At 44.5% G+C, this 72,089-nt stretch overlaps 1 protein-coding gene, 1 long non-coding RNA gene and 1 pseudogene across 4 annotated transcripts in view; 1 reads left to right on the top strand and 2 right to left on the bottom strand.

The window, feature by feature from the left end:
• Window positions 1-27,865: 27,865 nt before the first annotated feature.
• Window positions 27,866-45,694, bottom strand: LOC132389033 (oocyte zinc finger protein XlCOF6-like; annotated as a pseudogene).
• LOC132389034 (uncharacterized) lies at window positions 29,681-36,423 on the bottom strand. 2 transcript variants are annotated; one of them, XR_009510406.1, is made up of 3 exons: window positions 35,495-36,423; window positions 32,711-32,880; window positions 29,681-29,779 (listed from the first exon to the last, which is right to left on the bottom strand). It is a non-coding gene; the product is annotated as an uncharacterized LOC132389034 (long non-coding RNA). The 2 variants fall into 2 exon arrangements; XR_009510407.1 differs by lacking the exon at window positions 35,495-36,423 and adding an exon at window positions 33,506-33,953.
• Window positions 45,695-63,009: 17,315 nt separating the features above from the next.
• The window catches only part of LOC132389031 (zinc finger protein 721-like), a 10,336-nt gene continuing 1,256 nt past the window's right edge, over window positions 63,010-72,089 (top strand). The window contains exons 1-3 of one of the 2 annotated variants that reach the window (XM_059961444.1): window positions 63,010-63,237; window positions 64,628-64,779; window positions 70,608-72,089. The exon at window positions 70,608-72,089 is cut by the window's right edge and continues 1,256 nt beyond it. In XM_059961444.1, coding sequence (XP_059817427.1) covers window positions 71,007-72,089 — 1,083 coding nt within the window. In that variant the 5' untranslated portion in view covers window positions 63,010-63,237; window positions 64,628-64,779; window positions 70,608-71,006. The other variant, XM_059961446.1, reaches the window with a different exon arrangement.

Genomic DNA, 72,089 nt, shown 5'->3' with positions numbered 1-72,089 from the left:
GTAGTAAATTGTCGAATAACCCATATTCAGTCAGAAGCAGCGTTCAGTGGTACGGTAAATTTCAGCTGCTCAGATGGACTGGTGATCGGTTTATCAGACTTTTATTGAGGTGAGAGCAATTCCACTGAGGCAGTTAGCGTGGCGATCTCGTCAGGGACATCAGTGACAACCAAATGCACAAACACTTACGTTAAGCTATTTTTACACATTGTCCCCATCATGAATTTGACTCCTCAAGGGATATTCTAATCTATGTACTTTAAAAAAACATATGATGCGAATTTCCCATGTTATTTTCCATGATACCTGGCTTTAGCTATTCAAATAGGATATGTTTATATCATTGTTGCTTTTAAAGTAGACATTCACCTTGAAGTCGATTTATTTTGTATCACTTGACGGAGAACATTCGCTTCTGAAATCGAGGGAAGGAATTTGTTCTGGGAGGGGAAATGGAGAACATTTCTTTATTAAAGGGGATCATTCATCATCTTTTCTTCTTTCGTTCCAGTCATTCCGGGCGTTTTGAGTGATGGAAATCACAGTGACAGCTGACACGTGTTAGAATAAAATACACTGTACATATTCCTACAAACACTGTAAAAGATCCACATCGATATTCCAGAGACCTGTGAAAAAAAAGGGAGCGTGTCCTCGGGAGATTAGCGAGGTCTGAGGACAGTTTGAAGAACAATGTTTTCCAGCGCACACATGGGCCGTTTGGCAGGGTCCTGATCCCTGCCAGTGAATGACGTGACCTCCCATTCCCGTGACGTGAGATGCCCTCTATTTAACTTTAATGATATTCTCAATCCTGCCACATTCTACTATTATTGTTTCTCCATCCATTCTCAGTATGAATTCAATTATGTGAGCTATCCGCAGGTTCCCGGGCTGTTCTATTATTTGTAACGAAGTTGTATTTTTTCCCCCTGATTTACTGTCAGGTATATTGCCTTTCGAGCGTCACTATGAGTATGTGCAGAACCGCGGATGTGGTCAAGCTCACCTGTCAATTACACTTCCTTCTGCTCCTGCAGTGCACCGCTCCGTGCCGATTGTGGTTCCCGAACCGATAAGCGGGCCTCGGCTCATTGGAGAAAGTCTCATTACTCTGTTTCCATTATGGAACTCGTACTATTGTGCAGCAATCGGTTGACTCGAGAAAGTATCACCCCTGACTTTACTTTGCCTTCTGTATCCCTGGATACCAGACCTCCTGACATTATGAATGGTCCTATCACGGCTAACCTTAACGCCATGTTAAAATCCAATAACATCGGATCAATTATCCCCCACTGTATTTCCAGAAGACCACGCAACAAACACGTTCTCCCTTCCGTTTCTCTCTTCCATTGTTTCCACCTTAGCTCGCCCGAGCGTAAAGATGTAAATAATCCTCATCCTTCGGGGGCAATCTGGAACTGGTTACCCAGCTCCTTCTTCCACATCACCGTCTATTACCTGAGACATAATTCCAAGAGGAGCATCTTATCTCGGTCCAGGGCATCCCATTGACAATATGTTTTCTGGAACTCAGCTACTAGAGGACATTGACTATCTCTAAGGGGTTTGAGTTAGTCAATAGGATATCACCCCAACTTGTTTGGAGCGGTCTGGTTTCAATATAATGATGGACTTACTTTGTCAGCGATATCATACGGCCATGCAAATCGTGAAGCTGATGTAGTGAGTTCCTAACCTTCTGTCTTATTTCCGGCACTCGCTGTTTGTTCGCCCCTCGAAATAAGCTTTGCTTTGCTGCTCCTTCCGTCCCTTATTATGGGCGGCATCATAATGAGCCTATTTAATTGAGGCAATTAATTGCTGCTTGCATTTGTCTTTTCCAATAACATCATAAACGGTCTGTGATAAATCTAGCCCAAAGAGGGATTCTAACCGTTTCATTTTAGATAACATTGTCCTTAAATTTCTCATCACCAGTTCAGCAATTGCACTCTATTATGGTCGATAAGAGATACCAACTTGTGTCGCTAGAGAGCTTTGCAATACCCAAATGGTAGAAACTCTGTCCAACAAAATCCTGGCTGTAACGTCAGCGGTTTTCATTATCTAGTTGGGAAAGTCTCTCTCCACTTGGTGAACGCATCCACTATCTCGAAGATATATTTCAGTCCTACAGAGGATGGAGCGGTCAATCCAACAAAATAAACCTGCAAGATAACACATGGTGCTTCTACGGGACGTATCCTGAAACTGCTTTTCTAGCCGATTTATCTGGGTTATCACTGTTCACAAATCAAATAATTCTTACAATAATGTACATCTCCTCGCAGTTTTGTCCACCAACACAGATTATTCAACTGATCCACAGATCTATCTGATCCTTGATGCCTACAAATGTCATGGTGCCAATACATCATCTGGTTTGTTTCACAATTCCGTACCTCAAATTTACCACTATCAAGTATAATCCAAATCCGTGCCTGTATCCATCGATATTTCCCATAATCTTCGGAATTCTCGCCTGATGCGCCTTTGCTAAGTCCTGATCCTGTTGCTGGGTCATGACAAAGTCCATATGTGTACAGTTTGCTGTTTTTTCTGTCATTCCTACCTCTATATCTGGATTCAATTTCACGATCTATGTAGATTATTGTTTGGCTAACTCACCAGCACCCCTGCTCACTTCCGGGATGTCTTTAAGTGAGCATCCACCTTGTTAATTCATCAGTGTGATGATGAAGGTTTGCCTTTTATTGGGATACAACCTCTCGATTCCCATAACGGTAAGTTTTCAGTCAAAGCACATGAGCATCCAGTGAATGAAGGGAGATGGGTCATGTACAGTCATCAGAGTTTAGTCTTGTTCGGTATCTTGTTCAGTGCAGCAGCAGTGAGTCAAAGGGCTTGTTCCTGTTCTCTACTGTTCCACGATCCCAACATGTCCAGGTGATGTGTTCACATTGTAATGTCAATCTATTCATCATCTTCTGTCCATTCACCTACATTCATTTTTGACGAAGGGTCCCAGCCCGAGACGTCGACAGCGCTTCTCCCTGTAGATGCTGCCTGGCCTGCTGTGTCCCACCAGCATTTTGTGTGTGTTGTTGTTCATCTATGTCATCTGCACTGACGGGTGTAAAATAGGACATGGTGTCTTGCATCACCGGAACAAGCTCTCCCACCAGCCATGTCCCTGACGAGCGGAACATTCCCGAATGAGCAGTGACGTAGCAGTGACAGCAATTTCCCAGAGTTCATCAGTCAACGGCTTGCTGCAATGTGGACCTTTGGATGATTCCAAATGTCAAAATTTAGCTTTCCTCGCAAGCCTACTCACAAACTCTCTCAATGCTGCACAGAACAATGTAGTTACTGTTTCGAATCATAAGGGTTTAGAAGCGAATCAGCAACAATAGATTATGCACTGAGTCAGGTTTCAATGTCAAAACTACTATATTTATTAGTATCTACTCATGACATGGTCACTTAACTATATAATTAAAGTTAACAGTGTTCCGTGTATACGTGTGTAACTGTCAACCTTAAGAACAGTTATTAAAGTCTTAAGATTCAAACGGCAAATTAGTAAGGTTCAGTAAGACACGCAATAGCTGATGATTGGAGCGAGATTTTGTTCTTCAGAGTGGAATGAAGACAGAGTTCAATTCACGTCGAATTCCACAGTTTCCACGCTGGTTAAGTGATAACAGTCACTAAAGATCTTGCCTGTCGAGTCGCTCCGAATCCACATACGGATTATCACAAAAAGTGACCTGTCACAGGAATATCACCTTCGAAGGGTTACCACACAACATACCCAGGCAAGGATCAACGCATAAGTTGTCCCACAGGATAACCTAAAAATACTCGCCTATGTATTATACGGTGACAATCACTTTTACGTTATGCACTGCAAAGGAGAGTTCCGAACCCGAGCTGCGTCAAGCTGAACCTATCGGCTTCCATTCTCTCTCTCTCTCTCTCTCTCTCTCTCTCTCTCTCTCTCTCTCTCTCTCTCTCTCTCTAATCTGCACAGACATCTTGTGACTGACGTCAGAGTCCCGCCCCACTCAGGCGCTCTTAAAGACCTCAAGGAAAATTTTCATCTAAAAGAGCAAACTTTTAATTGCAAATTACAGTATCAGATACAGTACATGTTTGGTAATTATGTATAGCATACTACAGACTAATACAATACATAGCAGAAGCGTATACAAATATCATCATACAAAGAACATTGTGAACTTCACATCTGGAAAGACAATCGGCGAATACATTATCTTGGCATTTAATCTGAATTATCATGATATCATATTCCTACAGAATCAAACTTTGTTGTTTAATTAGCGTTTGATTTGCCTTCTTAGACATTTTCCTAAACTAGCGGCACGGCCGAATTCACTCTTATCTAAGTTAACTGTAAGATTGGCCTTCGATAGCCTTTCAAACAACTTTTCCGCGGCAGAAGTATGTGTTTCCCATGTGTTACTTTCTGTAATTAAATCATCAATATAGGCATTTGAGTGTTTGAACCCTTGAATTACAGAATGAGTCGTTCTCTGGAATGTCCCTGGTGCATTTTTCATTCCAAACGGCAAAATATTGTGTTCATACAACGCAGAAGGTCTTACAAATGCTGAAATTTATTTACCTCTATCCATTAATGGAACACAATAGTACCCTTTAAACAGACAAATCTTTGTATGAAACTTAGCTTTTCCAACCTTGTCTATGCAATCATCCACTCTGGGGATAGGATAAGCGTTTTGTTTTTGTTAAAGTAGTCACCTTTCTATAATCAATGCAAAACCTAACACTACCACCTGGTTTAGGCACAATAACACAATGCGAACATTCTGAGTTAGAAGGCCGAATAATATCATTTTTCAGCAAATATACAATTTCTTGTTCAGCAAGTTTACATTTTTGCATGTCATGTGACAAGCATATTGTTTAATCGGTTTAGCATGACCGGCATCGACATCAAGGAAAGCTATTGCCGTTCGTTTTGGGCGATCGGAAAATAAATTCTTAAACTTCAAAACTAACTGTTTCATCTCCAGTCAGTGCCTTGCTGTAAATTGGCAGATTTCTCTTCAATCGAATTCAATATACTTGAGTTCATTAGTTTAGCTGAAACAATGTTCGGTTTATAATGAGCCTCAGACAGGTCAATCAATTCGTTCCCAAGGTTGTCCGACTCCTTGTTATTTTGCAACCTGGTCACAGTTGTGCATTGTTTATCGAAATACGGTTTTACCATGTTTACGTGTACCAGCTGTGATGGTTTCCGTCGGTCTTGTGTTTTGACGAAGTAATTAACATAATTGATCCAAGTCCACTACTCTGTGTGTGTGTGTGTGTGTGTGTGTGTGTGTGTGTGTGTGTGTGTGTGTGTGTGTGTGTGTGTGTGTGTGTGTGTGTGTGTTTGTGTATTAACAAGGATAATCTTTGCTAGTGGAGTCGGGATGTCGCAACATGCAAAACTACGACCATATAGACAACTATCACATTAGATCTTGACATCAGAATTTTACTGTGCAGCGTATTCGACTTGCCGTCGTCTGTGTTTCTCACGGGCATTTTATTTTCCTCCAAATTTCAAAAGGCTTTCGGGGAGTCATTCAAGGTTGCTTCGTTCGCGGCCACAAGTAGTTTGTTGATTCGGTTCCACTTAAAAGTCGTCCACTTCCTGGTCAGATTTTATATCGGTTGTGGGACGAACGACACAGCAATCTAGAGATTGGATGACACAGGAGCCGTATGATCTTGTGAACGTAACGAGAGATGTTTGGAACAGGATGAACTCAAATGCAGAGAAAAGCCTGGAATTAGCTCAGACTCAGACTCAAAATTAACAAAACGATATAAACACAATCCATTGGCGAAATCTCAAACAGTAATACGAAAAATGCAACTCTTCCGATTGAGCCCTGCGCGCTCAGTACGTGGACTACATGCAAGGACTTTCCATGAATAAACATGACAGCAATAATAGGCAGTCTGATAAGGGAGAACGGCATTCATTCTTTTACATTATTACGTTGTATGTCCAGACGCCACATTAGATGCTGAGAACTTGTATTTTCATTCGAGCTGATTGTCCACTCACTGTGCTTCATTTTCTCAGCCAGTTCACGTGAACCTTCACTTCATTGTTGTACTCCATGTCCAACAAACCATATATCATCAATACAATTAATACTGGGACAGCAAGTGAGGGATTGCACTCTGCCGACTCGCTGTCCACTGGATCATGAAATTCAGTCGGCACTTGTAAATATCCTTGAAGTGACAATTGAATGATGAACTGACATCACTCCCATGTCACCGCGGATCTACATTGTGGATATCAATCCAGTAAGATTGAGAAAAGAGGTATTTAATTATTCAAAACGGCTTCTCATTGTCCATCTGCTTGTGAAGTGCGCTTGATCAAAGTCACAATATCTGGGAAGAAGTAGATGAACGATATGTAGTTACACAGACAAAGAAACAGAGAAACAGGCTGGCAGAGGACAGGCACCCCGGCAGATGGCCAGAGAGATAGATAGATAGATACATAGATAGATAGATAGATAGATAGATAGATAGATAGATAGATAGATAGATAGATAGATAGATAGATAGATAGATAGATAGATAGATAGATAGATAGATAGATAGATAGATAGATAGATAGATAGATAGATAGATATATATATATGCAGGCACGCATATCGACGGACGAACATATATGTTGTTCAGGAAACCATAATCTGCAAATTAATTGACAGAAACGAGGCAATGGCAATGGAAATAGACAAAGAAGATGCTTTTGTTCTTGCCATGTGATCGCAGTAATGGAGGTCCGTTCTCAGGGATGGCTTCATCAAAGCTACTACAGGTGGACACAATGAGTTGTTTTGCTTTTGATGATCGAAAGCAAACCATTTTCAGATGAGAAGGAACAGCCTGTGACTTGATGGTCTGAGCCGAGTGTCTGGCTTGAACCAGTCTGAGTTGGGAAGGACAAAATCAGTTACCAAGATCACATGTCGGGGGAAAGGACCATAAAGTTTGAGTCAACGAAATTGAAAGCTATTAGATTAATGTGATAAGGGAAAGATAGGAATAGAGGTTTTCAGGAGTACACGCAGAGAAAACTCGGTGGAGACCAGCCATCGCGGAAGTGAATGACCCAAAACTGGGATCTTGAAGGTTATATAAGGATGACGAGGAGCGCCCAGCCAGCGTGGATTATTTTCCCCCAGTATTACCTTTCCCATGCGTTGACTCTTTGTGGTGAGTACAAATTTACTGGGCGCACACACAGGTATTTACTCTTCTTTTATAACACTGTCGCTTTCCATAATGTGCATTTCATCCTCGAGGAACTCTCGCGATTTTTTGGATGTGATTCACCAGTCATTACACCACGTCAACCAGGGTCTCGGCCCGAAACGTCGGCAGCGCTTCTCACTAGAGATGCTACCTGGCCTGTTGGGTTCCTCCAGCATTTTGTGTGTGTGGTTGTTTGCATTTCCAGCAGCTGCAGATTACCTCGTGTTTGCACGTCAACCAATGCCTCCCCTTTACACACTTCCATAGGTCGGCCTGTTTTGGCCTCAGGGATTTGACCATATTAGTTTTCCACAAAGTGTGTATCGCTACGATGTCATTCCAAGGTGTGAAAGAGAAAAAATTGTTAGAACACCTCCAAAGTAGCAGAGTCTGTAGAAAGTGAATCCCCGTTAACCCTAACCCATATGATTGAGTCAAGGGGCAAGTGTGATAATTTTCAACATGGAGTTGACAGGGCGGTGAAAGATCAATTAGGCCATGGAACTTTATGCGAAATACTGGCCATTATTTAGGATTATATGGTATCGGGGCAGGGAGGTGTCTTGGGCATCATCGAACAAACAATGAAAGATAATTCAACCGGAATAAGAAGAAAAAAAAACAGCAGAGTGTTCCCTATCGTTGTGAGGTGTCTAGTTGGAAGACGAGATGCCGTTCTCCTCATTTATGTTATGCAAACGATGGCAGTGGAGAAGACCCAAGCCAGCGGAACGAAGCCCGTATACCAGTGCATTAAGCATTAAATTGTGCTGAGCTCAGGATCAATCATGCTCGCAGTCCGAGCAAATCCAGGTTGTGTTTTATTTTCCAATGTAGTGGAGACATCATTGTGAACCCTGAAAGTGCAGTAGGCTCGGTCGGTAGGGCACAGCCCTAACAAGCTAATTAAGGTCTGAGACCTTGGTCAAAGTTATCACAGAGCTCAAATCTCTTGCGGTGCCCAAACTTTTGAATGGTGCTCCTTTCCTGTTTTTCACTGTAAAATTGTACAAAACAAAAATAATATACTAAACTTGCTTAAAATGTTGAAAAAAAAGTTTCATCTTTAACTTTATGACTTCTGGAGATCATTTCAACTTTTCTTCACTTAAATATTCACAGTAACATAAATTTTGACCAGTGGTGCCCAAGACATTTGCAAGCCACTGCATGTCGCTAATAATTGTTTAGCTTCTGTGTGAAACACCCCCTGGCCCTCCGCTTCAAGGAGAGAATGACAGATTCTCCGCTGATATCGGAAATGCTTCATGTTCGGCAATTTCCTTGTGAAACACTTGTGCAGCGGCTCGACAACAATCACGTCTATCACTCACGGGGAGCAGAAAATCAGACTACTATTATATATTATTGTCATCATGACTTTTCCCGTCCGTGACGGCATCTGGTCAGAACGTACTGGATGCCCCATTGTAAATCTGCTTCCATACCTTTATTGATGTTTGGACTTCCATCTCTTTCTTCGTGTCCACATCAACGCTCCCGAAAACGCCGTCACACTTTGTAAATATCCCAGCCATACTCACCCATGGAAAGTAACCTCGTACCTCAATGTTGACCCCTGTCTGCCCTTCGCTGACTAGCTGACAAAATGACTAATTTAATCCCGCAAGCGACCACACATTGATTGAAGGGCTCTTCTCATGAGCCATTCTGTTCAGACCATTCAATACGTAAGTAAACCGAGGTGACGTATTAGGAACATAAAAACAGAATAAACAATGTTGTGTTGTGTTTACAATGAAAGTGTCAAAGAGGCAAATGCCATTGTCTACAACACTATTAACAACGCTAGCAATTTAGCGCAAATGCCAAACAATTGTTGTTACAAATGTAATGAATGCAGATGCTATGTCGGTTTAAACATATACACAAATTCGAGGGTCATGTGTACGGCGGTTGAATTACTTTGCTTCAAACCAGTGCGAGTATTGATGGCTGCTGGTTCACTACACGAAATACTGTATGCATATCAATTGTATTCACATGCAAAACGCCTGGGGCATCTCCGCAGGTCAGGCAGCATCTATAGAAATGAACATTCAGACGACGTTTCGGGCAAAGACCCTTCATCAGGGGATAGAAAGGAAGGAGGAAGATGGCAGAATAAGAACCGCTTGGGGAGAGGGAAGGGCAAGCTGGAAGGGAATGGGTGTTGCCAGGTTGGCGAAATAACAGTCTGGGTGATAAACTCAACGGATGTTCTTGCCATGAGATTGGCTACCTGGACGGAATTTGAGGTGTAGCACATCCGGCCTGAGAGTAGCCTCATTTTGGCACGAGAGGAAGCCACGGGTCGACATATCGGACCGTGAACGGGGATCGGAAAGAAAATGGTTTGCCTGCGGGAAATCTCGCTTCTGTTGATGGAGGTGAGGTGCGACGAAGTGTTAATTACTTTGAAGTAAGTTCATGACCAGAAAGGTCGACAGGTTAATCATTTCAATAGATGCTGCCTAACCTGTTGAGTTCCTCCAGCATTTTGAGCGTGTTGCAGTAAATTGGATTAAACGTTTATGTGCATTCAGTATCTGTGTAAGTCTGAATATGATATTAGTTTTAGGTTCTTCACTGTGTTACAGGGACGTACAAATATCTTATACCTTATTCTATATTTCTACTGCAAAATCTATAACCGAGACAATTCTCAGCGTGTAACAGAACAGCCCATTGACCGGACAACATTGGTCTATGGTGACAAAGTCAGTGGATCCTCGAAATGGCCAAAATCAACAATAACAATCATAGAACCGAGAGGTAAGCCTAACAGTGTTTCACAACAACATTCACTGACTTCACCAATCGTCATTTCTTCATCTTTGAGATGTTGCAATTTCGTGTCAACCTCTCCATTCCTCATCACAACTGGGAATTCAATTGAATAGCATCACCTTTATTTTTACCCCAGCTGTTGGAAAACACGTCATCCTTGTGTAGAATTGAAGAGTCAGTGTGCAGGAGCGAGTATAAATGAATGACCGTGGAGATTCATCAGCTCAGAGTTCCTTGGGCGAGATCGCGGGCAGCTGGAAGTCAGGCGGAATCTCACGCAGCATGCTTGAAGCGTTTTACCGTGTGAGAAATATATATTACTTGATCATTGCCGTTACTGGTGTTCCAGGTAAGAACGTAGGTGAACAAATGTTTGCAGTTCCGTGTGCGCGCTCTTTGAACTCCTTCAGTTAGTGACCGAGTTGTGAAGCCGGTGTATCAATGAGTGCGGTGCAGACATTGTGAAGAAACTCAGTGCTTGTTCAGAAATTTCCTTGGTATTTAATCTGTGCTCTCAGATAAAATTCAACTGGCCGTTGCAATGGACGCGGAGCGGAAGATCTGGGAGATGGATTCCTTGAAGGGAACTTTCATTTGTCAGCGTAAAGCCGCTGTCGAAGTTAACTCCGACAATCCTGCGCACTCGGCACCTTTCCGGCCGACTTGCTTTTCTCCGTATTGAAGTGAAACTCGCTTTAATTCCAATTGGAGCGGATTGCGCTGTATTCTGAGGATTTGCTGAGAGTTGATGGGAATGCGGGAAGCGGATCACCGCTGTGATTCGGGGAGAACGGTAGAAATCACTTGTGAGTTTGACTCCCTATCATCGTGAGGAGGTTCTAACATTAGAATAAGTGTCTGCCTGCATTTTAGTCAACCTGATTTGTTTTTTTCCGCGCCTTATCATTCATGAAGTGAAGAGGGGTTTCCGTTAGAGGTCAGTCGGGTTAAGGATATGCGAAACTCCGCTCTGGAACCATACGCGTCGAAGCATTTAGAATAATGCTGCGGTCATTCGGAGAAACCCCTAGAAGTGGCAAATATTTTGAAGTGAGAATTGAAGTTTTCAGGTTGTATGCCTTGCATTGCGTACAGGAAACAGTGGCCGAGAGTAGGTGGAGAGTTTAGAAGAGAAAAGCAATGCTGGGCCCCTGTGGACGCTTGTCAATTCAGAGTCGAGGAGCGGACCGACAGACAAACTTTATTGATGCCGAGGGAAATAAGACTAAGTCATGCGAACGGGTGAAACACCTTTGCTTTGATATTTGTGAATTGGCAGAGGAGGGAGGGAGCGCGGCCTCGCGGTATGGGGAGACTGACATAACACAGGTGACGAGAACACAGCGATCTCCATCGTGACAACGTTGCTGAGGCGTCCAGGCTTTGCATCTCAGTCGAAACCGCGATGGTGGGAGATCCATATTGATTTCTCCAAACCGCCCTCGGTAATCAGCTATTAAACACGGTCAAACACTACTCCTCTCCCTGAACCGAATATCGGACCCTATCACGCAGATTGTACTCGACTGAGGCATTCGGGTCTCCCGCTCTGCGATTCTGAATCCTCCAGAAACGAGTTACCTGCAAAGTTTCACTGTTCTCAGTTACCCGCTTATTTCTGCCCTGCGACATAGAGAGCGAGGAAACGGCCATTAACACTTTTTTTTTGCTGCTCCCCCAGTGAATTTAGTGGCGATCGTGATCCTGTCCAGGGGCAAATGCGGCATCTCCACCTGCACCACTCGCTACCTGGTGGCCATGGCAACGGCGGATCTACTAACCATCATCTTTCAACTCATATTGTGGCGGGTCAGTTATTATTACTTCCCCGGAACTTTCCTGGACATCACCCCGGTGTGCAGTGCGATCTCCACCCTGGGAGAGGCATCAACAGACTGGTCTGTCTGGTTCACCGTCACTTTCACATTTGATCGGTTTGTCGCCATCTGTTGTCAGAAGCGGAAAGCAAAGTATTGCACCGGGAAAACTGCGGCTGCGGTTCTGACAACAACTGGAGTTCTGTTCTGTATTAAAAATTTGCCCATCTTCTTCATATATCATCAGGTGGATGTGATTGACAATATACCCTGGGACTGTCTTATAAAGCAGGGCTACTATACAGAGCCAGGGTGGGTGGGTTATGATTGGTTTTCTACCGTTCTCACGCCATTACTCCCGTTCGTGTTAATAATACTGTTCAACGCTCTGACAGTCAAACACATTTTAGTCACAAGTCGCGTCCGTAAGGGGCTGAGGGGTCAGAACAAGGCGGAGAACCGCAGTGATCCGGAGATGGAGAGCAGGAGAAGGTCTGTGATCTTACTTCTCTCCATCTCCGGAAGCTTCATCATCCTGTGGACGGTGTATGTTGCCGAATTTCTTTATTACCTCATTGCCGGACGGGATCCAAATAATTACAATGAATCGGAAACTATATTTCAACAATCGGGAGGCATATTGCTGATATTAAGTTGCTGCACAAACACGTTTATTTATGGGGTAACTCAGTCCAAGTTCAGAGAGCAGTTCATCAGCGCAGCGAAATATCCGCTCACGTCAATTATTCACCTGATTAATAAAATAAATACCTGAGATCTTCTCAGAGGCTGTTGCGGTGTTTTCCATTTGGACACAACAGAAATGGCGGACATCAGAAAACGTGGCAGAGGCGAGGATAAACTTGGTTTAGAGCCCGATAGAGACACAGCTCGGAAACAGATCCTTCAGCACCCGCAGCCCGCGACCTCCATCTCCTTTCAACCTGCCTTTCAATTGTTTATCTTCTCAGGATATGCCCTCTCTCCTTACCACCACAGCCCATTTCCACGATGAATCCCGCACTCCAGTGCGATTGTTCATTGGTCAGGTGACCTGAAAGCCGTTGCTTCTCGGTACCAGAGAGGAAACGAATTTCCTCGGGAAAATATTGCTATCATAAGAATAAATGGCGGAAGTCACACTGAGTGCTGCGGAGAGCAGGTCGTCACTGGTTCCTGCTCGGTTTGAGTAGGCAGCGTTACAAGTTAATTGTGCTGATTCAACGGCTATGAGCAGACTGCATGTACTTTTACAGAGCTCTTAACTTTAACTCCAGTGAGTTGGTATCAACTTTATGATAGTTTTGCTTGCGCAGGGTCCAATTATTCTCTGCAGAAAGTCGATGTAACAAGGCTGCTTCCACGACATGGAACATAGAATAGTGCAACACATTGCAGGCCCTTCTGCCAACAATGTTATGCTGACACTCAAACCCTGCCTCATATATAACCCCCAACTTAAATTACTCCATATACCTGTCTAGCAGTCTCTTAAACTTCACTAGTGTATCTGTCTCCACCACTGACTCAGGCTGTGCATTTCACGCACCAACCACTCTGAGTGAAAACCCTTCCTCTAATATCCCCCTTGAACTTCCCTCCCCTTAACTTAAAGCCGTGTCCTCTTGTACTGAACAGTCCACTCTGTCTATTCCTCTTAATATCTTCTACACCTCTATCATGTCCCCTGCCATCCTCCTTCTCTCGAAAGAGTAAAGCCCTTGCTCCCTCGTTGTGAGTTTGGCGCCGTAATTTTTCATTTCTTGTTTTTTTTTTAATATATATATAGGAGCTAACAAAGAAGTTGAACGAACACCAACTGTCGAAGCCGTCCGTAGCCTCTTTAGCAAGATTTTATGCGAGGGCCCGATGGTTAAGTCATATTGTCATTTAGCATGAGGTGACGGTCAAATCGACAGGACACAGGAGCGGGATTGGGCTGTTCATTCCAGGGAACTCTTCAGCCTTTCTTTGTTGTGTGTTCTTCTGCACAGCCACAATATCCTTCTTGTTGTCGGAAGCCATTTACCCCAACACCAGTCAAGAACTTTTCAACCATTTGCTTCGCTACATCCAATGGCTTGTGTACCGCACCTTCTATCACATTAAATTCGACCCCCGTTGAAATGAATGTCAGCATTGAATTTGCCTACGTTACCATAAAATTCACCTGCAAGTTAGCTTTCATGGAATCCAGACAAAGACTCATATCTCTATATACATCTTTTAATTCTGAATTTTATTTTCTGTTGGCAACTTCTCTCGATTTTACTCGATGTCTCCATATTGCACACCCCACACTGCCATACGTGATATTCCACCTGCCCCTTATTTGTCCACTCGGTCAAACTATCACCCTGCCGGCGACACGATTTGCCTCTGCAGGTAAATTCTGCCAGTCTGAATCCCATCCATTAGCTGACTCGCCACCGTGTAAATCTCATCTCCCAGAGAATCCCTGGCTTGTCTCAGCATCCATTATAAGACCGCATAACTTAGCTATTTCCTGGAATTTCGGGTCGATACTTTTTGATAAGGAAGGCACAAAGATCACTGCCAACGTCACAACATTTTTTGCTCTTCCTCCCCATAATATCCTGGGATAAGGATGGCGAGGATCTGAGGGCATTCATGAAAAACTCCAACACCTCATCCATTCTAATTTTGATTTGCCTCAGGCAGTACCGTCCTCTCCCGTGAACTCACAAACTATGTCGGTCTCAGGAGTAAATGCAGATGAGATGATTTCATTTAACACTTCGATCATTTTCTGCGTTTCTATATAAAGATCTTCGTTGAGGTTCGTTGAGGCCAGTGGTGTCGATTCCACCCCCACACCCGACAGGCAAACATGCAGTTGCCTATTTACTTCAAACATAGGAAACCATGCAGACGTCGTAGGCACATATCTGTATCGAGAGAGCCAGACCGAACTGAAGTGTCAATGTTGAGAGGAGAGCGAGCTTGTAACTCGTCCTCTCCAGTCTTTCCCGCTCCCTATCCGGTCATGAAAAGGGATTTCGACCCGAAACGCCTATTGTGTGTACTAATGTACATATCATTCTGGCAATTGATGAACTTTATATGTCTTCAATTAACGTTTCTTCATTAACCACCTCACTGTGTCAGAATCAGTGATGAAATCAGGGGCCCCAGCGCTGTCCTTTCATCCCTGCACATTGTAACTTGTAACTCCGGTCTGATGGAGACAGAAACCCTGTCCTCTGCAGAAGTGATCACATCGCCCCTGCTTCTGACATTTCAAATCGCCTCAATATGGTTTTCTGATTCTGCGTGGTTATGGTTTATGAAGGTCGCTCTCAGACCAGAAAACCATGTTTTCCCACCGCTGGTTCCACCTGTTGATGTGTCCTCTTTCCTCCACCTCCAGGGAAGCTGCCTCTACACACAAACTCCTCACTTGCAATGGTTGCCTATACCCTTGACGCAGGAAACCACATCACCGTCACTTTCCCGATACCTTGTCCGACTTGCTCATCTCCGGGTATCTTCCCTGTTTACTCTCCTCCTCGACAATCCTCTCTTCACAGTAACGATCTGTGAGATCATAAATATAACAACCAAAACAATCTATTACACAGACTCCGTACCGCTCCACTGCTGATCAGTAAAAACTCTCTGCCCTCAGACCCTTCACTTTTCCCAACTTCCTATCCAGTTTTCAGACCCAGATATGCCCGCAGATCCGAATCTACTGCAAGGTCATTTAAGACCGTAAACCAAAGCAACAGAATTAGGCCATTTACCCCATCGAGGCTACTCCGACATTCCATCGTGGCTGATCTAGGACCCCACTTAACCTCATACAGTTGACTTCCCGATCCTCATATCATTTGGTGCCCTGACTGATCAGAAAACAATCAGCTTCCGCCTTCAATACAGACGCGGACTTGGCCTGCAACTCAGGAGCCCAGGTGATTTTGCTCTATGGCTAAAATAAATCCTCCTTACCTCAGTTCAAAAGGGCGTCTCCCGTCATTGCCCTCTAGTTTTGGAAAAGGCCATCTAGTTCTTTCAACATCCCGTAGGTTTTAATGATATCCCCACGCATTCTTCGAAATTTCAGTGAATACTGGCCTGAATCTGCGAGCTGCCCGTCATGTTCTAGCCCCTTCAATCCTCGGGAAGCTCATCCTGACCCTCCCTATTGAGAACACATCCTTTCTGATATATGGTGCCCAAAACCGTTGACAATGCTCCACGTGCGCCTAACATGTGTCTTCTATGTGTTTATCAATATTTCCTTGCTTTCATATTATGTACTCCTCGAAATAAATAGAACATTGGATTTGCCTTCCTTACCACAGACTCAGCCTGTAGGTTCACCGTGTGGGAGTCTTGCTGGGTGGACGGGTCAGTCGTACAGAGGATGCAATGCGATTGCAGGAGGACTCATACGTCCCGTTACGCTTATGACGTTTGAACTTTCTCCCCATTTAGATAATAGTCTGCAGTGTTGTTCCTTTTACCAAATTGCATTTTCATATACACTGTATTCCAACTACCAACTGTTTGCCCATTCTTCCAATTTTTTAAAGTCCTTCTGCATTCGCATTGCTTCGACAGCACGACTTACCACTCCACCTATTTTCATACCATCCACAAACTTTACCACAAAGCTATCAATTCTATCATCTTTGACAAACAACATGAATAACTGATCCCAATACTGACCCTCTGAAGAGCACCTCTACTTGCCGACAGCCAACCAGAAAAGGCCCTTGTATTCTCACCAGCTGCCTCCTGCCTGTCACCCTTCCCGCTATCCACACCGGCACTTTTCCTGCAACACCATATCTTCTTATTCTTCTTCTTCTTCTTAAGCAGCCTCATCTGTGGCAGCTAATCAAACGCGTTCTGAAATGACATCCACTGCCTCTCCTTTGTCCACACTGCTAGTTACTTCCTAGAAGAAGGCTAACAGTTTTCTCAGGCAAGATTTCCCTTTACAGAAACCATACTGTCTTTGACTTATTTTATCATTAGTCACCAAGTACCTCTAATCCTCATACTTAATAATAGATTCCAACAGTTTCCCCACCTTTGTGTTTAGGCTATCGAGCCAGTCATTTCCTTTCTTTTGCCTTTTTCCCTTCTTAAAGAGTCGAGTGACATTTGCAATCTTCCAGTCGTCCGCAGCCGTGCCAGAATCACGTGATTCTTCAAAGATCATGCTTCGGTTTGGTTTCAGTATTCAATCTATCAGCAACCTATCTCAGAACTCCGGAATGGAGGTCACCTGGCCCAGGTGTCTTATCTACATTCAAACCTTTGAGTTTGTCTCGCAAGTTCTCCATTATCATTGCAATAGCACTCGGTCTTGCTTCCAGACGCTCGCGGAACTCTGGCACACTGCTAGTATATTCCACCGTGAAGACAGATGCAAAGTACCCATTACGTTCATCTACCATTTCTCAGTACCCTACTACCTCCTCACGAGGATCGTTTCCCACTATGAACTCTCACATACCTTTTACTCTTTATATAACTGGAAAACCAGCTTGGTATCCTGCTTTATATTATTGACGAGTCTAACCTCATATGTCATCTTTACCTTTATTATAGATTTTTAGTTGCCTTCTGTTGTATTTTAGAAGTTTCGAAATTATCCAGTTTCCTACTTTAGATGCGGTTTCTATGCACCCCTTAACTTTGTCAGACACGGTTGCCAGCCACCGCCTTTGAAAACCTCTTCTTCTGTTTGGTATATCTATCTTGAGCCTTGTGAACTATTCTCAGAAACTTCAGCCTCCACTGCACTGACGTTATCCCTACTGTTCCCTTTCAATCCACCGGAGTCGCAGTCTCGTCTCTCATGTCCAACAATGTCCTTTATTTCATTGGGATAGAGATGCATGTGCCTTATGCTTCTCCGTCTCTAATTGCAGTATGACTTCAATCATATTATGATCCCTGCCATCTAACGGGTCCTTTGCGTTAAGTTCCCTAATAACTATCGGGGTTATTAGACAACACCCAATCTAAGACAGCCTTTCACTGAGTAGGCTCAAGCTCAAGCTGCTCTGAAAGGCCATCCTGTAGGTAATTAACGATTTTACTCCCTGGCGATCCGACACCACCTGATTTTCCCAGTCGCCCTGCATATTGAGATCCCTCGTTACAATTCTGTCATTACCCTATTGCATGCCTTTTCGAGCACCCTTGGCAATCTCAACCCACACTTTGGCCAGTATTCGGAGGTCTTAGATGTTTTTCATTATCTTTTTTTTTCTTTACCCTTGTAATTTCTTAACTCCACACAACCAAAAGTTGCAAAGTTCTCTGTCCCCATGTCACCTCTTTCTGAAGATGTAATTCCAACTCTGACCAATAGATTCACACCACCGCCTATGCCTTCCTGACTGTTCTTTCCATACAGAGTATATCCTTTAATGCTAAGCTCTCAACTATGGCCTTTCTTCATCCTTGACTCATTGATGCCCACAATGTCATACCCACCTATCCCTAATTGCTCTACGAGGTCGCCCACGTTATCCTGAATGCTGCGCGGATTTAAACAGAGCACCCTCAGTCCTGCATTCTTCGCCATTTTGAATTTTGTATCTGCGGTACAAATTAACTCTTTGCTCTGGCTGCATATGTAGTAAGTCCTTGGTTTGTCCTTTCCTACATTTCGGTAACACCCGCCATATGGTTGTTAACATTCTCTCTCATCCCCAGCTCAATCAGCCTGGTTCGCAACCCCTGCCATAATAGTTTAAACCACCCCATGCAGCACTTGTAAATCTGCCTGCAAGAATAATGACCCCCTCTCAGATTCAAGTGCAACTCTCCCTGTGGAAGAGGACCCACCTGCCCCAGAAATGTTCCCAATTATCCTGAAATCCAAATCCCTGCTCCCTGTTTCAATTCTTAAGCCACGCATATATCTGCCACTTCATTCAATCCCCATCCTTACTGTCGCAGTCACAGGCTGTAAACCCGAGATTACTACCCTTGAGGTTCTGCTTTGCTGCTTCTTTCCTAACTTCCTATATTCTCTTTTTTTTCGGGACCACAACCCTTTTTCTTCCTATTTCGGTGGATACAATGTGTACCAGGACTTCTGTGTGTTCGCACTCAATTTTCAGGACGCGTCCAGAAATGCCGTGGATCCTGGCACCTGCGAGGCAAACTACAATCCGTGTTTCCTGTTTGCCAGAGGGCCAGACTCAGTGACAGAGTCACGGCGAAACCTTTGCTTCCATCCGGTAGCTCATCCCCCCAACAGTACTAAACATACAGTACTTAATGTTGAGAGGGACGGCTGCAGTGACCTCCACACTCTGACTTGTCTCCCTTCCCCCATTTGACAGTCAACCATTTATCTGTCTCCTGAACCATTGTTGTGACGACCTCCTTGTAGTTCCTGTCTATCACTGCCTCACTCTCCCTCACAAGCCGATGGTGCTGCAAGGACATGGCTGGGGACGAACCCAAGTGCAGGACACAGGCGCGGCGGCAGAGTCGTGAGGCGTTAGCACAGTCGCGAACAGGGATCCGGTATCCAGGAGAGTCTTTACACGGAGACAAGGTTTACGCAGATTATCTAGGAAATGGTGCGGAGCTTGGAACTGACAGCCCAAAGGAATCAAGAAACGAGGTTTACTCACACTAGAGTCGACCAACGAACTGGAAACGCGTGGCTGTGACGCCTGAGTTTTATCCTCGGTTTGCTAATGGACACAAGGTGCGCTGTGATTAATGGAATTGGGAACAATTGGGAATCAGACGAGGGGATTAAGGCTCAGTCCAGGAGATAACAGCAAGATGGGGAGGGGAGGTTTTGCCAGACGGGGCCATGACAGATGGGCATCGAGCTGGAGCTCCAGTCCCTAGCACGCTCTCTGAGGAGCTGCATCTCGGGGCATCTGGCGCTGATATGGGCTCTCGGAGTCTACGGAATATCCCACATCTGACCTCAGAACAGAACACTGGCTCTGCAGACATACTCGCTCAAGATCTGAATACAAAATAAGGGATGAACTTACCTACTTACCTTGCCTCCGGCTGTTCTCACCGCAGCCCTGCTGAGCCAAAACTTTACTACCCTGTCTCAGACTATTCAGAAGGCGGCCACTCCAAATCCAATGGCTAAACTAAGAGAGTGAACCAGGAGTTGGAGACAGCCAGGCATTGCTTTGCCTCCTCTAAACCCCCGTCCTGGAGGTCACAATTAGTTTAGGCAGAGATCGCCCAGAATATCCTCCAGTCGTCCTTTGAATCCCAGAAGAGGTTCCAGCCCCCGCTCCGCCCTGAGCAGCAGACTGATGCAGGAGTTCCTGCTGCTCAACCGTTGACCCAGCGCCACAAACGCACCTGGAGATGAGCCAGGGCTTCTCTGCTGCGCGCCCAGAGAGAACATATCCGTCAGGCTGATCCGCTCCTTCGACAGGCAAGGCCATTCAAACCAGAAGCGGGATTATGGATGGCATCAAGGGATCTTCACATGAAAGTTTGGAGCCGCAAATTGGCACCGCGTTATATGTGACCCGTTTCTCGTGGAAACGGCTTTTAACGAGGAGTCGTATAGATGATGTCTATCACCATCATTGAAAATATACCTAGTATACGATGTTATTAGCCCGGTCCGAATCACCGCTCCCCACCCTCCTCCTCGCTTGATGGTTGGTTTCCTGGTCTATATGGTGCGGCGCCTCCTGACGAAGGACATCTTTGGCAAGTCGCTCATCCAGGACTTGCAGCGGACACAGTTCTGTGATGCCTCAGCGGCTTCACCAAGGGAGGGCATTCCCTGTCAGAAACACAGTAACGGTGGCGCAGCAGTTACGCCGATTGGGCTAGTGAATATGCATGTGTCAGCTAATTATTACTTATCGTCGATACTTGAGAAAAGCTCAGCAATGTTTTGCTGCCTGCTTGCGTCCCGCTTTGCCTGAGAAATTGGGCTGTCGAGTCAACTGGCTCTGAAGATAAGCGGTGTTCATCTTACATTTAGTTATTCCTTTCAGCTCAGTGTTGGCTTCGTTTTCCACTATGAGCGTAATATTTAGTACCCAGTTTGGTTCAGAACTCTTGACCCGCATCACAGTGGCTCTCTCTCTGGGCGCTTCGATCATATCCGAACGGGACAGACAGCAGCTATCTTACGAACATAGGGTAAGACAGTGTCCCATGTGTCGGTTAAACATTTTAGCTAATATTGCTTTTGAAGTCCTGCTCATCTCTTCAATAAACGCACTGCGTTGTGGTCGATAGGGGATCTGGAACCTCTCTTTTACCCCAAACTCTTTCATTAGATTTTGTATCACCTGTGTGGTGAAGAGGGGACTTTCATCTGATTCCAACGTCCTTGGCAACCCTTAACGGGTAATAAAATCTCTTGGACAAAATCCCGTCCGTATCGTCAGCCTTCTTCATTATCGCATTGAGAAGAATTCTATTCGCTGGGTGAACGTATCCACCATCTTGATGATTTATTGATGCAGATAAAGATCCAGTAACATAAACCTGCATTTTAACACATGGTCCTTCTACGAGAGTGCTTGTCCTGAAACTGCTTCAACAGCAGATTTACTTGGATTATCACCGGGCAGAAATCAAACAATTCTTACAATTATGTTCTGTATCTCGTCTCAATTTTGGCCACCAGATAGATTCCTCAGCTGCTCCATAGTTCTATCTGCTCCTTGATGCCCACAAATGTCATCGTGCCAATATATCACCTGGTTTCTTCCACTTTCTGGCACAACAAATTCACCATTATTAATTATAGTTCCATTCCGTGCCCGTATCCCTCGATATTTCCCAAAGTCGGCAGAATTCTCTCCTCTTTGTCCTCTATCTCCTCTTTGACTATGTCTATCTGTGAACAGTTTGGTGGTTTCTCTGTCAGCCCTGTCATCTGGATTCCATTTCACCGCCCAACTTGATTCTAGATTCCATAACTCACCAGCCTCACCGCTGCCTTCCTGGGAAGTCCTAAACTGAGCGTTCACCATTTTTAAATCCATAAATGTTTTATCTTGTCTTCTCAGATATTTACCTCACCAAGGGAACTGATGGTACCGGTTTGGCACCTATTGAGATATAACCTCCAGCTTCCAAATGTGAAACTTGAGCTTTCCTCAAATTCCTACTCACAAGCTCTCAGAGTGCAGCACAAAACAATGAAAAATGCAGATGGCAAAATACAGACACGTCAGAAGCTGTTATAAGAAAATCGAAATTAATATTATATCATTTATGAGTGGGACATCACTTGAATCAATTCATATTGTGGTGAACATTGAGGAATACGTGACAGAATCGGCAATAATAACAGTGCAGAGATACACGGTGAATGGAGCAATTTAAAACGGCTGAGGGAATGTATTCATACAAATGCTGCTAGAACATTAATCGCGATGCATTTGCGTTTTGTTTCGGTTAATTGATTAATTTACTGAATTAAACTTATTTATTTATTTATTTAAATTAACAAATTTATTTAATTTGTTTCATTTCATTCAAAATTTGAAATGTTGAGTTGCGAAGCCACAGAAAGTTACAGATCAACCGCTGCTCAATTGGTTCTATGTGGTTGAGTAACGAATGGCGTGCACAATGATGCTGAGCCGAATGTAGCAATCAATACAACCGTCAGCATTCATCAGTGCAGTGTCTATCTCACAAATTTAACATAAATGTACTGCAGGAGAATATTGTTCTAAAAATAGCTCAAGGAATACAGTATCTATTTTAAGAGTATTTCCTAGATTTGAGGAACAGCGGCAAAGAAGGGAAAAATACTCCTGCTCACAATGAATCAGCGGCTCACAGGTTTCGGACTGAGAAGACTTAAGGCTGCATCAGAGACTGACAGATACAGAATGAAACCCACACTCTCACACTGTAACAGAGACTGACAGATACAGAATAAAAGCGACACTCTCACACTGTAACAGAGACTGACAGATACAATATGAAACCCACAATCTCACATTGTAACAGAGACTGACAGATACAGAATAAAAACGACACTCTCACACTGTAACAGAGACTGACAGATACAATATGAAACCTACACTCTCACACTGTAACAGAGACTGACAGATACAGAATGAAACCCACACTCTCACACTGCATCAGAGACTGACAGATACAGAATGAAACCCACACTCTCACACTGTAACAGAGACTGACAGATACAGAATAAAAACGACACTCTCACACTGTAACAGAGACTGACAGATACAATATGAAACCTGCACTCTCACACTGTAACAGAGACTGACAGATTCAGAATGAAACCCACACTGTCACACTGTAACAGAGACTGACAGATTCAGAATGAAACCCACACTGTCACACTGTAGCAGAGATCGACAGATATAGAATGAAATCCGCACTCTCACACTGTAACAGAGATAGACAGATACAGAATGAAACCCACACTCTCACTCTGTACCAAGATGGATAGATGCGGAATAACACCCACCCTCTCACACTGCAGCAGAGACTGACAGATACAGAATGAAACCCACACTCTCACACTGTAGCAGAGACGGACAGATACAGAATGAAATCCACGCTCTCACACTGGAACAGACACTGACAGATACAGAATGAAACCTACACTCTCACATTGTAACAGAGACTGACAGATTCAGAATGAAACCCACACTCTCACACTGTAACAGAGACTGACAGATTCTGAATGAAACCCACACTCTCACACTGTTACAGAGACTGACAGATACAGAATGAAATCCACGCTCTCACACTGTACCAAGATGGATAGATGCGGAATAACACCCACCCTCTCACACTGCAGCAGAGACTGACAGATACAGAATGAAATCCACGCTCTCACACTGTAACAGACACTGACAGACACAGAATGAAACCTACACTCTCACATTGTAACAGAGACTGACAGATTCTGAATGAAACCCACACTCTCACACTGTACCAAGATGGATAGATGCGGAATAACACCCACCCTCTCACACTGCAGCAGAGACTGACAGATACAGAATGAAAACCACACTAACTGTTCCTCAGGCAGTTTCAACAGCGGCTTTGTCCGTTTCAAAATCCACAGCAGCAATAACAAATTTTATCCATATACATTTTGTGATATATAAGAGTTGCACACAAATATCTATACACCTGCGCACATACAATGAAACCGACACTCACACACAAAAGCACACACACACACACACACACACACACACACACACACACACACAAACATAGATACACAGATGTGGAAAAGAGTTTAAAAGATGGAGGGAACCGTGGCAGCTCTGGACTCGGGGAGGTGATCAAAATGACGTAAACATAGATGTCGTCCAGGGTTGAAGGAGAACTGGACCGAGAGTCTGTGTACAGAACGAGTATGTTTTATAAATGCTGACACATAGTCGGACGGGGTGGGAAGTGTTTGGTGTCTAAGCGGCCAAAGTGGAACTGCTGAACTAAGAAAAAGTGAAAAATTTTAGACTGAAGTCCGCAGGAGGAGACTGGGAGGGTTTTGATGAGTCCCGGAATCCAGAGAACACTGAGGGGAAACCGGATCTATTTGTAGATGAAACAGCAGGCGTGACACAGATAATTGCAAAAAATGCTGGAAACATCGATTCCGGAATGCTTTTGAAAAGAGAACCACAGTGAAAGTTTCAGGTTGGAAAATAGGAACAGTTGGAATCTCTGTCAATACAACTGTGGAATGTGGTAAATGAAGCTGATTGCTCACTTATTGGTCTCACTACACATTTTGCTCGAATTGTGCAAAGGGATCTCAATGAGGTAATGCTAATGATATTGACGTGTTCGCGTTACATCCCCACAGAATTTACACCTGAGACACTGCCGGTGATGTAATTTGTTTGTTCACTAACAATGGTGAGAGGTGGGACCTTGTCACTGGAGATCGATCCCCTGTATAAATCAGAGCCTGTTGCAGTACGTCAGCCCAGAGTGTCTTGCCGAGCTGCGGAATTCAGAGCAATCTCGTTCACTGCGTCACTCAAATGGGATATCCAGTAATCTGGCGGATAGAAAACATTTACTACCCTGTTATTTCAGCCGTTGGAATTCCCGGTAAGCCGCTGTCACTCCTGCAAACGGCAGAGTCTGAGAGTTAATTCCGATGTTCTGAAGTGTTTCTGTCTCTACTTGTTTCCACAGCCACCCGCCCAGTCCCCGCATTTCAGTCATGGGCGGAAGGCGCTGACAATGTTAATCCCATTGCTGTCGTAGCAGGCAGCGCTCCATACTGGAGCCGAGATGCTGCCTTTGACTGAAATCCTCTCCGCTGTCTCGACATCATGGAATAATTGTGAATCGAAATGTCTGCACAGGAGGACACCGGCTACACTGCATCCGTGGGAGCCAGCCGACCTTCTGTTCTGTCCGTATGAATCGACTGTGAATTGCCTGACTGGGTGATGGAACAACGCGAATGGCTCATTTATGTTAGAAATATGAGCAGAGGGAACCGCCGATGTGGACTTCATTTCATTCCTGTGATGCTCAGGCCAGTGACGTTGGTGTATCAGACCCAATCCTTACTGCGGCCAGGAAGCGTTTAACCAGCTGTCATCTGTCATCTGGTTTGGGAATTCCCCCAGATTGAACCCATTTACAAAACTCGCGGAGAGTTCTCTGTCACGCCGATATTGCACACTGTCAGCGGGTTCATATGTTCTGGGTCCAATTTCCACCATTTGTAGGAGAGAAAAAAACATAAGTTGATGTCTAATCATAATATTTTGCTCTATTGCCCAGACAGGTCAGTAATTTCTCTGCTCCTTTCTCTCTCCCTTGCAGTTAACCTGGTGGCGATTGTTATCCTGTCCCGAGGAAAGTGCGGTCTCTCCAAATGCATCACTCGCTACCTGCTGGTAATGGCAGCGGCCGATCTCCTGGTCGTTATCTCTGACCCTCTGCTGAAATGGACTGTTTTCTTATACTTTAGTTCTTCCTTCCTCCATTGGACTCCCGTTTGTAGGGTTGTTCGTTGCCTGCTCTTAGGAAGCACCGGGGTCTCTGTCTGGCTGACCGTCGCGTTCACCTGTGACAGATTTGTGGCCATTTGTTGTGAAAAGCTGAAAACAAAATATTGCACCGAAAGAACGGCGGCTGTGATTATCGGGACAGTGAGTGTTCTGGGCTGTTTAGAAAGTATCACTTTCTACTTTACATTGGAGCCTTTGGTGATAATTGATGAAGTTTTCTATGGCTGTGTGACCAAAGACAGTTTCTATACGTCTCCCTCGTGGGCCGCACTTCAGATGATTCATCGCGTTTTCATGCCTTGTCTCCCGTTTGTTCTGATTTTATTGTTCAATGCTCTGACAGTCAGACGGATTTTGTCCGCTAATAAAGTCCGGATGGGGCTCCGGGGCCGCAGCAACGGGAAGAATGAGAAGGACCCGGAGATGGAGAACCGAAGGAAATCGGTGGTTGTGCTATTCAGTATAACCGGTAGTTTCATATTTCTGTGGTTAACTCTGCTGGTTTTTGATATCTACGTACTGATTGCAAACATCCCTCGTTACTCGGACACGGATCCGATTTATATCGCAGAATCCACGGCGACGATGCTGCAGATCCTCAGCTCCTGCACCAACACATGTATTTACGCCGTGACTCAGAGCAAGTTCAGAGAGGAGCTGAAGAACGCGGTGAAATACCCGCTGGAACTGTTAACCAAATTCCTTAAATCATAGAGCGACTTGTTGGTTTCTGCCGGAGATTTCAGCCAAACACCATGTTTCCTCCATAATCTATCCACTTGCCGATATGTAGAACCACGGGTAACAACTGAGCGCTCTGAAATACGCATGCGTTTTGCGATGATATATTTCACTCGCTGTTTACCCCGTACAGGTGAAATGTGTCCTTCATCAAATATGTAATATGTAGCGGTCACCTCAGCTGTAATTCACCCGGATGGAGGGTCTATAGTCAGATCCCGCCCGTTTTATTTTAATAATCTCCATTACATCTGACAGTGTTTTACTCTGGGTTGGTCCAGTTAGGAAGAATCCTCTCCCTTTTCTCCATTCTCTCCGTTGTTTCTGATTCAGCCTTTTCATTGACGCTCACGGTGTTTTACTCCCAATACCTCTCACATTGTCCTCGCTCACTCCTTCCCCCACGCCGGTGAGGGGAACGGGATCAGACTGAAACATAGCGGAGTGTGTGTGTGTGTGTGTGTGTGTGTGTGTGTGTGTGTGTGTGTGTGTGTGTGTGTGTGTGTGTGTGTGTGTGTAAGTGTGTTTCTTTACTTTTCCAACTCTTTTTCCATCTCCGAACTGCTCCGCTTTGTCCTTTCCTATCTGCCTCTTTATCTCCATTCACATTCTGGGTCCCGTGAAAATCTTTTTCCTCTGTTCCCTGTTTCTCTCTGTCCGCACGTCCGGTCTTGTTCTGAACAGAATTTAATCTCATTGCAGACTAGTGAGTTTCACCGTGAGGGAGACGTGATCGGGCTGAAATATAGCCTGTGTGCATTATTTTCCTTCTTTTTCAACTCCATCTCCATCTTCGACCTGCTCCCTCGTTGTCCACGCATATCTCCGGCTTTATCCTTGTTCACATCCCGAGGCCCCGTCACAGTCTGTTTCTTTCCCTCTGTTTCCCTCTGTTCTCTGTTTCTCTGTGGCCACAACTTCCGTGCGGTCGCGTGCTGAGTAAAGCAAATCTCACTGCAGGAACATATATTTATATTGATCATCAATGTACGCTGAAAATTAATCAACTTCCGGAGCCACGGGAAAAAAGCTATGTGTTTATTTTTTTTCTCTCAACTGGAAGTTTTATCGATGTATGAAAAATTAAAGAATGATACTGGAAATCCGAATCAAAATTACTTTCAAGGATGTTGTACCGCTTCACAGGTGAGAGTACAACTTTTTAGTGTTGCTTTGATGTTGTTTTATCTGAACTTGATTTCCTTCCTTTTTCAGGACTCCAGGTTATTCCTCTTGCTGTTCCTGCTCAAAGCTCCCAGATTTCTGTTTCCTGGTCAAACAGTGTTGTCAAGCAGTATTTTCACTGTCAACCACTTTTTCACTGTCAAGTCGGAGTTCTTGCTCCCATGTGCAGCTTCCCCACCTGAAAGGGACTGAATACGCCTACCCGAAGGTTTTAACTGGATTCCACTCAATGACCAAACAGCTTTCCTTCTTTTTCCTTTTTTATTTTTATTTTCGCAAGCGTGGCAGTTAATAATTATTAGTCAGTAGTCATAAATAACCAGCGGTAAGTCAGTCATTAGTCTAGTCAAGGATAGTCATAAGTCATAAGGCAGTGGCAGTAGCATTAGCATTAGGATCAGGTGAAAAACTGGCTGCCTGTCGAACTTCGGAGACATTTCGGACCTGCACCTCCGTTTCTCTACTGGATCGTTATGATTCCAAACTGGGTGAACCCTTTTGAAGGTCCGCGAGCTCTTCTTAAGCCTTGCGCCGTTTTCAAGAAGTGCCTGTGTGCGATGATCCCGATGGCGGAGTTCACCCAAACGCAGTGACAGCCGTGCTCCTCTCCCTGAAACAGTCTCAACAATTATTTAAAGTTCGGCATTTTACCGCGGGATGTGACGCTGCTCTCGGACTGCCACTGTGACGCTGCGGGGTCCGCCCAAATGTTCTGGGCAGAAACCGCCCTCAGGCAGAAGGTTCCGTCCTCTCTGCGAGTGAATTCTTGCTCTTCCTTGATACCTTCCTGAAACTCAAGTTTGACTTGACAATCATGCACATTTGGTGGAGATGGCCGAGAGAATCTCTTGCCAAAGACTGAGCAGGTGATCGGCCTCTACCCAGTGTGAACTCGCTGGTGCCTCTGTAGATTAGATGACAGCGTGAATCCTTTCCCACAGTCTGAGCAGGTGAACGGCCGCTCCCCAGTGTGAACTGACTGGTGTGCCAATAGTTTGGACGACTGTGTGAATCCCTTCCCACAGACTGAGCAGGTGAATGGCCGCTCCCCAGTGTGAACTCGCTTGTGGTTTTGTAGATCAGATGACTGAGTGAATCCCCTCCCACATTCTGAGCAGGTGAATGGCTTCTCCCCAGTGTGAACTCGCTGGTGTCTCTGTAAGGTGGATGAATGACTGAATCCTTTCCCACATTCTGAGCAGGTGAATGGCCTCTCCCCAGTGTGAAATCGTTGGTGACTGTGTAGGGTGGATGAATGACTGAATCCCTTCCCACAGTCCGAGCAGATGAACGGCCTCTCCCCAGTGTGAACTCGCTGGTGTTTTTGTAGATCAGATGACTGACTGAATCCCTTCCCACATTCAGAGCAGGTGAATGGCCACACCCCTGTGTGTACTCGCTGGTGTGCCTTTAGTGTGGATGAGCAAGTGAATCCCTTCCCACAGTCTGAGCAGGTGAACGGCCTCTCACCAGTGTGAACACGCTGATGTACCTTCAGTTTAGATGAGCAAGTGAATCCCTTCCCACAGTCTGAGCAGGCGAACAGCCGCTGCCCGGTGTGAACTCCCTGGTGAGCCATTAGGCCAGATGACTGAGTGAATCCTTCCCCACAAATTCAACAGATGACCAGCCTCTGCCCAGTGTGAACTGCCTGCTGTGTCCACAGGTGGGAAGACCGACTGAACCCCTTCCCGCACACAGAATAGATGAATGGCCTTGCCCAGTATGTAGTTTCAGTTGAGGTGACTGAGTGAATCCATTCCCACAGTCTGATCAGGTGAACGGTCTCTCCCCTGTGTAAAGTGACGGACGTGCCAGTTGGTCAGATGACCGAGTGAATCCCTCCCCACAGTCTGAGCAGGAAGGATGGCGGATTGAATCACTTGCTCCTTAAATATCTAGACAGAGACAGCACAACTGGTGTGTTGTGTTTGAATTCCCATAGACAAATTCCTTGTCGATTTTAACCTGTGAAAAGAGTTAAAAATCCATCAGTGGGTGAAGGACAACATTTGAGATGAGATCACTTGAGTTGCCAAGGTGTGATCCGACATCACACTGTTACAGTGAAGTTCACCACATTGGAAAGCGAAATCACCTTCTAACTGGGCACAGTACTGGTATCTGGGACGACCCTCAAACCCTCTGATGCTCTATAAGAATGGGGCACTTATGCCATCTCCAATCTGTGACTTGGCTGTGTTTGACTCTGTCCATTTGAATTAGTCCCTCTTCCCACTGAGCTGAAAGGGTGTCTGTCCCCACAGTAACAGAAACCCTCTCACTTAAATAGCATTTGTTGGCGTGTAGCTAGGGTTTTCCTTTATGTAATGTTAATATACAGTGCCATAGTTTCAATGCCATGTCAATATCTCCTGACCTGGCTGGTGGCGTAGTGGCATCAGTGCCAGACTTCAGGACGAAAGGTCCCGAGTTTGAATCTAGCCGGCTCCCCTGCACGCTTTCCATCCGTGCTGGGTTACGAGCTGGTGATCTCTTTGGAAACTCACCTGGCAGAAGTTTCCCCTCATGTTCCCCTGAACGTTTCACCTTTCACCCTTAACCCATAGCCTCTGATTATAGTCACACCCCATCTCAGTGGAGAAAGCCAGCTTGCTTTTACCCTATCTCTAACCCTCATAATTGTAGTATACCTCCATCAAATCTCCCCTCAATCTTCCACATTCCAAGGAATAAAGTCCTGGCCTGTTCAATCTCTCCTTATAACACAAGTCCTCCAGACCTGGCAACATCCTTGTGATGACAAGGAAGGGGTGAGGGGGAATTGAGAGTGAGGGAGAGAGGGAGCACGAAGGGAGGGCTGGAGTAATCTCGGGATTACTGACTGTGCCACGCGGCAGTGACAGTAGTAATGGAATGAGGTGGAGGATAAATGTGTGGCTGAAAGATTGGAGCAGGGGGCAGGGATTCAAGTTTCTTGATCATTGGGACCTCTTTTGGGGCAGGAGTAATCTGTACAAAAATGATGGGTTACACTTGAAACCTAGGGGGATCAATATCCTGGCGGGAGATCTGTGAAGGCTACTGGGAGACTTTAAACTAGAATGGTTGGGGGGTGGGAATCAAATTGAAGAGACTAGGAGAGAAGTGGTTAGTTCACAAATAGAGAAAGCTTGTAGACAGTGTGAGGAAATCTAGGAATAATGGTGCATATTTCCCTGAAGGTGGAATCTCATGTGGTGAAGAAAGCTTTTGGTATGCTGGCCTTTATAAATCAGAGCATTGAGTATTGGAGTTGGGATGTGATGTTAAAATTGTAGAAGGCATTAGCGAGGCCAGATTTTGGAGTTTTGTATACAGTTCTGGTCATGAAATTATAGGAAAGATGTCAATAGAGTACAGAGGAGATTTACCAGAATGTTGCCTGGGTTTCAGCACCCAAGTTACAGAGAAAGATTGAACAAGTTAGGTCTTCATTATTTGGAGCGTAGAAGGTTGTGGGGGGACTTGATAGAGGTATTTAAAATTATGAGGGGATAGACAGAGTTGACGTGGACAGGTTTTTTCCATTGAGAGTAGGGGAGATTCAAATAAGAGGACATGAGTTGAGAGTTAAGGGGCAAAAGATTAGGGGGCAACACGAGGGGTAACTTCTTTACTCAGAGAGTGGTAACTGTGTGGAACGAGCTTCCAGTGGAAGTGGTAGAGACAGGTTCGATTTTGTCATTTAAAAAAAAAATTGTATAGGTATATGTACAGGAAAGGAATGGAGGGTTATGGGGTGAGTGCAGGTAAGTGGAATGAGGTGAGAGTAAGCGTTCGGCATGGACTAGAAGGGCCGAGATGGCTTGTTTCCGTGCTGTAATTGTTATATGGTTTTACCGGGTACGATTCTGGTCTCCATATCCGACAGCGGGGAGTTTTTACACATACGGGGACCAACTGCAGCTCAACCCTAGCTGATGCGGGTGTTTCTCCTGTTCAGGTGGCGGTGAGGAAGGGGTTAATCTCAGGTTTGTGTAAATCCAGGGCCGGGTACAGTGGGAAAGGGCCGGGACCAAGCCGGACAGCTGGAGGCTCCAGGCTCGCCAGTCTTGCATCCCTGGTTTTAGTTTTGCACTGTGTCGGGATCACGGGATCAGTTTGTTGTGGTTCCCCAAGCTGGGAGGGTGACGTGGGTGAAGGGGGCCTGTCTATGTGTCGGTGTGGGGTGAATGGTCAGAAGGGTGTGGGTGTGCGGAGGGTGATTGGGGTACTGTGGGTTATCGGAAGTAACATGACTTGGGTGGATGGACAAGGGGTAAATTACGTTGTCAACGAAGGTGGATCTGGTCCAATGAATCAGACAGCTCAGCTCGCATGTCCTTTCAGGAGTCCACAATTCTCTCATCATCTTAATCACGGACTAATCTTCCTGTTAACATTGAGTTTGTTACAGAGCCCCAGGGTCTGGGAATGGCTGGGTGGTAGGAATCAGAGGGTGATGGTGAGAGACTGTTTCTTAGACTCGAGTCCTGTGCTTAGTGACATTCCCTGGGGTTACGCCCATTGCTACTTGTCATCTATGTCAATAATTTGGTTGAGAAAGTACAGGGTATGGGGAGAGAGTTTGCAGCAAGTTCAAACAAATACTGTTTTTGAAAGAGAGTCAGTATAAACACTCCCCTCTCTTTCTCTCTCCCCACTCAGAACTGACCAAAAGCTACATCAGAGGATGCAAGACCTTGAACTGAGTGACCACTGTGAGGGAATGGGAGTGGTTTCAAAGGGCCGGGGTGCTGGAAGCACATTACCAGACCTGGAGTGATTGGAACTGGGTCTGACAGAGGCATAACTGGTTCTTCTGGGCACATTCAGTCTCACTCCAACTATTTCCTACCTTCCTTTGTACAGGTATGTAATGTCTAAAGGACCAGTGTTTGAGTACATGAGACTCACCAGACTTTCTCCTGACTGAATCACCGGAATCTCCGAGTCAGATTGGTTTCTCTCCAGTTGATGCTCTCAATCCTCGGGCTGGTTCACTTGTTGTTGTTCCCTCCTCTTACAGTCGTGGTTTGCCTCCAGTTGGGGTTTTTCTTCAAGTAAATCTCTCACCACAGGTCTAACTTTAACCAGAGAGACAATGGAGCACGTTGATAATGAAAAGGAGAACTAAACATTTCTGCGTAATGTTACTAAGAACAAAACTCACTGAGATTTAAACACTGAAGGCAGATTTAACGATCTCAGTGAACAATATTTTATTGCCCCTCACATATCAAAGAATGATATGGGATAAGAAGGAGCCATCATTCAATCATGGTAAGACATAAGACACAGGAACAGAATTAGGTGAAGCTACTTAGCAATCATGAGTATATTAATCTCTGTCATAAATATACTCAAACGGCAGCCTCAATCAACCTCTGTGGCAACAAATTCCACAGATCAGACACCTTTTAGCCAAAAAAATTTTCTCATCTCAGTTTTAAGGAGAAGCATCTTTATTCTGAGACAGTGCTGTCAGATCGCAGACTCTCCATCCCTCTGAACTCCATTGAGCACAGGTCCAAAACCTTCAAATGCTCCACCGATCATTCCTGGGATTACTTATGTAAACTTTGTTAGCAATACTCACTCAACACCTCACAAGCCCAAACAGCTCGATTGCTGGGTCGATTTTACCTGGATCAAAATCTGTTACATCCCAGGACCAAACCTCACAATCACACAGCTGAATCTGCCACTCACCGACCCTGAGAGTCTCACACATTGTCCCCACATCTCACACTGGGTAGTGCAATCCGGGATTTCCCCACAACCAATGTCCAGCTGCCCGAAATTTCTGCTTCATTGCAGGACGATCATCCAGCCCGATCTGTAGAAGCTCAAACCAAAGTCAAAGCCAAAACACCAACAGTTCCATTTGCCTGGAATGCCGATCACAGGATTAGAGCCGAAACACCAACTCTCCCAGTACTCTTTGCTGCAGTGTGTCTGCCCGTCACTGTTCATAAACTAGCACCTCCACACCAATGCACAACAGAACTGGGACCTGATGACCCTCCGGCATTCCAGCTAACAATAACCGATTCTGGAAATGACTCAGCGAGGCCAAAGGTACAAAAGAACACTTCACAATGAAGACAAGGGTTGGAAGAAAGTTTGCTGATATATAACATTGAGGAGGTGGGATACAAGGCGGACTGAGGTTGACCCAGATGGTTGGTGTACATCACTGAAGCGGAGTTGGGTGTTGTGAGGAGACTGGACAGAGTTTGAACAAGATGAGCAGATGGAACCAGGTGGGAGAAGGGATCAAGGACGATCACTGATGGTCCTCCAGCAACACATAGGTACTGAATGAATAGTACATACTATTGTACAAAAGATTCTAAAATGACAGAATTAGCAAAAATAACAAGACCTTTGCCAGATATACTGTGGCCCTCACCAAATTTTTATCTACACACCATAGAGAGTTTCCCATCCGGACACTTCACGCTTTGCATGGTAACTGCTCCGCCCGTGACTGTGAGGAACAGCAGAGACCTTTGGATCCAGATCAGCACATCACAGAAACCATCCTCCCCCCTAGACTTCCCAGTCCCTCGGTAAAGCAGGCAGTAAAATCAAAGATCCCCACAATCTGGGACCCACCCCAGTCCGGCAGAAGACACAACAGCCATAAGGCTCCAGGACAAATGTGAGGAGCCTCAGGAAACGAGGCGAGTTCGGGGGAAGTTAACGGGACTCAGTGGCCAACATCAGATTTCCCCAACACAACATAGAGGATGCATGACCACCCACCTGGAGATTGTGAACATGCACAAAGAGATCGTTACATCTATGGTTAAATGGGAGGGGCAAATGGGATCACGTGACAGGTGGGGTCTAACACCCCAGACGTAGACTCCAGCTTCCCAGCACTCAGTGGAAATAAACAGACGCCCCTCACATCTCCTCTCACCTTAACTGTGTCAGATATTTCAAACCCCCAGGAAAAAACATACCCTCTGTCCACTCTATCTATTCCTCTCGTAATCTGATAAAAGTCCATCCAGTCTCACCCCAGCCTGCGCCGCTTTGGAGAAAACAACACAAGTTTGTCCAGCCTCTTGTTATAGCTCATGCCCTCTAATCCAGTCAGTATCCTGGTAAAACTGTTCTGCACCCTCTCCAAAGCCCCGACATCCTTCCGAGAATGGGGGCGACCAGAACTGCATGAAACACTCCAGATGTGGTCTAAATAGTTTAACAAAGCTGCAACACAACTTCCCGACTTTTGAACTCAGTGCTTCAACTAATAAAGACAACCATGCCATTTGCTTCTTAACCACCCGATCAATCTGTGCTGTCTCTTTCAGGGAGCGATGAACTTGGAGTCTAAGATCCCTCTGATCATCGACACTGTTCAGGGTTTTACATTTAACACTGTACTGTCTCATACATTCAGGGGTGCAGTGCTACCAGAGCTCACCGGAGAGCCGCTCCGACACCTCTGTAAAACAGTCAAAATAAACAAGCGGGGAATTTAACAACCCCGGATATTAAATAGAGGGAAATTTACAGAAGCGGGGGTTGGGAAGTAGGGGTGTTGGCTGGTGGGGAAAAATACCACTAATAACATTAGGATATTTGATCGTTTTTGGTGAAATCCTGGAGCTGTGACTGTTTTTAATTTAGGTATTTGTGAAATTCCTTCTCGCTCGACCCGTTGTCCATGAAGCTGGAAAATACCTGTACACAAATGCGAGCATTTTTCCGCTCTTTCCAATGGGTACCATTGGATTCCAGGAAGGAGCTATAATAAGCACGGAATGAACATCGAAACCTATGTTTAAGAGTGGAAAATAATGAAAGAAAAATTCAGTGCTCGCTCATCTTCTTCCTGATTTTGATCAGATACACAAGCTAATCATCCAAAATCCCCTTCTACACCTGGATAAATTTAATTTTGTTTTGGAAGCCAAATGGAAAAAAAATTCTAGGCTACAAGCTAGTTTTACGTCATTTCATATCATTAGTAGCTGATTAACTCCTTGGCCTCGCTCCACCAACTGTAGTTGATTGAAAAGAGGCTCTTTTTCTCTTTGCGTTGATAGGAAAAAAGAGTAATTTAGTGAGGAAATGAACGAGATGAAATGCATTTCCAAACCTCCTAAATGGTTGCTCTCCTCCCGTTAACATTTGTCACTTCCAAAATACAATGTTTTATATACGTATAGTTGCGATAATAATTTATGTAAAGATTCAAGCTTCTTTAACTTTTTATATATTTAAACACTAAACAGGATGTATAAAGGTCGAACCATGTAACACCTGACGTGTGAGGATATTTTGAGTATCGACACTCACAGGTACACTTCAATATATTGAGAAAGGGATGGAGCAGTGGGCCCAGAGTGAAGTGATAAGCAGGTGAGAGGACGTACAAAGACAGAGGGGATGAGAGGGAGTGGGACGGAGGGGTGTGAGGTAAATTTGTTCACCGGAAGGGGAAATCGATATCCATGCCATCAGGGTGGGTGGGGGCACCCAGACGGAATACAAGTTGCTGATCCCGCACCCTGAGGATGGCCTCATCTTGGCAAGGGATGGGATGACACGTCGGAACGGGAATGGGAATCGGAATTGAAATGTCTGGACACCGGGAAGTCCCGCTCGGAGTGGATGGTTCAAAGATTAATTTATTATCAAAGCAGGAATTCCTAAATAACGCTGAGTTTTTTTTTCCTTCTCCAGAGAACCACGAAACAAAGAAATCGTGAAAGTCGTTCAGAGAAAAAAAAAATGAAACTCCCTCCCCACCCCCCGCATCAGAAAGGACGGCCTCCCGATCATCAACCCCCAAAACCCACCCCACCCGCACAAAAGGGTAGAAAAATATCGACACCCGTTAAAAACGTTCCAACCCGACACAACTGCGGAGGAGCCGGTGTCACCAGTGTGGAGGCGGCCGCATCGGGAGCAGCGGACACAACAGCCGACCCGGGAAGATTCACAGGTGAAGTGTCGCCTCACCTGGAAGGATGTTTGGACAACGGAGGGAGTTCGGCCGTCCGGCCCTTTCACTCTGACACCCCGAACTCCACATCAAATCCGTCCAAACGTATCTGGGCGAACTTTAATGACCAATAAATATAATTCCTCTCAGCGATCAGCTGTCTGAATGATCCCCTGACTCTGAGAGGAAGGGGTATCTATGGTCCACAGTGTCAGGGTGTTGAGTTTACCAGGAGACAAAGACTACAGGGACGAAAGGTTTTCTGCTGACTAACACACTGTGTGTGGATCCCGCTGGCAATTCTGGTGTTGTGACCCGAATCGAGAGAAACGCCACGCTGCCCACTTCACCAACAACATAGCACAGCCGGACACATAACAGGGGACTTTACATCCCACAACACTGGATTCAGTGATGAAACCCCTGATTAATGTTGTTGTCTCACCGAAAAGTCCATTAACCCTAACCCTGCAATATGGTGTAAAATCCCGCTCCCCATATTAACACGGGTTATACAGACCAAAGAGCAAACTGCCGGAGGAGCTCAGTGGGTCGGACAGCATCTGTGGAGGGAGATGGACCGTAAATATTTCGGGCCGAGACCCTCCCTCTGGACTGAGAGTGGAGGGGAAATAGTCAGAGAAGAGGTGAGAGGTAGGGATGGGGCATGAGCTGGGGAGTGAGAGGTGGATTCCAGGTTAGGGGGGAGGTGGAAGGTGAAAATAGTGACAGGGGTGGGAGCTCAGTGGTTGGGGCAACACGGGGCTGCAGAAGATGGAAATTAATTCCATAAACAATGAGGTTAGAGAGTATTTGTTATAGAGAGTGTAATGAAGATTCACTTGACTGATCCCTGGAGTGGTGGGGTCATAACCTGAAGAAAGATCAAATGTGGTAACTCTAAATGTCATTTAGAGAATCGAGGACTGAGAGGTGAACACATTGAAATGCAGAACATCATTACCGGTTGAACCAGTCATCCCAGTCTCTGAAAAAGGGGATGGGAATCGAGCCCGTGACTCTGTGACCTGGGGGTGGAGGGAAAGGGATCGGGGTAGATATGGTGTGGAAAAGTAGACATGTATCTGGTATAAATATGGAATAATGTGGAGAATGCGGCGGATGGGTCGGACAGCATGTTAGGGCCATGGAGCAGAGTCACCAGTTCAGGAGGGAGACCCTCCACCCGTCACCTGATCCCGTTTCCTGTTCACGTTTTTCTGCAGATCTGCAGCATTTGCGGGTCACTGCTCGACGTGTACATGTAGCTTCACCTTTGTCCCCTTCAGACAACGCAGTGAGATCCGGATCAAATAGCTCCACACAATTAAATTAGATTATTACATTTACACAATTAGAATAGCTTATTACAATTTTTTTATATTTTTGTACGATATATATATATATATATATATATATACTTACTTTAAGTCACAATTGTTAAGATCTTTTGTTAAGAATTAGGTTCTACTGCTACCGCAGAGACAACGAATTTCATGGCATATGCTGGTGCTATCAAACATGATTCTGATATTGATATGGGAGACCCATCACCAGTCACCTGATCCCAGTTACCACTGATCGCAATGTGAGATTGAAGCATTTTCCATATATTTGCTTTCCACAGAAATGACAACTGGTCAGTTTCCTTCTGTGGTTCCGGAGCAGAAGCTCAGTCTGTCTAATATTTCCACACAATTAAAGTGGTGTATTTGTTTATTATCATCACGTACTGAGCTACAGTGAAAATCTTGCCTGATGTACCATCCACACAGATCTATATATTACAACAGTACATTGAGCTCATAGACAATAAAAAAATAACTGTAACAAAGTATTATGGCTGCAGAGAAAGTGCAGTGCAGATAGACATATGGTGCAGGGTCACGTCGAGTTACACTGTGAGGCCCAGTCCATTTTATCATTCATTTGGCTTATAACCGCAGACAGGAAACCGTCCTTCAGCCTGGTGGTACATCAGGTACACCTTTAAGGCTTTTGTATCTCTCTGCCAATGTGGGAACGGGTTTGCAGCAAGAATGTCCAGGTTATGAGGTTCTTTGTGTACATGGCCTGCTTTTCCGAGGGAGGGGAAGTGTAGGGAGAGTCCATGGACTGGAGGCTTGTTTCTCTGATGTTCTCTGCTCTCCAAAGTTCTCTGCAGCTCCTTGAAGTCATGGCAGAGCAGTAGCAATACAAAGGCGTGAAGAATCGACAAGAAGCTCAGAGACATCGGGCTTCACCCTGCCTTGTGTAGCTGAATCCTGGACTTCCTGTCAGATCAACAGCAGGTGGTAAGAGTGGGCTCCATCTCCTCTGTCTCTCTGACCCTCAGCACACATACCCCACAGGGTTGTCTCTTTGGCCCTCTCCTTTACTCTCTGTGCACCCATGACTTGTGTTGCCACCCACAGCTCCAATCTGCTAATTAAATTTGCTGAGAATACTACATTGATTGGCCTAATCTCAAATAATATCTTTCAATCGATCAAATGCCTCCTGACAAGGTTCAGTCCAAACAAACTTTTCACCCATCTTCAGGAGATTAGTCAGAGGAAGAGCGAGAGCAGCAAAGTTCTTACAGAACTTACGATAATATCCATCCATTCCCAGAAACCTTCTGAGAGCCTTCTTACCAATCAGAGATATGCTCTTCCCAAGTGTCACTCCCTGTGACTAAGTCATCAATATAGGCATCTGTGTGTTCCAACCCTCGAATTACAAAATTAATCATTCTCTGGGATGTTCCTGGAGCATTTTTCTTTCCAAAAGGCAAAACATTGTATTCATACAACCTAGATGGTGTCACAAAGGCAGAAATTTCTCTATGTCTGTCCGTCAATGGAACACACCAATACCCTGTCAACAGATCAATCTTTGTAAGAAATTAGCTATTCCAACTTTATCGATGCAATCATCTATCCTAGCGATAGGATAGGCATCTGTTTTTGTTACTGCATTTACCTTCCCATAATCTGTGCCCCTGAGACCTACTGAATCTGTTTCCACGCTTACAACAATTGCTCAGCCAATTTACATTCTCTACGTTCATGCGATATGGGTGTTGTTTAATCGGTTTGGCTTGACCAATATCTGCGTCATGTGATGAGACCGTGGTTGGCTTGCGAACATCGGGAAAGAGATCTTTAAACTTCAGAATTAATTCCTTCAGCTGTTGTTGTTGCTTTGGCTGCAGATGAGCCAACTTGTTATCAATATTTTCTGGAACAACGGAGTTCATTAGCTTAACTGGGACCACGTTTGGCTTGTGAAAAGTCTCAGACGAGTCAATTGTTTCAAGCTCAGGGTTGCCAGATTCATATACTTTGACAACAACACTCACAGATGGTGCCTGATCGTCAAAACAAGGCTTTATCATATTTATGTGTGCCAGGTGTGTTAGTTTACGTAGGCTGTGTGTTGTAATAACATAATTCACATCGTTAAATTGAGAGACTATTTCAAACGGTCTATTGAATTTCACCTGAAGTGGATTCGTCAACATAAGGCAAGCACCTTATCCCCCACCCGGTATTTTCTTTCACAACCCTGCTTATCAAACCAACACTTCATTTTGTTTTGAGAAATCTTTAAGTTTTGTCTCGCTAGACCACAGAATTGGTGTAGTTTATTTTTGAAATTTAAAACATAGTCTAACAAGTTAACATGTACATCCCCATCAATCCACTGTCCCTTTAACAAGGTCAAAGGTCCCCTCACTCTGCGTCCAAATACGAGTTCAAATGGAGTAAAGCCCAATGATTCCTGAACCGACTCTCTTACTGCGAACAAAAGCAAATGTATTCTTTCATCCTAGTCGTTTCCATTTTCAACACAGTATGTCTTAATCATTGTTTTGTGGGTAGAGTGAAATCTTTCTAAAGCCCCTTGTGATTCCGGATGGTATGTAAATGATGTAATTTGTTTTGTTCCCAGTTCAGAAACTACCTGCTGGAATAACCCAGATGTAAAATTACTTCCTTGAACAGACTGGATTTCTTGAGGCAAATCGAATAAAGTAAAAAAAAACTCAGTAAGAGCCTTCAACTTAGCTTTAATATTTCTGAGAGGTATTGCCTCTGGGAATCTGGACGCAGTACACATAATAGTTAGCAGATACTGATGGCCAGCTTTAGTCTTTGGCAATGGGCCAACATAATTCTCTATAACTTTAGAAAAGGGTTCATAGAATGCAGGTATAGACCACAGTGGGGCCACTGGGGTGACCTGATGAGGTTTAGCCAAAACTTGACAACTGTGACAAATCCCAGCATTAATTTCTGGTTTACCCTGGTTATCCCTGCTACTCTTTTCGAAACTCTTATTCAGGGTAACCATAGCCTTATGAGTTAAAGCAAATTGATCTGCTAATCTAGCAGACTCCTGCATAGTGGCAGCATCATTTCCATCTAAATACGTCTTTATGTCATCAGGGACACACTTTTTGAATTCTTCAGTTAAAACTAACTCATTTAATCATCATTTACATTTACATTTACATTTTTATATGTGCACCAGCGGGCAATACACACAAATTTCTCATAAGCAAATTCCATATAAGTCTGGTTCACAGGTTTCTTCAAATTTCTAAACTTTTGCCTGTATGCTTCTGGGACCAACTCATAAGCTTTGAGCACAGCCTGCTTCACTAGGTCATAATGTGTGGTGGGTGGCCAGCTGGTTAGGGTGTTGAACTAGCGATCTGAAAGTCATGTTTTCGAGCCTCAGCCAAGGCAGTGTGAGTGGCTTTGAGCAAAGCACTGAACCACACAATGCTCCTGCATGTTTATAGCCCAGTGGCGATGATTGGTGCAGTACAAATAATCAGCTGCTTCATCAACTGTCAAAGCAGAATAGGCATGCTAAGCCTTTCCCTTTATTACACTTTATGAGACAATTTTCTGTCTGTTTTTCTGCCTCTTCTCTCTGTTTTTCTGCCTCTCTAGCCTCAAACTGCCTCTGCCTTTCCGCAGCCTCCATCTTTAATTTTTCTCACTTGTACTGGAGCTCAAGCTCATGAGGTTTACTTTCAGGAAACACCTCCAACTCCTCCACTTTAAACACACTCTCAGAAACATAAAGTTCAGCTATTATCCTCTGCATCTGTGCCCTCCTCATTGTCAATTTCTCCTTAGCAAGTTTTAAACTTTCAGCAATACTAAACAACTCAACCCTTCTGGTGTCCTCTAATGCCTCAGAGGTTGGCACTTCCTGAGATCTATCAACATCCATTGCTGCAAATTTTCCACACACAAATAAATCAAAAGAGATTTCCCAAATGAAATTGATAATTAAACAATCCTCAAATTTGATCATATCCCAGATGCAGGCCCCATTTTGTTACGAACCGTAATGCTTCAGAAACGAACCAGCAGCAACAGACTAATACTCGAGTCCGTTTTTGATGTGAAAACCACAATGCTTATTAGTATCCACTTATAATATAGTAACTTAAGCAAGTTAAACAAAAATTAACAGTGTTATGTGTATATATGTGTGTAAATATAACTCCCAAACTATTGAGCTCAGGGGAAACAAGGCTTGGAGTCTTCAGATTGTAATGTATGAAAGTTCAGTTCATCCACAAAATAGGTGATGAGAGAGATATTTGTAATTCAGGGTAAATGTCGAGAGAAGGCAGTTATGTCAAACAGCAAGGGAGATGAGGCTGAGAACAGAACAATGGTGGAAATCTTTGTCACATGGTACGAGCAGAATCATCTGCAGCTTAATTTGAAAAAGACTAAGGAGCTGGTGGTGGACCTGAGGAGGGCTAAGGCACCGGTGACCCCTGTTTCCATCCAAGGGGTCAGTGTGGACATGGTGGTAGATTACAAATACCTGGGGATACGAATTGACAATAAACTGGACTGCTCAAAGAACACTCAGGCTGTTTACAAGAAGGGTGAGAGCCGTCTCTATTTCCTGAGGAGACTGAGGTCCTTTGACATCTGCCAGACGATGGTGAGGATGTTCTACGAGGCTGTGGTGACCAGTGCTATCATGTTTGCTGTTGTGTGCTGGGGAAGAAGGTTGAGGGTAGCAGACACCAACAGAAACAACAAACTCATTCATAATGCCAGTGATGTTCTGGGGGTGGAACTGCACTCTATGGCGGTGTCTGAAAAGAGAATGCTGTCCAATTTGCATGCCATCTTGGACAATGACTCCCATCCGCTCCATTATGTACTGTTTAGGCACAGGAGTACATTCAGCCGGAGACTCATTCCACCGAGATGTAACACTGAGCGTCACAGGAAGTCATTCCTGCCTGTGGCCATCAAACTTTTCTAATCTTCCCTCAGAGTGTCAGACACCTTGAGCCAATAGGCTGGTACTGGACTTATTTCCACTTGCAAAGATTAACTTATTATTATTTAATTATTGATGGTTTTATATTGCTATATTTCTACACTATTCTTGGTTGGTGCAGCTGTAATGAGGCTCAATTTCCCTCAGGATCAATAAAGTACGTCTGTCTGTTCTACAGGTTCCACAGTGTTAAAATGAGAGAACAGTTGCTGTAGATTTTATCTGTCATCTTTACAAATCTACATACGAATTATCACCGAAAGTGACTTGTCATGAGGGGTATCATCTTCAAATGAATGACCACGTCACACCCAGGCAAGGGTTAACACATAAGTGGACTTCACAGGATACCTCAAATCAGATACACTCCCATGGATCAAACAACCACACATTTGATGTACGGTGAATAGATAATTAACCCACCCTTGTGGGCACAGAAAAGTTCTAAACAGTGACCTTTCGCCACTAGTTCCCTGGTTTCAATCCTTCCATTTTTCATCCATCTCCATCTGACTCTGAGTGTCTGTGTCCTCGGTTAAAACAAAACAAGCTGCAAATCAGACTGATTCACCTTCTTAATCTCTCTTAAATTGACAGTCCATATCAAACGAAACCTAGGGATTCATAACAATGGCCACTCCCCACTATGAACTGACTGGTGTTCCAGTAGTCGGGATGACTGAGTGAATCCTTTCCCACAGATTGAGCAGGTGAACAGCTTCTCCCCAGTGTGAACTTGCTGGTGTCTCTGTAGGTTGGATGACTGAGTGAATCCCTTCCCACAGTCTGAGCAGGTGAACAGCCTCTCCCCAGTGTGAACTGACTGGTGCGCCAGTAGGTGGGATGACTGAGAGAATGCCTTCCCACAATCTGAGCAAGTGAACGGCTTCTCCCCAGTGTGAACTCGCTGATGTCTCTGAAGGGTGGAAGAGTGCGTGAATCTCTTCCCGCATTCTGAGCATGTGAATGGCTTCTCCCCAGTGTGAACTCGCTGATGACTATGTAGGTTGGATGAGTGAGCGAATCTCTTCCCACAGACTGAGCAGGTGAATGGCTTCTCCCCAGTGTGAACTGACTTGTGATCCAGTAGGTGGGATGACTGAGTGAATCCCTTCCCACATTCTGAGCAGGTGAATGGCTTCTCCCCAGTGTGAACTCGCTGATGTCTCTGTAGGGTGGAAGAGTCAGTGAATCCCTTCCCACAGTCTGAGCAGATGAACGGCTTCTCCCCAGTGTGAAATCGCTGGTGACTCTGTAGGGTGGATGACCAAGTGAATTTCTTCCCACATTCTGTGCAGGTGAATGGCTTCTCTCCAGTGTGAACTTGTTGATGACTCTGTAGGTAGGATGACCGAGTGAATCTCTTCCCACATTCTGAGCAGGTGAATGGCTTCTCCCCAGTGTGAACTCGCTGATGACTCAGTAGGGTGGATGGATCAGTGAATCTCTTCCCACAGACTGAGCAGGTGAACGGCTTCTCCCCAGTGTGAACTCGATGATGTCGCTGTAGATTGGATAATTGAGTGAATCTCTTACCACATTCTGAGCAGGTGAACGGCTTCTCCCCAGTATGAACTCGCTGATGCTTCTGTAGGGTGGATGAATCAGTGAATCTCTTCCCACATTCTGAGCAGGTGAACGGCTTCTCCCCAGTGTGAACTCGCTGATGTCTCTGTAGGGCAGATGAATCAGTGACTCTCTTCCCACATTCTGAGCAAGTGAACGGTCTCTCCCCAGTGTGAACTCGTTGATGACTCTGTAGGGTGGAAGACTGAGTGAATCTCTTACCACAGTCTGAGCAGGTGAACGGCCTCTCCCCGGTGTGAACTTGCTGATGACTCTGTAGGTGGGATGACTGAGTGAATCTCTTCCCACAGACTGAGCAGCTGAACGGCTTCTCCCCAGTGTGAACTCGCTGATGACTCTGCAGGTAAGATGACTGAATGAATCTCTTTCCACAGACTGAGCAGCTGAATGGCTTCTCCCCTGTGTGAACTCGCTGATGTACCAGTAAGCTGGATGACTTAGTGAATCCCTTCCCACATTCTGAGCAGGTGAAAGGCCACTCCCCAGTGTGAACTTGCTTGTGTGCCAGTAGTTGGGATGACCGAGTGAATCCCTTCCCACACTCTAAGCAGGTGAATGGCCTCTCTCCAGTGTGAACTCGCTGATGACTCTGTAGGGTGGATGACTGAGTGAATCCCTTCCCACAGACTGAGCATGTGAATGGCTTCTCCCCAGTGTGAACTCGCTGGTGACTGTGTAGGTGGGATGACTGAGTGAATCCCTTCCCACATTCTGAGCAGGTGAACGGCCTCACCCCAGTGTGAACACGCTGGTGTGCCATTAGGTCAGATGACTGAGTGAATCCTTTCCCAGGTATTCAGCAGATCACCAGCTTTTGCCCAGTGTGAACTGACTGGTGTGTCCACAGGTGGTAAGACAACTGAATCCTTTCTCACACACAGAACAGGTGATTGGCCTTGCCCAATGTGAACTTGTTGATGTACCTTCAGTTGAGATGACTGAGTGAATCCATTCCCACTGTCTGAGCAGGTGAACGGCCTTTCTCCTGTGTAAAATGACGGGCGTGCCAGTTGGTCAAATGACCGAGTGATTTCCTCCCCACAGTCTGAGCAGGAAGGATTGTCGATTGAATCCCTCGCACCACTTCTTAAATATCTGGACAGAGACAACAAAACTGTTGTGCCATGTTTGCGCTTTCTGGAGACAAATTCCTTCTCATTTTTAACCTGTAAAAGATTTACAAAATCCATCAATGGGTTTAGGACAACATTTCAGATGTGATTACTTGAGTTGCCAAGGTTTGATCTGGAATCACACTGATACAGTGAGGTTAAACCCAAGTTGGACAGATAAATCATCTCTTGACTGGGCACAGTGCTGGTATCTGGAATGACCATCAATTCCCTGATGCTCTTCCTGTTTCTATAAGCATGGGACATTTCTGCCATCTCCAATTTGTACCTTGGCTGAGTTGGACTCTCTCCATTGGTATTATTCCCTGTTCCTGCTGAGCTGCATGGGTGCCTGGCCCCACAGTAACTGAAACAGTCTCACGCAATTAGTCTTTCTTGATGTGCATCTGGGATTTTCTTTCATGTATTATTAACTTTAATTGCCACAGTTTTAATGCCATATAAAAAATTCCTGTTGATGTGAATGGTTGGTCTGCACAGCTGTTAAAAAGACAGAGTGAATTTTTGTAATATTTCACATTCTTGTAGAAAATTATAACACAGAAACAGGCCCTTTGGGCCATCTAGTCTGTGCTGAACTATTTAAACTGCCCACTCCCATACCCCTACCATCCAGGTACCTACATGAACCTCTGAAATGTTGAAATTGAGCTTGCATGCACCACTTGCGCTGTCTGCTCATTCCACACCCGGATGACTGTCTGTATGAAGAAGTTTCCCCTCATGTTACCCTTAATATTTCACATTTCATCCTTAACCCAGGGCCTCTGGTTGTAATCCCACCCCATCTCAGTGGTAAAAGCCAGCTTGCATTTACACTATCTATGCCCCTCTATCACAATCAAATCTCTCCTTAATCTGCTACATTCCATGGAATAAAGTCCTGACCTGTTCAATCTTTCCTTATAACCCAAGTCCTCCAAACCTGGCAACATCCTTGTGAATTTTCTCTGAACTCTTTCAAAGTCCTTACATCTTACCTGTAGGTTGTGACCAAAACTGCACTCAGTACTCCAAATTAGGCCTCAGCATTGTCTTCTACAAGTCAACACAACATCCATCTTTTGTTGTCAGTATTTTTGTTCATGAAGGCCATTGGGCTAAAATCTTCCCTTCCGTCTCTATCTAACTGTGATACCACTTTCAGTGAATTAAGGACTTCCTTCTTCAAGAGGTCCCTTTCTTCTACAACACTCCCTCGTGCCCGACCAGTCACTGTGAAAGACCTCCCTTGGTAGGTCAGACCAAAGTGCAACAACTCACACTGGTCTGCATTAAATTCCTTTTTCCATTTCTCAAACCATTTTCCCAGCTGGTCCAGATCACACAGAAAGCCCTGATAGTCCTCCTCACTGTCCACTACACCACTGGTCTTGTTGTCATCCACAAATTTGCTGATCCAGTTAACCACACTATTATCCAGATTTCTGATATAGATGAAAAACAACAACAGATCTAGCACGGATCCCTTTTGCAACCACTAGTCACAGGCCTCCAGTCAGAGAGGCAACCATCTGCTACCACACTCTGGCTTCTCCCAAGGACAGTGTCTCATTCAATTTACTGTCTCATCTTGAATGCTGAGTGACTGAACCTTCTTGACCAACCTCCCATATGAGACTTTGTCAAAGTGCCTTGCTAAAGTCCATGTAGACAACATCCACTGCCTTGTCTTCATCCACTTTCCTGATAACTTCCTCGAGTAGCTCCACGAGATTGGTTAGACATGACCTATCATGCACAAAGCCATGCTCTCTTTCCTTAATCAGTCCACATCCATCCAAATACTTATATATCCGGTTCCTGCACATATGTCCCAATGACTTTCTCACTACTGCTGGGAAATTCACCAACATATCACTTCCTAGCTTAATTTTAGAGCTTTTCTTGAACAGTGGAACAACATTGTCTGTCCTCAAATCCTCCAGTACCTCACCTGTCACAAAGGATGATTTAAATATCTGTGCTTGGACCCCGACAATTTCTGCACTTGACTTCCACAGGGTGCTAGGGATCAACATTTCAAGCCCTGGGAATTTATCCTCACTAATTTGCCTTGAGACAGCAAAAACCTCCACCTCTGTAATCTGTCAATGGTCTTTGAAGTTGATGCTGCTTTGCCTCACCTCTATCGACTCTGTGTCCATCTCCTGAGCAAATACAGATGCAAAACTAATATTTAAAACCAACCCCATCTATTTTGTCTCCCGTACAGATTACCATTCTGATTGTCCAGAGTGGGCATGTTTCTGTTCTGACCTTCTCCATGTTTCTGTGACAGAGAAGGTGGCCAAACTTGTCTGGAAAGGGAATCTGGTAGGAGTGATGACGGAGCAGCAATGGCTGGAGTTTCTGGCAGAAACTCGGAAGGTGAGTGATAGACACATCCCAAAGAAGTGGAAGCATTGGAAAGGCATGAGGACACAACTGTGGCTGAAATGAGAAGCTAAAGCCAACATAAAAGACAAAGAGATGGCAAACAAAAGAGCAGAAACTATTGGGAAGCTTTTAAAAACCAAGAGAAGACAACTGAAAAAATTGTCGGATGAGCTCACAGTGTGGAATTACGATATTGCAGTCATTAATGAGTCTTGGTAGCACCCAACTGTCTGAGGTATTTAGAGGAACAAAATATCCGGGGCCTCAATATCTCTTGAAAACCAAGGTTCCCTGCACCAGTTACCTTTCAACTTTTAGTTTTGCAGGCACGTACAAACTCTACACCTGCAAAATTTCACTTCTGAAGAACTCCCACTCACCAAGTACACATTTGCCAGAAAACAGCCTGTCCCAATCCACACTTGTCAGATCCTTTCTGACACCATCAAAATTGACCTCTCTCCAATTTAGAATCTCAACCTGGGGTCCAGACCTCTCTTTTTCCATATTTACTTGGAATCTCATGGAATTATGAACACTATTCTGTGTCACCAGCCCTAGATCATTTCCTAACAGCCTATTGCACACTTCTACATTGGGAATTCTACATCCCGATTAAGGGCACATTTGACAAACTCTACCCCAACTAACCCTTTTACAGTATAGGAGTCTCAGTCAATATATGGAAAATTAAAATCACTTAACATATCAAGCTTTGTTTCTTGGCATAGTCTGCGATCACCAGAGAAAAAATTGTCGCTCTAAATTCCTCAGACTGTTGGCTGCAGCCAAGTTCCAGTAACGGCTACAATATAATAATATATGTTCCACACACACTGGTTGTCTGTTGACAAATACACAACAGTGCTCTTTCACTTCAGAGCATTGAAAAGTTTGAAATAGGGACCTAAATCCTAAGAACTTTCTACAGGGTTACAATTGAGAGTATTGTAACTGGCTGTGTCACTGCCTGGTATGGGGACTGTACTTCCCACAATTGCAGGACTCTGCAGAGAGTGGTGCTGACATCCCAAAGCCAGGACCAGCAAGCTCTGGGACAGCTTCTTCCACTAAGCCATCAGACTGACTAATTCATCCTGATTCATCCTGTATCTCTATGTTATGTTGACTGCCTGTTGTGCACACTATTTATTATGACTATAAATTGCACATTGCACATTTAGTCAGAGACATAATGTAAATGTTTCTTCTCTTCATGTATATGAAGGATATAAGTAATAAAGCCAATTCAATTCAATTAACCCCCTCCATTATGTGTTCTGTCATTCTGGCTCCCTCCCTGCCTGCAACTTTAGTTTAACTCCCCACTAGCACTTGCAAGCCTTACCACTAGGAAGTTAATCCTCTTCTAGTTATGTTCCCCTAACTATCGAATCCCCTATCACACCTTTGACTTAGCTCTGCCAGATAATTCCTCCTACAACAATTTCTAAAGTGTCCCACCCGTTATTGTGGAAAAGCCAGGTGTTACAAATTTCAAAGCCTTATAAATACCGACTCCACAAACCTTGGCCCAACAATCAGCAGCCATGTCCTCCGCTAAGTCCCTGCCTAGCACTCTGAAAATTAAAATACTTAATGCCCACAAAGCAAGAGAAGACAGCAAAGAGTTTACAGCTAGCCATTTCCTTAGTTCGTAATGTACTTAAGAAATGTCAGTTAATAGGAACGGTGGAGGTCATTTTGAGGTCCAGAAGACCAAGAAATCCTTCCGAGAAAACTGCTTGTAGGATTGCTAGAAAGGAAAATCAAAACCCCCGTTTGACTGCAAAAGACCTTCAGCAATATTTAGCAGACTCTGAAGTGGTGGTGCACTGTTCTACTGTGCAGCAATACCTGCACAAATATGACATTCATGGAAGAGTCATCCGAAGAAAAATTTCCTGCATCCTCACCACAAAACTCAGCATCAGAAGTTTGCAAAGGGACATCTAAACAAGCCTTATGCATTTTGGAAACAAATCCTGTGGACTGATGAAGTTACAAAATAACTTATTGGCCACAATGAGCAATGGTATGTTTGGAGAAAAAAAGGGTGCAGAATGAACAGAACACCTCTTCAACTGTTAAGCAAGGGGTGGATTGATCATGCTTTGGGCTTGTGTTACAGCCAGTTGCAAGGGATTATTTCACTGGTATAGGGAAATTGAATCCAATTAAATACCAGCAAATTCTGGAAGCAAACATCACACCGTCTGTAAAAAAGCTGAAGATGAAAAGAGAATGGCTTCGACAACAGGATAATGATCCTAAACACACCTCAAAATCCACAATGGACTACCTCAGGAGGCACAAGCTGAAGGTTTTGCCATGGCCCTCACAGGCCCCTGACCTAACCGTCATCGAAAATCTGTCGATAGACCTCAAAAGAGCAGTGCATGCAAGACGGCCCAAGAATCTCACAGAACTAGAAGCCTTTTGCAAGGAAGAATGGGCAAAAATCCCCAAACAAGAATTGAAAGACTCTTGGCTGGCGACAGAAAGTATTTACAAGCTGTGATACTTGCCAACGGGGTTGTTACTAAGCACTGACTATGGAGGGTGTCCAAACTCAGGCCCTTTTCCTTTTTTATTATTTTGAAACTGTAAATGATGGATGCAAAAGAGTAATCTTGCTTAAAATATTAAACAATGTGTCATCTTTAACTTTATGCCTTTTGGAAATCAGGTCATTGTTTTACTCGCTTAGCTGTTCTCAGGAACAGGAATTTTGAGCAGGGGTGCCCAGACTTTTGTATGTCACTGTGTGCAATTTTCTTACTAAATGATGCTTTAAAAAGTCAGACTTCCAAATATCACCCCCCTTCTTCCCACTTGCAAATTCTCCAGCAAATTTTGCATCACCAAAATGCAAACAGGTACAACTAGTTTCTGTATTTTACATAAATATTTCCACTGAACCCTCCCTCAAGTGACGGACGGTGATGAACTCGGTTATGGCAATGCCAATGAATATGAAGGGAAGGGCAGCAGTTTGACTCACTAGAGTCTGGCATATTTGTGATTTGAAGGCTACTTGTTGCCCAGGACAAAGGTGTTTGATATCATTATGTACCAAGACAGAACGGGTCAAAACATGTCCTCACGTGTAGAAAAGTCCAGAACAAGAGGAGGTAGAACAAGCAACACACACAAAATGCTGGAGGAACTCAGCAGGCCGGGCTGAATCTATGGAAAAGAGTACTAATGCTGTTCCAGCATTAAAAGAGTTCCAGCTTCTGCAGATTTTCACTTGCTGCGGTTGGAGATAGAACAAAATTGATTTTCTCAACAGCTGATAGAAAGATTTTGTTCTCTTTTTCCGAGTTCCTAATCCTTGCATTCAGATAGCTGGAGCTCAGCTCCGTCTGTGAGATCTATCTGCTCCCGTTCCCTGATTAGCCGGAAGCTCCCCGGGGCCCGTGTACGGATCGTGGGGCTGAGAGAGAAGAAAAAATCTGGCCTGTGCTGAGTTTGCGGGCGACAGCCTCCGGTTCTCACAGCAATTGTCACCCAATTAGAGTCAGAAAAACCCTTACCTTCCCGATCCTCCCGACATTTTGTATACTGCGCGCATGCGTATTTATCGGAGACGGCTGCGATCCTGACGCCTGCGCATTTGATCGGTGCTTCAAACGACAGGGAAATTTTAAACGCGGTGATTTATGGGTAAGTATGGTGCCATTAAAAGATTCTGCAGGGACCGGTTCCACGTCCATATCTCAGTTTTTTTTCCTGTGTAGAAAACTCAGCAGCTTTCTTAACGCAGAAAGCGGCTCCCATAAACGATACACTCAATATCAACAGGCATTTCGTGTTCTGAAACAGATCTGAAACAAAAGAGATTCTGCATTTGCTGGAAATACAAACATGCACACACTCAAAATGCTGAAGAGGCTCTGCAGTTCAGGCAGCAACTAAGCAGAGGAGTACACAGTCTAGACATGCTCAAGGGGATCGGCTTAAATGCTGCCCATTTATTCCTCTCCACATTTGCTGCCTGATCTGCTGATTACCTGCAATGTTTTGTAGAGATTAACCATTTTGTTTTTCGATTAACCAGTTTCCAAAAGTTTCTCATGTTTCCTTCATAGCCACATCCCGCTGGTCTGGTTCCTCTTCCTCCTCCTGTTCGTAACCTCCAGAACCCATCTCTTTCCAGGGCCCCAAAGCCCTGACTTAGACTGGCAACTCTTTGGCCTCTTACTCTGCTCCATCGAAGATTCACTCGCTAGTCTGCTGTCAGGCTTTAGAGGCGCATTGCAACAACCCGGCTGTCTGAGGCACAGTCCTTTGAAATTAGTGAAAATGACACAAAATTTGAAAAGAGCAGGGAAAAAGTTTAACCACCTTAGTCCAGAGCCCTGGGGAAGGTCAAATACTCAGCGAGATCATCCTGTTAATTAGCCTGGGGAAAATCATGCAGGAAATTCATGCAGGTCTATAAGATGATGAGAGGCATTGATCGTGTGAAAAGTCAGAGGCTTATTTTCCCCGGGGCTGAGATGGCGAACACGTGGGGGGCATAGATAAGGTGCTTGGAAGTAGTTCAAGGCAGATGTCAGAGATATATATTTTATACAGATAGTGGTGGGTGTGTGGACTGCACTGCCAGCTTCGGTGGTATAGACGGGTACAATAGAGTCTTTTAAGATAATCTTAGACAGGTACATGGAGCTTAGGAAAATAGAGGGTTCTGTGGTAGGGTAATTCCAGAAATTTTCTAGAGTAGGTTACGTGGTCGGAACAACATTGTGGGCCGAAGGGCCTGTAATTTGCTGTAGATTTCTCTGATTCTAAGAAATTCAAGGGAAATCTCTTCTCCCACGGAGCGGTGACAAGTTGCAACAGGGAGTGTGAGATGTAAATTTTAAAATACTGATATGGAACAGAAACCTGGGCATGGAGCAGATAGACCGAGTGGACTCTCTAGTGTACATTGTGAGATTGGCAGTGACAGTAAGTACCTGCGACATGGGATTTGATACAGAATTGATTTATGTTTCACAGATCCACAATATTAAACAGCAGCCCAGTTTAAGGCTAACATCAGCAGAACAGACTCCTCCAATGCTCAGTGACCAGGGTTCAGTCCTGGGTGCGATGAGCAGCCGCAAGAACTGCAGGATCTGACAGTAACAGTCCCTCATGACCCTGCAGCTGCCTTCAGTCACCGTGATGGTTAAACATTTAACACGGAGCTGATTTGAACTTCCTCCCTGATGTGAAGTTGCTGGTGTTGCAGCAGCTGGGATGATTGAGTAAAACTCTTTGCTCACTCCGGACAGAAATGTGGCCTCTATTTATTGTGAACTCACCGGAGCATCACAAGGTGGGTTAACTGAATGAGTCTCTTCGCACACACGGAGCAGGTGAACGGCCGTTTCCCAGTGCGAAGCTGTAGGTCACGGTCTTCGGTCTCGGCCCGAAATGTTCACTGCTCGTTCCCACGGACGCTGTCCAGCCTGCTGAGTTCCTTCAGCATTTTGTACCTGTTGCTTTGCCCACAGCATCTGCAGTGTACTTTGCGTTCAAGCTCTGGTGAACTGAGAGATACAGCGGATCTAACGTGCTGTTGTGTTTGTGATTCCCATACACAAATCCTTTGACTTTTGTACACTGTTAAAGGTTTATAAAGCACGTCAGTGGGTGAAGGACAACACTTCAACTGCAATTATTTCAGTCTCCATGGTGCCTACTGATAAAAGCACTGTCACAGCTCAATACAAATTGGAGTAACAAAACTTGATCTTCGAACTGGCCACAGTTCCGACATCAGGCATAACATCAAACTCTCTGCTTCTCTCTCTGTGTCAAAATGGATCATTCCTCCCCTTCATCAGTCTGTGACTTGGCTCAGTTTGTCTGTCTCCTTCGCATTCTGAGCATGCGCCACACACCCACTGAGATCACATTTTATTTACACGGCTGTGACTAGAGACTTTCTGATTATTATGTCCCTCCCGGCATTTGACGGTGGTAAACTCAGAGTCAGCAATGGTATTGACCCTCAGGAGTAGGTGATTAGGCTTTTTCGTTGGAGATCGATAAACTGCCGGTAGTGTGTGTCTGGATGAGTGGGTCGTTTTCACACTGGAAGGAGGTAGCGTTTGGAGTTCCCCAGAGATCAGTCCCTGACCACAGTTGTTCACAGTTTAATGTCCTGGCGGAGGCAGCGAGATGTGAGATGTCCCAGTCTGCTGGTGACGCAGAAAGAGTGGAGTTGGGAGAGGGGAGGCTATTCACATGCAATTTCGTAGCTTTGCAATCAGTACATAGTGCACTGTGGGGCTGCAGTGGCGGGTTCCAATCTGCTAATTGGATTTGCAGACCACACTACATTGATCGGCTGAATCCCAAATAATAACGAGGCAGCGTATAGAGAAGAAGTCATCACCCCGACACAGTGGTGTCAAGAAAACAACCTCTCCCTCATTGTGACAAAAACAATGGAGCTGGTTGTGGATTACAGGAGGAATGGAGACAGGGACCATATTCAACATGTCCAAGTCTGTTATTGACACAAAATGCGCATTTTAATATTGATCATGACGCAATGTGTTTTATATATTGTTGATGACATAAAACATATTTATAGATTGTTACTGGCAGAGCATCGTATAATTTGTGTTCCGTGTGTTAACTGAATGTACTTGCCTGTGATGCCGCCACAAGTCAGTGTTTCTCTGTCCCTGTACCTTCCCGTACTTGAGCACTTGGCAATAAATTCAACAGGACCTGAGAAATCTCAGTGAGATTTGATTAGTGATGATCATCTTGGCAGCTCAGTAGGTCGAATGTATGCGACAGTACACTGTTAAATGCAAAACCCTGAACAGTGTTGATGATCAGAGGGATCTTAGACTCCAAGTGCATCGCTCCCTGAAAGAGACTGCACAGATTGACCGGGAGGTTAAGAAGGCAAATGTCATGGTTGTCTTTATTAGTTGAATCATTGAGTTCAAAAGTGGGGAAGTTGTGTTGCGGCCGTTACGAGCCTGCGGTCGTACTGTGACTGTTTCTTTAAGAGCGCCGGCGTGAGGAGGCGGGTCTGTGACGTCAGACACAGGCTGACAGCGCTGATTGTGGACTGAACCAGAAGAGAGAGAGAGAGAGAGAGAGAGAGAGAGAGAGAGAGAGAGAGAGAGAGAGAGAGAGAGAGAGAGAGAGAGAGAGAGAGAGAGAGAGAGAGAGAGAGAGAGAGAGAGAGAGAGAGAGAGAGAGAGAGAGAGAGAGAGAGAGGAGAGAGAGAGAGAGAGGGAGAGGGAGGGAGAGAGAGAGAGAGAGAGCGAGAGGGAGAGGGAGGGGGAGGGAGAGAGAGAGAGAGAGAGAGAGAGAGAGAGAGAGAGGGAGGGAGTGAGAGAGAGAGAGAGAGAGAGAGAGAGAGAGGGGGAGACGGAGAGAGGGAGAGGGAGAGGGAGGGAGAGGGAGAGAGGAGAGGGAGAGGGAGAGGGAGAGGGAGGAGGGGGGGAGGGGGAGGGGAGAGGGAGAGGGAGAGGGAGAGAGACTGGAAAAGCTGATCGCTTCAGTTAGTCGCAGCTGAGGCTTGGAACTCTCCTATGCCCGCAAGAGTGGGTTGATCATCGGTACTCGGAACCACAACGAACGAATGTGTGTGGCTGTCACTTCGTGTAATCCATAGGAGTGGATTGTGGAATATCTTGTGTTAACCCTTGCCTGGGTGTGTTGTGTGGTAACCCCTGGAAGACGGTATTCCTTTGACAGGTCATTTTCGCTGATAACTCGTATGTGACGGATTCAACGGATAAGAGCCGTCGACGGTTATTTTGAAGTAACGGCCTTTTCTCTACGTTTTACCCTGGATTACAAATATCGCTCTCCCATCATTTATTCCGTGGATTACTGAACTTTCCTGCTTTACCATCTCGAGACTCTAAGCTTTGTTCCCTCAGTCCCGATAGTCTGGGAGTTATATTACACACATATACCCATAATACTGTTAACTTTCCTTTATTTCGTTAAGTTACAATATTGTAAGTAGATAGTAATAAAGAGAGTGGTTTAACATCAAAACCAGACTCCAGTGTGAACTCTTATTGCTGCTGTTTCGTTTCTAAAACGTTTCAGTTCGTAACACAGTTTTATAAAACTATTTAGACCACATCTGGAGTGTTTCATACAGTTCTGGTCGCCCCCATTCTCGGAAGGATGTCGGGGCTTTCGAGAGGGCGCAGAAGAGGTTTACCAGGACCCTGCCTGGATTAGAGGGCATGAGCTATAACGAGAGACTGGACAAACTTGTGTTGTTTTCTTCAGAGCGGCGCAGGCTGGGGTGAGACTGGATGGACGTTTATAAGATTACAAGACGAATAGATAGAGTGGACAGACGATATAATTTTCCTGGGGGTTGAAATGTCTAATACATTTAAGGTGAGAGGAGATGTGAGCGGCAAGCTTGCTTCTTGAGAGTAGTGGGTAACTGGAGTCACTGCCTGCGGTGGGAGACCAAATGGTCACGCGATCCAGTTTCCTTGTCACGTTTTTCTGCAGATCTGCAGCATCTGCGGGTCACTGCTCCACCTATACGTGTAGCTTCATCTTTCCCCGTTCAGTCACGGCAGTAAGATCCGGATCTGTCACGTCCTCTCGTTGTGGTGGACAGTATGCTTTTTTCGGCAATATTTGCAGCATGTTTCATTCCACTGTTTTTACCTGCTGAATTGCGGCCGATGTTTCTGGGTGTCTGACCCACTTATGTGAGAATTTAGCCTTTCTATTTCTCTGAGCTTCTCATAAATGTCTACAGTTCAGTTAAGCTTCACTCCACAACTTCCAAATCAACAACCCGGTCAGGTCAAAAAGTTCCACACAATTAAAATAGTTTATTACATCGTTTTTTTTCCATTTTGTCCTATTTATATAATTTAACTATGTAATATTTATATTCTTATATTAAATCATAATTGTTAAAATCTATAGTTATGAATTAAGTTCTATTGCTGCCGGCAGAGACAACGAATTTCATGACAAATGCCGGTGTTATTAAACCTGATTCTGATATTGATCTGGGAGACCCACCACCGGTCACCTGATCCCAGTTACTGCAGATCATAGTGAGAGATTGAATCCTTTTCCATTTATTTCCTTTCCACAGAAATGACAACAGTTCAGTTTCCTTCTGTGGTTCCAGAGCAGAAGCTCAGTCTGTCTAATATTTCCACACAATTAAAATGGGGAATTCGTTTATTAACATCATGTACTGAGCTACAGTGAAAATCTTGCCTGACGAACCATCCACACAGATCGATACATTACAACAGTTCACTGAGTTGATATACGACAACACAATAACTGTAACAAAGCATTATGGCTGCAGAGAAAGTGCAGTGCAGATAGACATATGGTGCAGGGTCACGTCGAGTTACATTGTGAGGCCGAGTCCATTTTATCATTCATTTGGCTTTTAAACACAGACAGGAAGCCGCCATCGAGCTTGTCATTCCTAATAACTGCAGGTCTTCTTTTTTTCTCACTTTCTCGTGGCACTAGACAGGGATGTCCATTAACCCCTTTATTATTTAATCTTGTATTGGAGCCTTTAGCTATAACACTACGTGAAGCTAAAAATATTCTTGGTATCTCTATGAATGGAACCATACATAAGATTTCTCTTTATGTAGATGATCTTTTGGTTTTTATTTCAAATTTTGAGGAATCAATTCCTAAACTTTTGGAAACACTTAAAGATTTCGCTAAATTTTCTGGATTTAAACTTAACTTGAATAAAAGAGTAGTTTCCCATTAAATGTCCCTGTTAGTGTATATAATGATATTCCTTTTAGAACTGTTAATACATTTAGGTATTTAGGTATTATAGTTACTAAAAAAACATAAAGATCTCTGTAAAGCGAAGATAGTTCCTTTAATGGACTTCATGAAACAATTTTTCTAGATGGAATCCACTTACGTTTTCTTTAATAGGTCGTATTCATGTTGTGAAAATGATTTTACCTAGATTTTTATATATTTTTCAAAATATACCTATCTTTTTAACTAAAAAAATTTCGATCAAATTGACTCACTTATTTCTTCCTTTATTTGGAACAATAAATTAATAAGTATCATTTACAAAAATCTGAAGAAGATGGTGGACTTGCACTTCCTAATTTAAGACTGTATTATTGGGCTGTGAACATTAGACAATTATGTTTTTGGTTATATTGTCTTGATAGGAACCAAAATCCATTATGGGTTGATTTGGAATTAAAAGCAGTTAAAGAATTTCATTTAACTTCAATATTAGGAGCTCCATTACTTTTACAGCTCTCTAAAATTCCAAATTTAAATCTTTACCCAGTTATTAAACAATCCGTACGGATTTGGGTTCAGTTTCGTTTCTTTAACAAATTTAAACAAATTAAGATGACTAGTTTTTTACATCGAAACTTCTCATTTATACCTTCAACAACTGACCCCATTTTTCTCCTATGGAAAAATAAAGGGATCCATTCTTTTACAGATTTATTTTGTGATGGTCCATTATGATCTTTGAAGAGTTCATTAATAAATTTTCTCTCGCTCATACACATTTTTTTGCAATATGTTCAGTTTAGACTTTTTTACAACAATATTTACCTAAGATTCCATGTTTACAAGAATCTGATTTGTTGGATACAATTTTGAAAGTGAATCCCTTCGTGAAAGGTTCCATTGGCAGAATTTATAATTTATTTTTGTTACAAAACGAGAACCTATCACTAAAGACTAAACAAGATTGGGAGAGAGAACTTATTATGACCTTTGTTAATGAAGATTGGCTTCGAGTTTGAAAAAACGTAAATTCTTCTTCTATTTGTGCCAACCATTGTTTAATTCAATGTGAAACCGGTCATCGTTATTATTTAACAAAGGAGAGACTATCTAAAATATTTCCTAGTATAGACAATTGCTGAGACAGATGTAGAACTGAAGTAGCTACTTTGTCACATATGTTCTGGTCATGTTCTTCATTAAAAGAGTCTGGAAATCTTTATTTTCTACAAGTTCTACAGCTCAGAAGATAAATTTACAACCTAATAGATTGACTGTTCTATTTGGAATAGCTCCACATCAAATTCAGGGTATTTCATCTTCAGATCAACATGTAATTGCATTTGTTACACTACTGACAAGAAGGGCTACTTTAGTAAAATGGAAAGATATTTCATCCCCTACATTAATTGAATCGTTTTCTCAAGGAATGTTATGTCTTAGTTTGGAAAAAAAATAGTAGAACCTTTGATCCTCGATTCGAATTTGAGAGAAGATGGAGTTCTTTTGCCAAATATCATTTAATTTGAATTATGCTATATGGTTTCCTTCCATTATTTTATAAATATGAAATGACGGTTGATGATTCTTTTTTTAAAAAAAATTAGATGATGGTCAAACGTATTGCTCCGGAGGGGTCATTCCTAATGGATTTTCTCCCCTTTTTTTGTGGTTACTGGGTTTTTTTCCGAGTTAGCTGGGGTACTTTTCCCCCTTATTTTTCTATATATATATTTTTTTTCCATTTTTGTATTTTACGATCAGTTTTTGAATCATTTTACAGCTGCAGAAGATTATGGACCAATAAAAAAGATAAAAAAATGAAAAAATGAAAATTACAAAACAACCACTGTAACAAAGCATTATGGCTGCAGTGAAAGTGCAGTGCAGGATAGACATATGGTGCAGAGTCACGTCGAGTTACATTGTGAGGCCGAGACCATTTTATCATTCATTCGGCTTATAACCACAGACAGGAAACCGTCCTTGAGCCGGGTGGTTCGCGCTTTAAGGCTTTTGTATCTCATCCCCGATGGGGGAGCGTGTTTGCAGCGAGAATGCCCAGGTTGTGAGGGTCTTTGAGTACATGGCCTGCTTTTCCGAGGCAGGGGAAGTGTAGGAAGAGTCCATGGAGGGGAGGCTTGTTTCTCTGATGTTCTCTGCTCTCCAAAGTTCTCTGCAGTTCCTTGCAGTCATGGGCAGAGCAGTAGCCATACGAAGGCGTGAAGTATCGACAAGAAGCTCAGAGACCTCGGCCTTCACCCTGCCTTGTGTCGCTGGATCCTGGACTTCCTGTCAGATCGCAGGCAGGTGGTAAGAGTGGGCTCCATCTCCTCTGTCTCTCTGACCCTCAGCACACATAACCCACAGGGTTGTCTCTTTGGCCCCCTCCTTTACTCTCTGTGCACCCATGACTTGTGTTGCCGCCCACAGCTCCAATCTGCTAAATTAAATTTGCTGACAACACGACACTGACTGGCCTAATCTCAAATAATAACGAGGCAGTCAAAGAGAAGAAGTCATCACCCCGACACAGTGGTGTCAAGAAAACAACCTCTCACTCACTGTGACAAAAACAAAGGAGCTGGTTGTGGATTACAGGAGGAATGGAGACAGATAGCACATTCAACATTTCCAAACCTGTTATTGACACAAAATGTACATTTTACTATTGATCATGACACAATGTATTTTATATAACGTTAATGACATGAAACATTTTTACAAATTGTTACTGACGGAAAATCGTATAATTTGTGTTCCGTGTGTAATCTGAATGTACTTGCCTGTGATGCTGCCACAAGTCAGTGTTTCTCTGTACCTGTACCTTCCCGTACTTGTGCACTTGGCAATGAATTCAACAGGACCTGAGAAATCTCAGTGAGATTTGATTAGTGATGATCATCTTGGCAGCTCGGTAGGTCGAATGTATGAGACAGTACACTGTTAAATGCAAAACCCTGAACAGTGTTGATGATCAGAGGGATCTTAGACTCCCTGAAAGAAACTGCACAGATTGATCGGGTGGTTAAGAAGGCAAAAGACATGGTTGACTTTATTAGTTGAAACATTGAGTTCAAAAGTCGGGAAGTTGTGTTGCGGCTGTTACAAGCCTGCGGTCGTACTGTGACTGTTTCTTTAAGAGCGCCGGCGTGAGGAGGCTTATAACCACAGACAGGAAGCCGACCTTGAGCCGGGTGGTTCGCGCTTTAAGGCTTTTGTATCTCATCCCCGATGGGGGAGCGTGTTTGCAGCGAGAATGCCCAGGTTGTGAGGGTCTTTGAGTACATGGCCTGCTTTTCCTGTGACGTCAGTCACAGGCTGACAGCGCTGACTGTGGACTGAACCATAAGAGAGAGAGAGAGCAAACTGCAGACAGGCAGTCGGCCAGTCTAAAGAGAGAGAGAGACTGGAAAAGCTGATCGCTTCAGTTAGTCGCAGCTGAGGTTTGGAACTCTCCTATGCCCGCAAGAGTGGGTTGATCATCGGTACACGGAACCACACCGAAAGTGTGTGGCTGTCACTTCGTATAATCCTGTAACGTTCTCCTTCGGGTGTAACGAAACGCCGAATTTAACGTCCGGATAAACCACAGTTAATAAGAACCAGATCGCAGTAAGATTAACCATTTACTGTTCACTCTTCACATTAACATATGGTGAAAACTGTTGATAAAACAATACAAGATTGATACAGTATTTGTTCCTTCCTTAATATCACATTTCAAGTGTAAATACTTGCAAAGGTGACTATAACTACATTACACTAAGGTGCAGTATACAGGGAGAGTTTACCTGCTCCATTGACTACTTTAAATACACTTCCATGCAAACTATCCGCGACTCTTTAACTAACGAAAGCATAAACATTATCTACCGTCGTTACCTCTAACAGGATCAGCATTAACATCTTAGTTCAATATATCGATTATCTATTAACTTACAGCGTTGCTCTCACTGTGATTTCTCATGCCTGCAAAACTGCTTGTGCTCAGGTGAGCCTCGTGGAAAGCCCCCACCCTCGCGCTAATTTCAAACCGGTGTTTTCCCACAAGACGCGGCGAAACCGGATGTGACGTCATCGCATACCGATATATTTTACATGCAATGAATACACTTTAAACACTTCTAATTCTAACTAGAAAATACTATTGAATGAATTACTAAGCGAAAATATTATAAACTAAATAACTGTCGTAAAGACAGCACAAATCCATAGGAGTGGATTGTGGAATATCTTGTGTTAACCCTTGCCTGGGTGTGTTGTGTGGTAACCCCTGGAAGACGGTATTCCTGTGACAGGTCACTTTCGCTGATAACTCGTCTGTGGACGGATTCAGCGGATAAGAACTTCGACGACGGTTATTTTGTAGTAACGGCCTTTTCTCTACGTTTCACCCTGGATTACAAATCTCTCTCTCTCATCATTTATTCCGTGTATTACTGAACTTTCCTACTTTACCATCTCAAGACTCTAAGCTTTGTTCCCTCAGGCTCGATAGTCAGGGTGTTATATTTACACATATATACACTTAACACTGTTAACTTTCCTTTATTTCGTTAAGTTACTGTATTATAAGTCGATACTACTAAAGACAATGGCTTTAACATCAAAACCAGACTCCAGTGTGAACTCTATTGCTGCTGGTTCGTTTCTAAAACGTTACAGTTCGTAACACAGTTTTATTGAACTAGATAGGCCACATCTGGAGTGTTTCATACAGTTCTGGTCGCCCCCATTCTCGGAAGGATGTCGGGGCTTTGGACAGGGCGCAGAAGAGGTTTACCAGGACACTGCCTGGATTACAGGGCATGAGCTATAACGAGAGGCTGGACAAACTTGTGTTGTTTTCTCCAGAGCGGAGCAGGCTGGGGTGAGACTGGATGGACGTTTATAAGATTACGAGTGGATTAGATAGAGTGGACAGACGATATATTTTTCATGGGGGTTGAAATGTCTAATACATTTAAGGTGAGAGGAGATGTGAGCGGCAAGTTTGCTTCTTTCCACAGTCGCTGGAGTCTCTGCCTGCGGGGGGGGGGGGGGGGTCCCCTTCAATACCGACACGTGATCCCGTTTGCCCCGCCCATTTAACCGCAGATTGGCAGCGTCTGTTTCCGAGGCCCCGCCTCCCGATGATGTAACAATCTCTTCGCGCATGTTCACAGTCTCCGGGTGGACGGTGTTATCCTCTCCGCTCAGAGCTGAAGTTGGTCGGCTGTGTTATCGGGAAAGACTTTCGTCTCTTCCGTCGGGATCACTGTCTGCGGGCCGAAGATATCACTTTCCCATCGGTGAGTATTGAGACCGGTCCCGAGCGGGGAGATCCGATGTTGGCCGTGAGCCCCGAACTGAGGGCCAGGAACTTATTTGTTTCCCAACTATCTGGGCTCGTCAGAAATGTGTCGACTTCACTTAATCTGCATTGAACGATCCAAACCAGGAGCCCAGGCTGTCTGTTTCCGCAGAATTGAAATGGAAGTCCCACCGACGTCACGTGAGGTTGTGTGCCGCAGATTCGCCCCGCCCTCCGCTTTGTGACGCCAGATCACGTGGTGTGATTTTGGCCACTGAGTCCCATTAACTTCCCGAACTCGTCTCGCTTCCTGAAGCTTCTCGCGTTTGTCCTGGAGCTTTATGGCTGTCGTGTCTTCTCCCGGACTGGGGTGGGTGAGAAAGGAGAACGTCCCAGGTTGTGGGGATCTTTGATTTCACTGCCTGCTTTTCCGAGGGACTGGGAAGTCTCGGGGGAGAATGGTTCGAGCCTCAGCACGCAGTAGAGCTGAGCCACACATTACTCCTGCAAGTTTGTAGTCCAGCGACGGCGGTCGGTCCAGTATAGACAAGACAGGATCTGTAATACAAACTTCCTGAAATGGTCCTGTTTTAGTCTGGAAATGGAGTGATAGTATAACAGTAAAGGAAGCACAACTTTTCCTTGTAAATTATCCTGGAACCATTTTGTCTGTTATTCCTGGAAATGTGTCCGGTGCAGTTGTTGCCAAGGAGGTTCACGTGAATAATCTCAGGAATGATCGGCTTTATGTGTGAGGAGCATTTGATGGTTCTGGACCTGTGCTCGATGGAGTTCAGAGGGACGGTGGGGGTGGTGGAGGGATGTATGGTTAAGTAAACCTACCAAATGCTGAAAAGTCTGGATACAGTGGACATGGAGAGGATGTTTCCATTAGACGGAGAGTCTGTGATCTGACAGCACAGTCTCAGAATAAACTTGCTTCCCTTTAAAACTGAGATGAGAAAACTTTTTTGGCCAAAAGATGTCTGATATTTGGAATTTGTGAATTTGTTTGAGGCTGCCATTTGTGTATATTTGTGACAGATTAATATACTGATGATTGCTGAGTAGCTTCAGGGTTACAGGAGGAAGGCAGGAATATGGTGTTGGAATAAAAATCAGCCGTGGTTGAGTGGTGGAGCAGACCAGATGGATTGAATCACCTGATTCTGTTCCTGGGTCTTATGTCTTACCGTGACTGAATGATGGCTCCTTCTTATCCTGTATCGCTTGTGACACGTGAGGGACAATAAAAGATTGTTCACTGAGATCAGTATATTTGCCTTCAATGTTTAAATTTCAGTGAGTTTTGTTCCTAGTAACATTAAACAGATATGTTTGGTTCTCCTTTGTAATGTTAACATGCTTCATTATCTTACATGTTAAAGTTAGACCTGCAGTGAGAGATTTATTGGAAGAAAAACCACGACTGAACACGAGGGAACAGCAACAAGTGAACCAGCCCGAGGATTGAGAGCACTGATTGGAGAGAAACCAATCTGACTCGGAGATTCCGGTGATTCAGTCAGGAGAAAGTTTGGTGAGTCTCATTCACTCAAACACTGGTCCTTTAGACATTACGTACCTGCACAAAGGAAGGTAGGAAATAGTTGGGAGTGGTACTGAATGTGCCCAAAAGAACCAGTTATGCCAGTTTCAGTCAGACCCAGTTGTGAAGAAGCCCCCACCCCCCGATATTCCCTTTAAACTTTTTGCCCTTCACCCTTAACCCGTGTCCTCTGTTTTTTTCTCTCTCCCCTAGCCTCAGTGGAAAAAGCCTGCTTGCATTCACTCTATCTATACCCATCATAATTTTATATACCTCTATCAAGTCTCCCCTCATTCTTCTACACTCCTAAGAATGAAGTTCTAACCTATTCAACCTTTCTTTGTAACTCAGTTTCTCAAGTCCTGGCAACATCCTTGTAAACCACTACACTCTTTCAACCTTATTAATATCCTTCCTGTAATTCGGTGACCAAAACTGCACACAATACTCCAAATTTGGCCTCATTAATACCTTATACAACCTCACCATAACATTCCAACTCTTATAATCAATGCTTTGATTTATAAAGGCCAATGAACCAAAAGCTCTCTTTACTACCCTATCTACCTGTGATGCCACTTTTAGGGAATTTTGTATCAGTATTCCTAGATCCCTCTGTTCTAGTGCACTCCTCAGTGCCCTGCCATTTATCTTGTATGTTCTACCGTGGTTTTTCCTTCCAAAGTGCAATACCTCACACTTGTCTGTATTAAACTACATCTGCCATTTTTCAGCCCATTTTTGGTCCAGATCCCTCTGCAAGCTTTGAAAACCTTCCTCACTGTCCACGACACCTCCAATCTTCGTATCATCAACAAACTGACTGATCCAATTTACCAAATTATCATCCAGATCATTGATATAGATTACAAATAACCATGGACCCAGCACTGATCCCTGTGGTACACCAGTAGTCACAGGCCTCCACTCAGAGTAGCAATCCTCCACTACCACTCTCTGACTTCTCCCGTTCTCAATTCCCAATCAAATTTACTACCTCACCATGTATACCTAGTGACTGAATCTTCTTAACTAACCTCCCATGCGGGACCTTGTCAAAGGCCTTACTGAAGTCCACTACATCCACTGACTTCCCTTCATCCACTTTCCTTGTAACCTCCTCGAAAATCTCCAATATAATTGTTAAACCTGACCTACCATGCACAAAGCCATGTTGACTCTCCCTAATAAGTCCCTGTCTGTCTAAACAATTGTCAATCCTATCTCTTAGTACTCCTTCCAATAATTTACCCATGACTGACATCAAACTTACCAGCCTATAATTTCCTGGATTACTTTTTGAGCCTTCTTTAAACAACGGAACAACATGAGCTATCCTTCAATCCTCTGGCACCTCACCCGTAGATAACAATATTTAAATATATCTGCCAGGGCCCCTGAAATTTCTACACTAGTCTCCTTCATGGTCCGAGGGAATACCCTGTCAGGTCCTGGAGATTTATCTATTTGCCTCAAGGTAGCAAGCACCTCTTCCTCTTCTATCTGTATAGGTTCCATGACCTCAATACTTGTTTGCCTTATTTCCATTGACTCCATGCCAGTTTCCTTAGTAAATTCAGACACAAAAAAAACATTTAACATCTCCCCAATTTCTTTTGGTTCCATGCATAGTCGACCACTCTGATCTTCAAGAGGACCAATTTTATCCCTTCACTATCCTTTTGCTATTAATATACCTGTGGAAGCTCTTACTATCCTTCACCTTGACTGCCAACGCCACCTCATGTCTTCTTTCAGCCATCCTGATTTCTTCCTTAAGTATTTTTTTGCACTTTTTATACTCCTCAAGTACCTTATTTGCTCCGTTTCTTACACATGTCATACATCTCTCTCCTCTTTATCAGAGTTCCAATATCCATCGAGAACCAAGGTTCCTTATTCTTATTCACTTTGCCTTTAATCCTGAGACTTTGGTCCCAGGGGGTCCTCATGGGGCGTCTAGAAATGATTTCAGCTGGTGACAACCCTGTTTTCCCCTGTGGGGTAACCCTCATGTGGAATCGGGCTAATGGTCGGACCTTCAACCAAGTGAGTCCAGTCTCCGTTGTTAGTTTGGCCAATTTAATCTTCAGAGTGCCATTGGCTCTTTCCACTCTGCCAGCGGCCCGTGGGTGGTGTACACAGTGGAATTGTTGCTTGATAGCTAGTTTGTTACATATTCATTTGTATACTTTCACCACAAATTGTGGGCCATTGTCAGAGCTCAGCATCTCTGGCAGGCTGTACCTGGGAATTATTCCCCATAATAAGACATTCACAACAGTCACAGCAGTATTGATGGTAGTTGGAATAGCTTCAAGCTATCTACTAAGTACATCTATAATATCTAAGCAGTATCTATAGCAATGTACTCTAGGCAATTCAATAAAATCAACTAGTAGACACGAAAAAGATCCACCTGGCAAGTGAGTCGTACCCGGTGTGCAGTGTACAGGTTACCAACCATTCCCTCCTTTCCCAGGTGTGTACAATCATGTTTCTGATCGACCAATATTGGTAAAAACTGTGTAGGAACACAAACCTGTCCCGCTGGGTGATCCAAAAACCTAGGCCGGGGACTTTCTGGCACCTCATATGGGACCACAGTTTGCACTCCTCGTCAGAGGCAACCCCCTGAAAACTATGTACCTCCCTCATGTCCGGCAAACCCGCTCTGCTTTAGTCACGGAAGGTTGGTTTGACGGGAACCCGAGCAGACTACAACTACTGAGGATTTTGCCACAGTTTTCGCAGTCTAATCTGCTAAAGCATTGTCTTTAGTGACCAGGTTAGACATGCGGGTGTGGTCTGCACATTTAATAATAGCCAAAACTCGAGGAAGCTGCAGAACGGTGAGTAAGTTGTTTACAAAGGTGGCATTACTAATGGGGGCGGCCAGAATCCCCATGTTCCCAGAGAGCCTCGTAGTCACGTACAATCCCAAATGCATAACGGGAGTCTGTGTGAACGTTCCCACTTTAGTCTGTTGCTGGGATACAGGCACGAGTCAGAGCAAACAGCTCAGCCTTCTGGGCAGCGACAGCTGCTTCAAAAAAGGCCTGCTCAATTACTTCACTGTCCGTCATTATCGCATAGTCAGAATATCGTTTTCCTGCTGCATCCACAAAAGAACTTCCATCCTCAAGAAACGCTGTCTCAGGCTAGAGGGGGTAATGCAGAATGGATGGGAGAGTCTGTCCTTCTTTCACTCTGATCCAGACGGGGGCAGTCGGTGCAGACAACCATGGCCTGAAATTGCCCAGAGCTGTGGTACAACGTCTTGCGTTCGGTCAATATTAAAAGAGTGTCTTCACCTCAGATTCCTTTCAGTATTGAAGTCGGACCGCAGCCAAGTCTTGCCAGTCTCCCTTGGTGATGGAGGCTTGTTTCCTCAGGGTGTGGGCAAGGAACCATCGGCTCCTTGGCTTGAACCCAGGGCAAACCCTGACTGACGCTGGTATGGGGAAACACCAGTCCTGTCTGTCGCCAAAGGAAATCCGAAACTTCAGCCAGTAATACACTGCCCTCTATTCCTTTAACCTCTCCAATTACCGTGACTGGGAACTTCTGTCCCTCAAGGGGTGCATAATATTGGCTTTCCTCAGTGACGCACCCCGTAGGGTCATAGCACAGAGTCACATGAGGGTCAGCCGCTGGCGGAAGGTGTTCAAACTCAGTGGAGTCCAGATTAAGTGCCCACCACTGGGGGGGTTTAGAAACTGGGGAAGCTGTCGGTTGTTCACTAGCCCCAGGGTGACACCCTTGCCTGTGTCTCCACTCCTCCTGTCCTCCACAATCAGCTCCTTTGTTTTTGTGACAGTGAGGGAGAGTTTGTTTTCTTGACACCAGTCAGATGTTGTACAGTCCTCAGATAGAGTCAGCAATCAAATGGTTGAGCATGGTGCGATGAATGTGCTGAGCTGTGTATAGCACAATGCAAGAAGCATTGTAGGAAAGGCGGATGAGCTCAGGACAGGGAATTATGATATTGTAGCCATTATTGGGACGTGGTTGCACCCAATAGTCTGAGGGAGTTAGAGGAACAAATTTGGAGAGAGTTCGCAGACCATGCCAAGGAACAAAAGTTATTCAGTAAGTAATTTTAATTTTCCATATTTTGACTGGGACTCCCATACTGTAAAAGGACTAGATGGGGTAGAGTTTCTCAAATGTGCCCTTAATCGGTACGTAGAATTCCTGACGAAGAAGTGTGCTATAAGCTGTTAGGCAATGATCAGGGCTGGTGACAGAAATTAGTGATCATAATGCCATGAGATTCAAAATAAAGATGGAAAAAGAGGGGTCTGGACCATGGGTTGAGATTCTAAATTGGAGAAAGGTCAATTTTGATGGTATCAGAAAGGATCTGACAAGTGTGGATTGGGACAGGCTGTTTTCTGACAAAGGAGTACTTTGTAAGTGGGAGGCCTTGAGAAGTGAAATTTTCAGGGTATAGAATTTGTACATGCCTTACAAAATGAAAGTTGAAACGTAACTGGTTCAGGGAAACTTGGCTTTCAGGAGATATTGAGGCCCTGGATATTTTGTTCCTCTATATGCCTCAGACTGTTAGGTGCGACCAAGACTCATTAATGACTGACTCATTAATCATCATTCCACGCCCTGAGCTCATCTGACTTTTTTTAATTGTCTTCTGTTGGTTTCTAGCTTCCCAATAGCTTTTGCTCTTTTCTTTACCCTCTCCTTGGCTTTTATGTTGGCTTTGGCTTCTCATTCCAGCCACAGTTGTGTCCTCCTGCCTTTCCAAAGCTTCCACTTCTTTGGGATGTATCGATCACTCATCTCCCGAATTGCTCCAAGAAACTCCAGCCATTGCTGCTCCATTGTCACTCCTACCTTTTCCCTTCCAAACAAGTTTGGCCAGCTTCTTTGTTATAGAAACGTGGAGCAGTTCAGTACAGAAACAGGCTATTGACTCATCTGGTCAATGCCGAAAAAAAACCATTTAAACTGTCTAATGCATCTACCTGCACCGAGACCATCACCCTCCATACCCCTCCCAACCATGCTCCCATCCAAACTTCCTTTCAATGATGAAACCAAGCTCATATTTGCCACTTGTGTTGGCATCTCATTCCATGCTCACACTACCATTTCAGTAAAGAGCTTTTCCAAATTTTCCTGTTAAATTTTCACCTTCCTCACTTATCCATGCCCTCTAGTTGTCATCCCACCCAACCTCAGAGGAAAAAGCTGCTTGCATTTACCCTATCTGTACCCTCATAATTTGGTATACTTCTGACAAATCCTCAAAGTAATGCATAATTTCATTCTTTATGTTTCAAGCATTTTTTTAGGTGTTTAAGATGATGAGGGGCATTGACCTTGTGGATAGCCGGAGGTTTTTTCCCAGGGCTGAAATGGCTCACATAAGGGGGCACAGTTTAAGGTTATTTGAAATAGATACTGTGGGGATGTCAGGGGTAAGTTTTCTACACAGAGAGTGGAATGCACTGTCAGCTATTTGTGTGAGAATGTTTCAGTTACTTTGTGGCCAGGAACCCATGCAGCTCAGTGGGAACATGGAATAATACCAATGGAGAGAGTCAAACTGAGCCAGGTCACAGACTGGAGATGGCAGAAATGCCCCATTCTTATAGAGACAGGAAGACCATCAAAGAGTTTGATGGTCATTCCAGATACCAGCACTGAGCCCAGTTAGAAGGTGATTTCCTTCTCCAACTTGTGTTGAACTTCACTGTAATAGTGTGATGACAGATCACATCTTGACATCTCAAGTAATCTCATCTGAAAGGTTGTCCTACACCCATTGATGGATTTTGTAAATCTGTTTACAGGTTACAAACGACGAGGAATTTGCGGGAATCTTGAACACAACACACCAGTTTTGTTGTCGCTGTCCAGATACTTACGAAGTGGAACAAGGGATTCACTCGATCATCTTTCCTGCTCAGACTGTGGGAGGGATTCAGTTGATCATCTGTGTGACTGGCATATCCGTCATCCTACACAGGAGGGACCCGATCATCTGCTCAGACGGTGGGAATGGATTCAGTCTGTTATTTCAACTGAAGTTACATCAGCAAGTTCCCACTGGGCAAGACCATTCACCTGTTCTGTGTGTGAGAAGGGATTCAGTCGGTCTTCCCACCTGTGGGCACACCAGTCAGTTCACTGGGCAGGGGCTGATCATTTGCTGAATTTGTGGGGAAGGATTCACTCGGTCATCTGACCTAATGGCTCACCAGCGAGTTCACACTGAGGATTGGCCGTTCACCTGTTCAGACTGTGGGAAGGGATTCACTCGGTCATCTAAACTAAAGGTACATCAGCGAGTTCACACTGGGGAGAGGCCTTTCACCTGCTCAGACTGCGGGAAAGGATTCACTCAGTCATGGACCCTAGCTGCACACCAGCGAGTTCACACTGGTGAGAGGCCGTTCAACTGCTCAGACTGTGGGAAGGGATTCACTTACCCATCCCAACTGAGGGAGCATCACCAAGTTCACACTGGGGAGAGGCCGTTCACCTGCTCAGTGTGTGGGAAGGGATTTACTTGGTCATCTCAACTGAAGGAACATCAGAGAGTTCACAGTGGAGAGCGGCCATTCACCTGCTCAGTCTGTGGGAAGGGATTCACTTGCTCATCTAAACTGATGGTACATCAGCGAATTCACACTGGGGAGAGGCCGTACACCTGCTCAGACTGTGGGAAGGGATTCACTCGGTCATCCCACCTACTGGTACACAAGTCAATTCACACTGGGGAGAGGCCGTTCACCTGCTCAGTGTGTGGGAAGGGATTCACTCAGTCATCTAAACTGAAGGAACATCAAAGAGTTCACACTGGAGAGAGGCCATTCATCTGCTCAGAATGTGGGAAGGGATTCACTCGGTCATCCCAGCTACTGGTACACAAGTCAGTTCACACCGGGAAGCAGCCATTCACATGCTTGGAATGTGGGAAGGGATTCACTTGCTCATCTCAACTGAAGGTACATCAGAGAGTTCACACAGGAGAAAGGCCATTCACCTGCTCAGAATGTGGGAAAGGATTCACTTCATCATCTCAACTGAAGGTACATCAGCGATTTCACATCGGGGAGAAGCCATTCACCTGCTCAGACTGTGGGAAGGGATTCACTTCGTCATCTGATCTTAAGGTACATCAGCGCGTTCACACTGGGGAGAGGCCGTTCACCTGCTCAGACTGTGGGAAGGGATTCACTTTATCATCTCAACTGAAGCTACATCAGCGAGTTCACACTGGGGAGAGACCGTTCACCTGCTCAGACTGTGGGAAGGGGTTCATTCAGTCA

This window comes from Hypanus sabinus, unplaced genomic scaffold (genome assembly GCF_030144855.1).
Source record: "Hypanus sabinus isolate sHypSab1 unplaced genomic scaffold, sHypSab1.hap1 scaffold_464, whole genome shotgun sequence".
NCBI lineage: Eukaryota > Metazoa > Chordata > Chondrichthyes > Myliobatiformes > Dasyatidae > Hypanus > Hypanus sabinus.
This window is presented reverse-complemented; position numbering and strand designations above follow the sequence as displayed.